This window comes from Protopterus annectens, chromosome 1.part0, assembly GCF_019279795.1.
Source record: "Protopterus annectens isolate FY-2018-M chromosome 1.part0, PAN1.0, whole genome shotgun sequence".
NCBI classification, from domain to species: Eukaryota; Metazoa; Chordata; order Ceratodontiformes; family Protopteridae; genus Protopterus; species Protopterus annectens.
In genome coordinates, this window is record NC_056725.1 from 1,649,252,798 (window position 1) to 1,649,324,886 (window position 72,089).

The window sequence follows — 72,089 nt, forward strand, 5'->3', positions numbered from 1 at the left end:
AGTCTACACACAATGTGCATGTGGCTGTACACATGTTTGACATGGCTGTCCCTACTTTGCAATGGTGCCACATACCAGCACAGGTTAACAGTACACCAGCCTGATGTGTGGCATATGACCTTGCTAATCACATGTAGTATGACATGTCTTCTGCTGATGTGTTGAATGACGTGCATACATGTTTAACACAATGGTGTCCTTTCAAATATACAGTGAGATAATGGTGTCCCAATGCAAGGACGTGTTATACTAACATGGACCTTCAGCTGACGCAATGTTGTCAGTCCACCCAACAGATATACAGTGACATACTGCACATTGAGCTGATGTGCAAAGCCATTGCAGGGCTCCACTATTGCTATACAGCATGAGTTACAGACACAGTTCATAGCCATGGCTGTGTTCAGATACAATACATATCTAATGTGGAATGTGACCCACATCACTGAGGTGTATACACACTAAACCCTAATGTGGAATGTGTGACACAGGTCATTGAAGGGTATAGAGATGACACCCCTGCACATCTGCAACCATATTCCAGATGTCTGGCAACTATGCCCAGACATGGCTAACTTAGCAGTACTCCATGTCCCACAAGCCATCTGTTTACCTCACACACATGAGGGGCAAGCGTGACAGTGATGTCTGAAACCAGCAAGGTGAATGTACTGTATCTGTGGCCTGATGTGGTTGTATGTATTTGTTGTGCAACACATGTAAGTATTTGGATACTGTATAGGTGAAAGCGTTCATGTCGTGACACACTCAAGATGTTCAGTTCAAGACATGTTATGTGGTGGTTTGATGTCATGCCTACACATGCTGTGCACAGGCCTGTATGATGTTTAGTGTGTCACATCTGCAATATCACCATTACACAAAGACCATAGTTGTATTGTGTTGAGCCAATGGACAACAGGGTGTACACACATGTACATCCCTTCTACTGTGTGTGTTGCTTCATGTCTCTGGCCATCCTCTATGGCCATGTGTAAACATGTTTTGTCCAATGGTTGTGATGGGCATCTATTCCACATGTCAGTGTTGTCCCATATGACATACACCCATAGATGCCATATACTCCACTGAGGACAGGGTTATGCAGACAAATGGTGGTATGTTTGGGATGAGAGATATCATGTTTTGCAGGATAGTTAACCAGTGTTGCAGTCAGCCCACAAAATGTCGTGGACATGTCAGATAGCACATGACATTGTGCAACAGTCATACCACCATACATTATTTGTGCGGGTGTTAAATGGCCACATGGCAAATAGCATGCAATTAATATGATCTGTGCATTATTAAGCCTGATAAATAATAACAATCTCACCTGCAACAGGCTGCTGTCACTGCAAAATGCCAGTACAATAGACAATACTATGGAGTATGCACATATGTGCATACATAGAGTAGCAAACTATAGTATGTGGCATGTGTGCATACATGCCTTGCATATGATGTTATGTTAAATATTGTACAGTAACGCATGTAACTATATGAAATATAGTTGTGTTCTATGTGCAGTAGTGACTTACCAGACAACTCCCGGCTTAGTGGTTGTGAGACACCCACCTCCACAATTCCAGCTAAAGCTTGTGGATGGAGTTCTGCAGGTGTCCGCAGGTTGGCCAGTAGCTCCTCATTACATGTGAGCGGGGGCTGGGGGAGTGGCCCCTCACCTGTTGCAGCTTGTTCCCTGTCAATTGCATTTGCACACTGTTTTGCCTGTCTAATGAGGTCAGTGCAGTGTCATCGCACCTGCTGATAGGTGCAATTGTGGCCACCATCGTTTTCCCTCCTGCAAAGTCCCTCCCAGTGGGCATCCCACTGTTGAGTATTCTGTGGCACATGGCTTAAGAGTGTTTCATGGTTGTCAAGGAGGTATGGAATGAGGACCTCATCCTCCAAGCAGGTGTATCGTGGGAGCCTGGCACGCAGCATACCTGGAAGATGTAATGATGGAGACAGGTTACAGTAACTCACAGAGAAGTACAGAAGTACAGCTGCACATACATGTGTATCACATTTATTATGATTACAAATATGTCTTTGCAAATCTGCATGACACTAACACCACTGACATGTTTAACTCACACAGATTTGACACTGGTAATTTGATGTTATCACCATATATGTGTGTGTCAAGTGATGACATTGCTCATACTCCATGTGGATGTTTTCTTGATGTTGGCATGTCTGTTTGCCTGTACTGGTGTCTTTACATATCAGCACATGCCTGGATGTATTCACATTGATGCAAGAGACCTTAATGTTGTGTATATGTCACATATATAGTCATACACAGCCTTAAGGGACATGACCTCTGACCCTGCAGACATGCTCACGGAAAGTTTTACATGTATGTGTTTTGCCATATACATCTACATGGCACTGTACAGCAGTATAGCATCCTGTCATGTATTACTTGTGTTGCATATGCAAAACACATGGGACAATGGCTAGCTTGATGATATTTACAGGGTTGGATATCAACCATAGCATGTATGGTCATAGTGAACTAGTAGGCTATATGCCCTGGGCCATTTATGAGGCTAGGCTGAAAGGTTACCTAGCTGTAGCCAACAGACAGGTAACTTTCAATGGTCAGTTCAAGCAGTGCCACAGAACTGATTCACAGGGTTTCTGATATATTTGCCATGCGATCATCACACCATGTCTCAAAGAGGGGCAATGTGCAGCGTTGCTGGACAGGGATGCATAGTATGGCAGGAGTATGTAAAGTGTATGGGACAGGGATCTGTCAGGCATGTTATGATCCTTGTACTAGAAAGGTGGATGTCCACGAAGTATGTGTTTATTTGAAATCAGGATGTATGAGTGTAGCACGTCCAACAACTCTGGGTTGGACATGACTTTATTCAGGGTAGGCATCATGCTACATAGTGGAGTTAGGGCTTGGGAAGGCCGGTGTAGGCCATCTGAACATGGCCAATAACCCTTAAATGGAATATGTGATATATTATGGGTCACTTGAGTGTTGAGTAGGGCTGAACAATGATCTCTATATTCATGGATAGCATCCTGTCATGATTATGGATGCCACTTACGACTACCTGACTGGTGTGGTGATTTGACTATCAAAGGAAAGACTACTGTCCAGCTGCATCCATTACACACACAGTTTCCATTATGTTGACCACTGCCTAGGTGGTAGTTCATGGGTACAGGGTTTTTAACATAGGGGATGTCAATGCAATACTTAGCTGTCAGATTGTGGCCATATGTCACACACCACACATCTGACCCACAAAGGCCCTTCTGTATGTTGCCCGCAGCACTCATTGAGTCAACTATTGCTCCTAGCTCATAGTCATTTGCAAACTTCAATAGGCAGATGCCTTCTGTGTTAGTCTGTGTGGTATAGATAACAAAGAGGGGGAGTACCAGGAATGAACCCTGTATTACTGTGGCTGGCACTGGTTTGATGTGCGTGTATTAGTCAGACACCTTCTGTAGTGTGGGTTCTGCCAGCAGTCCAGTTGCCAACCAATCCTGTGACATAGGAATATGCACCTAGTTTACTGAGTGTAGCTGAAACACAGTATGGTTGATGGTGTTCTAAGACCTGGCAAGGTCATGATATGCTGTGTGAATCAACCTTACTGTCATCTACATCTGTACTGACTACATCAAATAACTTGATCAAGGTTCATGGCCTTACAGACCAGACTCAGCAGGGTAGTAGTGCACTATTCCCCATTATCAGTGGTGACTCCCCATTTGTGGGGTGTGATAACTGTTGTTGTGCACCATTCAGTGTCTACACAGCCTGACATGAAGCTATGATTGAACATGATGTGTATGTGGAGAGCAAATTGTTCTGACATTTGTGTAAACTACACCCTGGGATGATGACAGGTCCCATGCAAGCTGTATGTATGGCTTTAGAGAGTGCAGCTTGTACATGCATAGTTGTTATTACAGGGGCTCTGTAGTGTACATGGATATATAAATATGTGTACCTGTTGGGGGGGGAGGTGAGAGTGGGTTTAGGTTATCCAAGACCCTATCTGGATGAACAAGTGCTATTTCTGTAGGTGCAGTATTTCTCATGCCATAGTGCTGTGAAGCACGGCAGGTCTTCTTGTTGCCATTACGATTCATGACACAGCTAGAGAATGCTCTGTGGTTGGCCTTATAATATGTGGCTGATTAGTTTCACAGTAGCTTTGTGTGGATTTATATGGTGTATCTGCATCTTACTGAGGCTGACCAGGGATCACCTCCAATCATGTGTGTTCACTCTTGCAACAGTTACTACCTTCTGTGATGCAGTTTAAAGCAGGGTACCACCTGTTTGCCTTCCTGTTTGTGTTTGGTTGAATCTTGGTTCTGTTTCAATGGCACAATCACTGCACTTATGTGAGTGCTTAAAGAGCATTTGTCTAGGATTCAGCATTTGCACATGCATTGTCCATCTGCATGGGCGCCATGACAGTCACCAAGTCACTCTTAAGAAGCATAACACTGGCTTTGGAGACTGATTGTGTGTAGCATACTGTTAGCCCTGTTTGTGTGACTATGGTGATCCAGGTCATTGGGGTCAATGAAATCCAACATGCTTTGAGCACAGGTGTTGGTACATGAGGTGTCCTCCAGTTCATAATGGGATAGTTGAGAGTAGCCATTATTATGGTTTTCTGTCCCAAACATAATATTCCCCATTGTAGCACAATATGACAGTTGGGAATTCTGAGGCATGGTGGGTGATCTGTCGCAAGGTGCAAACTGGATTCCACTTTGGCATAAAGGTAGTTGCTCAGCATAATGCATCTGAAGTTATGCAAGTGCAACTAGCGTAGAGGTGTACATATCCTTCAGGAATATGAACACACCTGTGGTTTGTGTGTTCCAATAAAGGGTAATGGCCAAGAGGTGAGGTATGTATTATAACATGGTCATGCAGGGGTGCTCTCCGGAGCATTGAACCATATCACAGTCACTGCACAGATATGTTCTCCATGTTAAGGATTGACGTAAGTGAGTCCATATTGAGTTTCTGAAATGTATCACTGAGTAGCGATACCTGCAGTTTATTGCTTGGCTGTCCCTGTTACAGCAGTGGACTTTCACATGAACTTTGCATGATGAAGGCACTAGCTAGCATCCAGATTCCCAGAGGTATCAGGTGCAGGCCCTGTCTGGCAAAGCATCATGGTCTGTCAACCATGTTATCCAAGGCAGACAGATACTGGTTACCCTTTGAATTATACCAGTTCATTGGAAAATTGTGGAATACAATCCTTTTGTCCCTGTACTCCAGTATCATTCTGGCCAATGGCAGAATGCTGCCCAGGCCTTGGGACATACCTGCATGGGCTACAAGACCTGACAGTTCCTACATGTGTGTTTCCATGCAGTCCAGACTACTGCATCACAGGTCCTGCACAACAACATAGAATATGCCAGAGCCATGTGTATAGTTCAAAAGGTGGTCTGTGTGAATGGGTATGTTTCTAAACATGGCAGACAGTATGTTTTCCCTTGTATAGCTTGGTGTGTAACATAGTGCTAGTGTTTGCATTCACAAATGAGTACTGTTGGGCATGTTTCTGGCCACGAGTTCTGAGGGGTGGCACAATTTGGCAAGCTATGTCATACAGTTTGTGTATTATGTTGTCTGCCTATTCCAGCTTGGGAGGTCTCTTGCTTGTCCAGATACTTAGAAGCCTCTGTGAATGTGTGTGATTTCTGGTGGCATGAGTGGGTGTGCTTACTGTGTTCTGGTAAGGGTATGTGTTGGTTGTGGTGATGAGGTGCATGTGTTAATCTACACCTCATGACTGTCCAGTCCAGTCATGGCTGTAGACTGGACTGCCTTCCAGCTTACCCCTGTAGCTGCATCCCAGACAATGTGTGGGGGGTGGTGTTATGTGGGTTTGGCAGTGTACATGGCATAGAGATTACATTCCTCCAAGATGGCCACATACACAAAGCTGACATTAGTAAACACCAGTAGCTGACTAGTGGACATGCCTGTATGAGCATTCAGTACTACAAGTACCAAGTATTGTATTTAGTTTACTTATTGCTTATGGAGATGTTTTAGACAGTGATGCTCACATGTAAATATTTGTGTTATGGACGTGACAACACTGGCTATTACAGAAACATAGTAGCTACATTTAGCAGCAATCCTCATCTGAGGAGCACATCACATCCTGATAGTTCATTACAGATGATGCAAGTGTGAAAAGGTCTGTATCCTTTTCTGGGTATATACTCACATATCCACCAGAACCATGAGCTCTGTTGGGCACGGACACCCACTCCCCAAGAGTCAAGTATCAATAGACTCTGCCGCCACTATCAACATGATCGGGATATAATCAGATAGTGTAAGCCATCACCTATGAAGCAACTATTGCACATGGGCAGCAGTCTCGTACATCTTACACTCCTACTGCAGATGTTACACTGGAGTTAAAGATGATATGCAACGTTTTTCATTACCAGTGCTGTGCACAACCTTACATACAGTATTTGCAAGCAGTTAGGTTGGCAATGAGAGGTTAGGCTACACAAATTTGAAAAATCAACCAGTGTGTCTCTACTCTCAATATCCACTCTATGTAGGTGTGCACATAGCCATTTGGCCCAGCCCTGTAACAAGGGTCACTACACATTTGCATAACATGTACACATGCACAGCTGTTATTGCTTGCAAACAATACTAGAGAGGTGGATATTACATGTCTTATGTGCTTGGATAGTTATCTAACTCTTCCAGTTTTCTTTGCTATCATGCTGCTAAACTGTCAGATGAATACAATTCATATGTATCCTGTTATTGAGTATTGTAATTGCCAATAGACATAACTAATGTTTGCATAACATAACAGAAATGCTATGTAAAATGGAATACAGATCTGCCTAGAATACTGTACATTACGCAGTTATTGGCACAATATTCCACAATGCAAACCATATTTGCACAGTAAGCCCAACTTTGACATGTTCATCTCACTAATACACCCATACATATGTCTATTGTTAAAATATATCAACATATACTATCCCCTGTTACAGCACATACTTGTTGGACCAACCCTGACACTGACAGTGGCTGGAAAAGTATTGGTGAATTCCAAGCCCATATATATCATCCCTTGTGATGTATGAGGAGTTTGCCTTGTGACCTACAGCAGTACACACACAGAATACTACAAGCATTACTACTGCTCAACAATACATCACTACAAGATAGCTATTTCCACTATATGCATTGATTACACTGTAATTATTACAGAACAGGTACTACATACACAGACATACTAAATGTTATACATACCTTCTTGGTAATTGGAGGTGTTACTGACTGGCATTTTAATCTTTTTCGGTTTGTGTTTCAATCTTCTTTTGGGTATTTTGTACTGTTCTGCAGGTATATAAAGATGGTTTGAATGTGTGAAAAGGCATCCTTTTATAGTTAGAGATCATTAACGTGCTTTCCTGATCACCAAATGGTGTTCTGATGTAGTTAATTACATGCACATTGGCTGTGCAGCTACTCCATTAGCCAATACCATGGCAACAGTGGAGTATAACTGAGTACTCCATTTGGGCGTTGTCCCTTTGCCTTACTTGCGAGGAAGACAGCCTAGAAGTGCTGTCTGCAATCTGTTGCAACAGCTGTATGGAGACAAACACAAATATATTGTGTGTAATGCCTAGACGTTTTGGTTTAAATGTGAGTACTGCTGTTATATTTCTGAACATTGCTACTTGTGCAGGGTTTGTTTGTACCTAATACTTCTGCATATGTTTCAGTCCGTCCAGGATGTTTGACCAGCTCAAGGCTGTATGGCTATGCATATAATGTTAGGGGGTTTACAGTGTGCTCACCAGACATTTTTAGTTTGGTGTAAATGTGTATCATACTGTGCTGATAATCAGTAATTGGTAACACTTCCTGGTGTAATTACTTTTCAACCCTCTGAAACAGGATTAGTTCAGACAAACCCTGTAACATCAGCAGCTGTTCCATTGTATAACAGCAACTATTTCTCACAGGGCCATGTTAGTGTGTCTCTGTCCAGGTATGTCAAGGTTTCAGCAGATGTCGTACAGTGGGTGAATAATTGGTTAGGGTATGATAGTATGTATTGCTGTAATTAGTTTGCATGTGGGGGAGATGTTGGTGGGTGTACATAGAAGATGCAGGTGTGTAGGAACTGCTTTTATACATATTCTATTTGTGCGTGGGTGTTCTTTCTCTATCTGAACACCTATCCCTTAGTGGACTAATACTATGGTAATTGCAGGCTGATTCATTAAGGCACTGTTAAATGCTTCCTGTATAGCATGCAGGTAATGTTAGTCCTTGAATCCTTTTGGCAATACATCAGAATGTAATAAAGTTTTGCAAAATGAAAGATGTCTGTGTAGTTCTGTCATGGATATATTCAGTCATTGTAGTTGTGTTGGTGACTAACCCTATTTGGCTCATGTCCATAGAACATATTTTATATTGGCATATACTCTTCATATGTTATGCTCATATTGTTTGGGGGTGGCAGAATGTATGATTGCTATGCTCTATGTTATACTCAGATTTGAACACTTCAGATGCTGTATACACACATGTATATATATATATATATATATATATATATATATATATATATATATCTATACACAGATACAGATATATAATATATATTATTGCATACATTTATATGTACCTCCATAGATGTGTAGATGTTTTTAACCTATCTAGATATATATATATATATATATATATATATATATATATATACATAGCATGCACCTTTCATTGGGTACATGGTGGTTTGTCCTATTTCCACACAATCCTCCCTTTTGTGCTTTAACCTGTCTGAATACACAACTGGCAAAGGGACATCTCAGGTGGCTTACTGGTAGGTTATTCTGAGGATGGTATACATGTTTGCAGGTTCTAATCCTGGCAGTGGTTGCTATTTTATCTCTCAAAGCAGGCACTGGTAGGGAAAGTGTGATTAACACACATTTAAGCAGTTGTAAGCAAGTTTGCCCGTGGTCTGCTTGACGGTAAGCAAAGGTTACACCTGTGTAGTGCTTATCCATTTAACCGTGTTTAAGCACCGCTTACCGTCACGCAAACCCATGCAAAACCACTTACAACTGCTTAAAACCTTAATCAACCTGCATCCAACAGCCCTTATTCTAGCCCTCAAAATAAATTAACAGCCCTTGAACCTGAGACCATGAACACCACAGTCACTGTATTTACCACAAAGGCATCTGAGATATGTACAAATGTTATGGTGTTTAGAATATACATTTTACTATGGGCATTCCTTACTACCGAAAACAAATGTGACAGTCAATTGGTGTACACATGTATGATACATGTTAATGTTCATATGTTTGTGGAATTAAGTGTTGCAATGTGACATGATGTATTATGGATGAGAATGGTTCTTGTTTTGTGTCCTTTTTTATTGTCCCCATGCTCCATGTATACCCCTCCAGTTCACTTTTTGAACATCCAACCCAGGCTCTCCTTGATGCATAATTTCATTACCCATCATTCCTCCCCCACCCCAATCTCAACATACACAACAACCATCCCTTCTATGGTGAATTAAGTTAATATTAATAGTTATAATACCAGAGCTTCATGTGTTTTGTGTACACTTCAATTCCTTTAGATTGCTTCTGTGTCATGAAGTGTGTTCATAGATGTTTATATATATGGTTATAGAAGTAACTGTATATATATATATATATATATATATATATATATATATATATATATATATATATATTTATATCTATGAGCAGACATCACTGATATATATATATATATATAGTTAGTATTAATTTTAACAGTTATACATATGTAAAGTTTTATAAGTTGATTCACAAACTACAGTACATTACAATGTACTGTACATATGTGCACAAAGTGACTGTCCCATTTGTGGTCAGTACTGTGGAATGCCTATAGTAAAAGGTGTAGTCTAAAGACCATGAAACATATATACAGCTCAGATGGCTAAGTGGTAAGTCCCATGACTATAGTGTGTATGCTCCAGGGTTCAAGACCTGCAATGCTTTAAAAATGTTTTTACTCCAAAATAAGGCTCATTTAAGCAGTTGTAAGCATGTTTAAAAGTGTTTGTGTGACATTAAAGCAGCAGTTGAACATGGTTAAACAAAATTTAAAAACGTATATCCTGTACGCGCAAACACGGCCACATCTGCTAACTACTCAGGATATATACATTTCAGTAAATTAACATCTCATTATGTGCTTACATAACATTACAATCTCTGTTGACTTTACTCTCCAGCACACATGGGTTTATATGGGTGTTTCAAATTTTTATTATACTGAAGGTACTATGCGAATGCTGTAACCATTGCACTATTGACATTAACGTTGTTTCTCTCTATTTCCTATTTTAATGATTTCTATGTGTAAGCTAGGCTAAGCAAAGGGCAGAGGCGCCCAAACCCACTTGGGTTTGGGAAGGTGGCTTAATGGCTAAGGTACTTGCCTTACAAACACAAGGTGCAGGGTTTGAGTCTCACAAGGGATAATTGGCTAGGCTTAAAATGGCTTGCAAGGGCAGTTAGCTTAGTACTAAACTATGAACTATGAACCTATGCACTTCACGTACTCTTGAAATCAAAACATAACAAATGAAATGAGAGACTATAAATTAAATTCCTAACTACATTAAGCATAGCCCCTCACTGATACACTTCAAGAGAAATCTTGATATGTGAATGGGTAACAGAATATACACCCCTGGGATCATGTGTCTCAGAAGCATACAGCAAGGGGGAGGGGGAGCCCCTCCAATTTTATAGCTGCAAGACCTGTTGGGAAAAAGGAACGGTGTTGATTTTTCATGTTAACATGCCCTTTTTAGATCACTAAGAGCCCCTATCACCCTCTGTCACCCCAGTCTTCAACAGCTTCCGGCAACTCTGCCTGGAATCCCTTCATTGGCTCTGCTTGACAGAGGCTCAGTTACTTCATCAATGGTGCAAAGAAAGCCAACACACTGTAGCCATTCTTTTAAATGCCCTTGGGCAGATAGCCTACTACCGATCTGTGAAACTCTAAAGTGCAGGCCATCACAGAAATAATATGCGATTAAACAGAGCTTTCAGATCACAATATACAGTGAAAAATCATCATGTAGTCAGAAAACAGTTAAGTACAGCAAGAACATACAGAACACTGATACTGATACTTAATCACTCCAAAAGCCTATCTTGGAAGCTAGAAGATGTGTATCAGTTTAAGGCTTTCTATTGCTTACCAGTAGGTTACCTACAGGAAAGATGAGAAACAAACAGAGATGGGAAACATCCATGCAACAATACGATACCAGCTTACATGTGTCAGCCTTAGGCTTTCGAATACTGGCCAAGGCTATTGGCGCCCCCATGGTGCCTTTTTTAGGGAAGTGTCACAGGTGAATCCCACCTCCATAAACAGCACAATAGCAAAATCAATGAGGGTTATGCTTCTCAATGCAAGGAGTTGTATTCACAAAATGCACGCACTCACAGCACTCCTCAGTATGGACAACGTCAACATCTGTGCAGTAACTGAAACCTGTTTTAAGGCTCCTGAGAGCACACCAGCACTACCGGACTACAACCCATACCACACATTTCAGCCACAGAACATGGACTGACAAAGACATGGAGGGTGTCTATCCATATTCACCAGGGATACCTACACTTCCAGGTTAGTGGGGCAGCATGATACCTCTGAGATCATCCATGTGCAGCTAACATCAGCCACAACTGCAATGCAAACTGTGGCCTGCTACAGATCACCCACCATGACCCAGGACCACCACTCCACCTACCTGGAGACAGTGGAAAACATGACAGTCCTACGGAATACCCTGGTATTGGTCAATTTCAACTACCCTACCATTAACTGGGAAACTTACTCGAGTACTCACTTCTAGGCCCAGTGCTTCCTGGAATTTATCATCTCAAATGCCATGTATCAGATGGTAAACTCCCTAACCAGAGGTGGAAACATACTAGAAGTGGTAATCACCAACATGGGCGACAGGTGCACCACAGCAGAGGTAAACCAGTCATTGGTTAGATCTGACCATGAACTATTCACTAATGATTTACACACCCAACCATCTCCCACACCCAAGGTAACCACAGTGAACACCTTTCCTACAGTTAACTTCACACTACTAAAGACAGAGTTGGGAGGTTGCACAGCCGCCACGGTAAGGGAAAACACTGTTCAAGATACAGAAACATTTAGAAATGCACTCTATAAGCACCTACAAGGATGTATGGATCATGCCATCACTGGTAAACCAAGACTCGCTCCTCCAAGACAAGGACACCAGTCTGGTGGACCCCTGTCATATACAGGCTATACAACAGAAGTAGGACAGTAGTCCAGAAAAACAGCAAATCCCAAGAAGGGCAGACATCCATGATGAGTATTAGTAGGAAACTTAAGTCCCTCATGAAATTATCCAAGGCTAACTTCAACAGGAAAATAGGCAAGGATTCAAAAGATAACCAAAAAGCCTTCTTTGGCTATGTCAAGGATCTAAGTGGTAACACACATTTGCACTGTGCCGGTACAATATAGCACAAAATATACTGAACCTACTAATATCACCAACATCCTTGCAGATACATTCAGTGCAAACTTCACCCCCTAAAGAGCTCACAACAATACCCGTAAAGTACAGTATCCCAGACATCAGAGACACACAGGTGGAAATAGCCCTCTCAAATGGCAAAACACAGCATCAATAGAGGCAGATGGTGTCCCAGATTGCATCTTCCAAACACTACAAGATGAATTAACCCCCCACCTAATTAAGCTTTTCAACCTCAGCCTCTACATAGGCTACATGCCCATACAATGGCACATAGCAATGTTTATTCCACTCCACCAAGGTGGAAACACAACTGACCATGGTAACTTCCACCCCATAAGCCTGACTAGCATGGTCTGCAAATCTATGGAATGCATCCTCATGGCACTCATTAACAAAGACATTGGTAACCTCCACACACTTGTCCCAACATAGGTCAGCTTGGCTGTGTGCAGATCATGCCTACTGAACCTGTTTGACATCTTATAGACAGTCACCAAAGCATTAGATGAGAGAGAGAGGTGGTTCACACATACTACCTGGACCTCGCCAAGGCTTTTGACACCATTCCCCACTCGGGTATTATTGATAAACTCACCAGTCTGTACATGAACCCATACATCACAGGACAGGTTGCCAACAGGCTTACACACAGAACCCACATGGTAAAACTAGCAGCCTTCAGGTCCAACTCTTAACCAGTCACAACTGGTGTCCCACAGGACTCAGTCCTGGGACCCCTACTGTTTGGCATATACTTCTCAGAGGTACAGGCAAACACAGGTGGACTACAGCAGACCATGTTTGGCAATGACTGCAAACTGGGAGACATAATTGACAGTCCAGCTGACATAGACATCCTTCAAAGGGCCTCACAGAGACAGACACAGGGTGTCAAAGTCATGGCTTCAAAGCTAAGTGCCACAAACTGCATGGTCATTCCATTTGGGAAAAACTAAGCACCCACATATTAACACATAAGTGGCAGCCATCTTAATACAGACGAGATAATAGGGGATCTGGGGACTAAGGCAGATAGTGATCTCTCCTTTAACAATCATATCTCCAAAGTAGTTAAGACATCCTTCTATGTAGGCCATCTGATTACTAAAGGGTTCGCATCTAGACATACTGAGGTTATAGTGCCCTTTTACTCATCACTCATCAGTCCCATCATAGAGTATTATAAACCATTTGGGATGTACCTCAGAAGACACTTCCAACAGCTGGAAGGTCCACAAATGTACCTCGCCAAGAGGATTACTGGCCTCAAACATATGTCCTATGAAGCCAGACTGAATGAACTCCTGCTTTACTCAGTGGCATCTCGTTTACTCAGAGATGATCTCTGCTGACCAACAAAGCCATGTCCAACTCAGGCTTAATGGATATGCTCCACCTATGGGAATCCAGGTCACAGTGAGCCACACACTGCAGTGAGCTAAATCTTGCCACAACTATAACTAGAACATGCTGGAGGGACAGATTCCTGTCACAGAAACTCCCCATGCTTTGGAACAACATCCCTAATTACATTATACAGAGCCCCTCACTAACACTCTTCAAGAGAAACCTTGAAGAGTGGATAGGGAACAGTAGATACACCCCAGGGATCCTGCCATTGGCTCTGCTCCATAGAGGGACATTTAATTAATCAATGGGGTGGCAAAAGCTGACACATTTTGGCTAGGCTTATGAATGCCCTTGGGAAATTAGCCAAGTACCTACCCATGAACCTATGAACCTAAACATACAGTTTCAGCACATGCTGATAGCTTAATTTACTGTTCCGGTGTTGACTTACCTTGTGCCAATAGCAGTTGTGTGTGCAATAGTTGAGGGATGACTATGTTGGATGCACACAGTAGACTGCCTATACATGACAATTTACAGGTAGTCTTGTGTGTGTGTGTGTGTGTGTGTGTGTGTGTGTGTGTGTGTGTGTGTGTGTGTGTGTGTGTGTGCCATTTATTTTTACTGTGTGTGCAGGTCAAGAAAGGTGGCAGTCCCTAGGTGCCTACACTGTCAGTGTGTGTGCTATATGATCCCTCCTTGCCAAGGCATGGGCATACTGGGCACACCTTCATCTGCCTACTAGGCCTGGCTCAGGATGTTCGTGGTCTGAGTACCTCTGTGCCTGTGGGGCCCTTGGCAATGGTGGTGGGCTGTGAGGGCCTTCCACATTCTGTCCCTGCTGCAGCTATTTCCACAGGATAATAGTGTGTAGCGTGGTATAAACTATGAAGATGTGGGCACACGTGCCTGGAGAGTACTGCAAGGCTCCACCAGATATGTCCAAGCAACGGAACCGTGATTTAAGCATCCCAAACACACGCTCTATGATGATTCTGGTTTGTGTGTGTGCCTCATTATGGCATTCTTGCATGGGTGTGTGTGCATTTCTGATGGACGTCATCATCCATGGTTTCAGTGCATAGCCAGCATCCCCCACCAGGTGGCCATTTGGGATGTCACCCCTGGCAAATACCTGATACAGCTATGAGGCATGCCAGATGTGGGAGTCGTGATAGCTTCCAGGGCTGCCAGTGCACACATCCATGATAATGTCCTAGGCATTGCACATGACCTGGCAGTTGATGGAGGGGTATCCCTTGTGGTTTATGTAGTGCCTACTTTGCTCACCGGGTGGTGAGTTGATGTGTATGTGCGTGTAGTCTATTGCACCCAGTACCTCCGGGTATTCTGCCACATGGTGGAAGAGATGTATATTGCTGGCCATCTCTTCCTGTGTTTGGGGAAGTATATGTGCTCATTGGCATGTAGTAACATGGCATCCAGGAACTGGTGAAGTACTCTGGATGCTGATGCCTGTGAGATCCCCATGATATCCCCAGTTGGCCTTTGAAAGGTACCTGTGGCTAGTATTCTCAGACTTACACATACCTTCATATCCACTGGGATGGGTTCCCCTCTGTTTGTTCTGGCTCTGAGGCATGGCTGGTACAGCTCCACAAGTTGCTGTAGGATGTCCCTGTCCACCCTGTAATGCTCTACTATCTCCAGATCATGTTGCACCTGGTAGGTTACCCTGGATCTGAACACTCTTCTCATCCTCTGGTGCCTGAGGTGGTTGTCAGCATCATGCCCCATACCACCTTCAGTCTCCAACACATGCTGGTGGATCAAAGCTATGGCAGCCCCTAACATGTACATATTAAAAGTTCCCCGTATGTCTACACCAATGGTGCAGAGTGTACGGGAATACACAAGTGTATGAGGTGCTTTCACACTTTATACTATTGTGCTATGGATGCTGATGATGTCATTGGTTGTGTATGAGCAATTCCAGCTGCAGGGTATCTTAATTATGAGTTTTACAGTGAGTACTGCAAGTGTGGGGCCTGTAGTATGGAGTTATGCTTGCCTGCCTTGATTAATCTGTTGCCCTTTAAGTCACTTTTAAACCTGGATCCCCTTCCATTGTCAGGCATGCATCCACCTGCATAGCCGCCTATTTTGAGCATTTTCTGGCTTGTTAAATTTGATTTCTGCATTAGTAACTGTATTTAGAGCACAACCTAGAGCTGTTTACTGAATTTCCTGTTTGCACTTATTTTTAAAATCGTTTTTTTCTCAAAACTTGCATTTTATCTGTCTTTGGCCTAGCACTCTTGTGTGGGGTCATTTACTGCACTGTTATAACTTGTTGATACTTGTTAACCTCTGCTATCTCTGAAAAAAAAAAAAATCTTGCTTTTTTCCCACTTTTCAGAGATTTAAAAAAGTTCAGTTACAGGCTTGCTGTTCTTGAACTGTTTGTAAGTTTCTGTGAGGCCATTTTCTGCTTGGGCTAAAGGAAAGTCTTTCTGTTGATCAGTGGCAGTGAAAAACATTGCCCCTGCCCCTGTGGGAGTGGTTACTGACTTGAAACTGTACTTTTATTGGCCATTTTGGGTCAATTCCAAAACTCCTTCATCTTCCTCTCTTAAAACCCTCTTTTGCGCGGTTTTGCGTGTTTTTGAGCATAGCGCAACAACGGGCAGCGCCGCCTAATTGGGTTTAAACTATTCCTGGCTCCACAAAGTCTGCTCTTCACTTTTTCCCTTAGAACTGCTCTATTTCTCAATTTAAACACAATATTCTCATTCTAAGGTCCTTCACTTGTCCAATTAAGTAATCCTACAAGTTAGCACTATTAAACCATAAGCACTACTTACTCTTATACTCTCTACGATTACCCTGTCCTCTATTGGTCCATCTTAAATTCAGTTTCCCTATTACTCTAGCATGTCCAAAGGTCAGTCAATGGTTTCCTCTCCAGTCCAGCTGGTGAATCTGGGAATTTTGAGGCAATCTTACAACTGTCTCATGTACACGGACAACCCTCTCCTCCTCCAAACAGGTTCAAATATATGTGAGAGATGCAACTATTTAGCCAAACTGGAGGCTGAGCTCTCTCATCTCAAAACTGGTGTAACCAGTCAGGAGGAGAAGGTAACCTCACACAACACAATTCCAGTATCACATAGTCCCACCACATCAGCGAACCAAACACATAAATACACAAAAACATACTCGGAGGCTCTAAATAAAAATCTACCTAAGCAACAGAGACCTCCAAAGCAGACATCCAAGCAAACGCTACCTCAAAACAAAACACACACAACACATAACCCACAAAGTCAGTGTGCCAAGCAGCCACAGCCCTTAAGGCTGAATAACACACCTAATACTTTTGTTATAGGTGACTCTATTGTCAGACACACTGACGTCCCGCTCACCAGGCTGAACAAAGAGAAGGTCACGGTGAGCTGCCTGTCGGGTGCTAGGATCTGACACATAATGCAAGCACTCAGGTCACTCCAAAGCAAATACAAATATGACTCAGTCATTGTACATGCTGGTGTGAATGACCTGAGATGTACCTCCCTGGACTACATGAAAAGAGACATAGAGGAGCTCTCTGATCATGTAGCCCAGGCTGGTATGACCCTGACCTTTAGCAGCATCTTACCCTCACCTAGAATGATGCCACAGTACAAAAACAAAATGATCGATTTTAACAATTTGCTAAAATTTTGGTGTCATTCAAAGGGGATCCAGTGTCTGTCAGCTTGGGATGACATGCTCGACAAGTGACGTTGCTTCGCTAGGGACGGCTTGCACCTGTCACCACTGGGCTTTCGGATATTGGCAAAGGCTCTTGCCACCCCCATAGTGCCTTTTTTAGGCAAGGCTCAAAAGTCAAACCCACCCCCATAGACAGCACAAGGAACAAGAAACTAAGGGTAATGCTACTAAACGCCAGAAGTCTTAACCTCACGATGCACGCACTCAAAGCTCTCCTCAGTATGGAGAACATCGATATCTGTGCAGTGACAGAAACCTGGTTCAAGGCTCAAGAGAGCATCCCAGCACTACCAGGCTATACATCATATCATGCTTTTCGGCCCCAAAACCCGGGCCGAACCACAAAAGGAGGGGGAGTTTCCATATTTATCAAGGATATCCACACCTCTAGGTTAGTGGCATTGCACGAAGTATTGGAGACCATCCATGTGCAACTAACAGTGGGCAAGACTGCTTTTCAGTTTATAGCATCCTACAGACCACCCTCTCAAAGTCAGGAATCCCATTCGGCTTTCCTGAAAACATTGGAGAACATGAAGATCTCTCTGAACACCATTATATTGGGCGACTTCAACTACCCAAACATTGACTGGGAGCACTACTCAAGCCCCAGCACCTTAGCCCAAAGATTCCTGGAAATTATAAACTCAAATGCTATGGAACAACTAGTCACCACTCCCACAAGAGGGGACAACATACTAGACCTGATCATTACCAACATGGGGACTCTATGCTCCACACCAGAAGTATATCCCTCATTGGTAAGATCAGACCATAAATTAATTTCACTGGATGTCTACATCCCGACCCCACCCCCAGCCCAGAAAACCACAGTGAAAAACTTCTCAAAAGCGAACTTCTCACTTCACAAAACTGAAGTGGAATCCTTCAAGGCCCCAGGGCCAGTAGAAACTACAGCCCAAACTGCAGAATCCTATATAAATGCATTCTACGGACATCTCCAGGAATGCATGGATCATGCTATCCCAAACAAAACCAAGACCCAATCATCCAAAGGCAGGCATCCAGTCTGGTGGACCCCTGCCATAAATAAACTATACAACAGAAGGAGGAAGCTACTACATGATAGAGCAAAATCCCTAATAGGGAAGGCATCTCTGATCAGTACTAGCAAATAATTACGATCCCTCATAAAATCCTCCAAGGCCAGCTTCAAGAGAAAAATTGCACAGGACACCAAAGACAATCATAAGGCTTTTTTCAGTTATGTTAGAAACCTGGGATGCAACTCCCAGACTTGTTCTGAGTTGATTCTAAATGACAAAAAATACACTGAACCCACAGACATCGCCAATATCCTGGCAGACAGGTTCAGTGCAAACTTCTCCACCCCCCCCAAAAGAGCAAGTATCTATCCCAGCAGAGGGCTGCCTCCCAAACATCTCAGATGCTCAGGTGAAGGCTGCCCTCTCCAAAGCAAAAAACACTGCTTCCATGGGACCAGATGGCGTCCCAGGTTGCGTCCTACATGAACTACAAGAGGAACTAATCCCTCAAATAAAACAGCTATACAATCTCAGCTCAGTACAGGATATGTGCCCACAGAATGGCGTACAGCAACAGTGGTCCCACTCCACAAAGGTGGAGCCTCTACAGACCCTGGAAACTATTGCCCCATAAGCCTGACTAGCTTAGTCTGCAAGGCTATGGAGAGGATCATCATGGAGCTCATAAACAAAGACATTGGGGACCTACAGACATTAGATCCTACCTAGTTCGGCTTTGTCAAGGGCAGATCCTGCCTTTTGAACCTGGTTGACTTCTTCGAAACAGTCACCAAAGCCATAGATGAAGGGAAGGTAGAACACACAGCCTATCTGGACCTTGCAAAGGCATTTGACACAATACCCCACTCGGGCATCATAGATCAGCTATCCAACTTAAATATAAACCCCTATGTCACAAGATGGGTCGCAAACTGGCTCAAAGACAGAACCCACAGAGTGAGAGTTGCTGGAGCCATGTAAGAATCGAAACCGGTCACAAGTGGCATCCCACAGGGTTCTGTCCTGGGACCACTCTTGTTTGGTATATACTTTTCCGAGGTACAGGCAAACGTGGGAGGACTATGGCTCACCAAGTTCGCAGACGACTGCAAACTGGGTGCCATAATCAACTCTCCAGCTGACACAAACATCCTTCAAAAAGGTCTCACAGAGACAGATAACTGGTGCCAGCGCCATGGTTTAAAGCTAAATGCCAAAAAATGTATAGTCATACCCTTTGGCAAAAACAATGTGCCCACAAATTACAACATAGGCGGAAACCCATTAAGTACAGAGAAAGTTATTAGGGACCTGGGGACCCAAGTTGATAGCAATCTCTCCTTTGAAAACCACATTGCCAAAGTGGTTAGAAAGACCTTCTACATAGCCCACCTCATCACGAAGGGTTTCACATCTAGATCAAGAGAGGTAATCGTGCCCCTTTATTCATCCCTCATCAGGCCCATCATAGAATACAATGCCCCTTTTGGGATGTACTTTACCTGACACCTGCAGCAATTAGAAAGACCCCAAAAGTATCTCACCAAGAGGATCAAGGGTCTCAAACAGATGCCATATGCTGCTCGGTTAAAAAAACTCCAGCTCTACTCAGTTGCATACAGCCTACTTCGAGGCGATCTATGCCTGACGTACAAAGCTATGTCAAATCCAGAATTAATGGACATGCTCCACCTCAGTAAATCTAAATCCCTTAGAGCCACATGCTCGAGGGACTTGAACCTCAGCACAGAAATAAATAGAACTTGCTGGAGGGACAGGTTCATAACCCAGAGGCTCCCTTTGCTCTGGAATAGAATTCCAGTTCATGTGAGGCAGAGCACCTCACTGAATCTCTTCAAGAAGAATCTCGATAAGTGGATGGGGGATCGTAGGTTTGTCCCAGGGATTACTCCCGTGTCACTATTAGACAGAGGCACAGTAAACTAAACCTTAAAAAGGGCACAGTATACTCAAATCAAGGGGTGGCGTAAGCCATACAGAATCGGGCTAGGCTTATAATTGCCCCAGGGCAGATAGCCTTGTATGAACTTATGAACCTATGAACCTATGAACCTGCCAACTTTCTTGTTTTGTACTTTCCCTACCCAGTCATGTGTTGCAAAATGTTTTTTGTAGCTGATATAATGCAATTCTGCTTTTTTCTGCTTTGTTCTGCTGTGACACTTTACTGTTTTCTTTGCAGTACAGTCCCTCCCCTTTCTTGTTCTGCTGTTAGCTGCTTGCAGCCTTGTTATCTGTTGTCAATGGCCCACTGGAGGTTCCTAGGTGTTAATTAATCATTTCTACTCCAATTTCCCTGCTGCAGCATTTCCTTATTTTTTACTATATCCTTCCTGTTTCAGCTCCAGTGTGCACCACACAAACCCATTTACTGAGTTTAAGTGAGTTTTAATCTCTATTCTCATGCATACTTGGTTACTTTGTGTGCTCTCAGCTAAGCAAATCTATAGCCAGTTCAACACACCCCTTTCCTGCAGCTTTGCTTAGCTACGGGAAAACTGGGTTATGAATGCTCCCATCTGCTTACAGTAAAGATGACACACCCCTCTCTTGATGTCATTTTTATCTCAAGGGCACACCTCGGTGTTATAACGCTACAATGTGAGGTGCATCCTTACACCAGCGGGGAATCTGTGATTCACTATTACTCCTCTCATTTGCATGGCATTGCCTACTAATTCCTAGCTACCGTGCAAAACACTGTCACAGCCCCTTAGCTACCCTTGCACCATGGTGTGGTGTAACATGCCTGCCATTGACTATTGTGGGGAAATCATGATATGTGTTGCATTGCAGTTTTATTCTATAATTTTCTATTTTCCTTGCGATCCCGTTTGCACACCGCTGCCCTGCGCTTAAACTTCGTGATAGTGTGAAAAAAATGTTCTTTATATATTTTGTACATGTTTTTCTGTGCCAATGGCTATATGTTTAGCCATTGGCATATATTAACAATATAATGCATGTGCTTGGTCAGCTGTCATGGCTCCGATTTTATGTTTGCAAAAATGTAAACCATTTTTTACAGTTTACATTTCTGCATGCTTACACTACACCTGCACCACTTCCTGGATCGCTAAATACATTCATTCGCATGCTACACTGCTGCAAATGGGGTAATTAGCATACAGAGGCTGGGAGCTGTGCGGGCATAGCGTACTTAGGTAGTGCACATGGAAACAGCTCATACCTGAATTGCTCGCCGGCCATATTTGGTGTTAGAACGCCAACACTACGCCTGCACCTGGCGCAAGCTTCATGAATCCTGGGGAAATATACAACTAACAATAATAATAATAATAATTTCATATTCAAAAATGTGCATGTTGATTGGACAAACAAATCAGTATGATGATGATTGTAAATTGGGCATACCCCCAGAGGAAGAAGTTCTGTCAGATCAATTCTTCTAGGTTGTTATGTAGAGAATTTAAAATGTAACAAAAAAAAATCATAATGGTAAACTGCTCCACAGAGCACAACGATGCAACATATTAAACAAAAAGAAAAAAAAAAGAAAAAACTTGTAAATTCTGATGTCAGGAAAAAGCAGCTCCACTTCGTACATTGTGAACTGTTACCTGTTAGAATGTTTCCAGAATTTCCCAAGTTAATTCCTCACTCATTTGTCAGAAAATGGCAGGGTCTGTGAGGAGCAGACCAAAAATAACAGGCAAAAGTCTGCACTTTCTGTGAAGATCTACACAAATCATATAGGAGTTACAACACGCGCACTTACACACACACACACACACACACACACACACACACACACACACACACACAAAAAAAAAAAACATGACAGAGACAGCAATGTACTGTGCAGCACTGCAGCCATAAAGCATACCAACATTATTTATACCCATTCATAGATTATTGTTAAAAGATAGGCTAAGCATTCAGAGCATCTAGATGCGACTAAATTAGTTGTAGTTTCATGCACATTTGTTCCTGGTGTGGGGTTCACATCCAGGTTTGAGATGTTTTAGAAAAGCTAGAACTGTGGAGTTTTGGTATCAAAATGTACATGGCAAGAAGATGTCAATGGAAAGCAGAAGGCTACTGTGCAGATTACGGGATGGTGTGCTTCTCATTACCAAATGATTACAGATCAGGAAGTGCCAAATACAGTTGAGCTGGAACCTTTAAATGTGAATACTGAAAGTTATCCTGATAAAAAGGTAGGAGAGACCTTAATGGGCAGGTTTAGGTGGTGATTCTTTTCTGCAAGCTTAACAATCAGTTATGGGGATTTCCTGCAGAAATCTAAAGTTAGCCAAAAACAAATCAACCCATTGTGCAAGCACTGATGAGCAAGAGTTAGCAGCAACAAAGAGACTGGCTGAACAAGTTTAGGAGCCCCCATCCTTCTCATCATTTAAAATGTCCTCATTAGATTTAGTGCAGAAAAAATTGCTCATGGAAATTTTGACTGACTCGTGGCTTGAAGTAACTGAGAGGCAGTTCAGTCAATCACATCAGAGACAAACTGGCCACCAGAGTGTAACATACTTCATTGAATGATGTCAGTAAGTCCACTAGGTTCACTAGAATGAATTGCGATCCATTGCTTCTTAAGTTGGTCCTAGAGTCTGCCATTTCAACAACTGCCAATGTCACAGCAGGACTGATACTTGTTAGCTATGTAGTTAGAGAGGAAAAATTATTTTGATATGATCATGCCGATGGGTTATATGGTGTTTTGTGACAGTTTAAATAATTCTACCCAGCTTTCCACTGGATATAGGTAGGTACTGGTGAAGGCAGGAGGACAGGTCAACATGTAAATGAAATTTTGATGGTATAAAAAAGACAGTAAAAGGACCAAGAGTATGTTGCAGCACTTCTGCAAGGCCTAGCAGTTCCTTTAGCCTTGGATAAACTGGAGGAACCTGGCAAGGAATGGTTTCATTCCTAAAGACTGAAGTAGCCCAAATTCGGATTTTCTGATTATCAGAAGGCAGACTGTACACATTAAACAACAAAATAGATTTAAGTTGACTGGAGAAGAGTGTCAAATAGGAGTCATGTCATTGCTGAGGCAGTTAAATTTTGGTGGCAGGACAATAGGTCCAGCCAGTACTATTAATGGATTATTGGCAATACTCCTGAAAGGAAAGAAGAATAAACATAATAGGATCCATCTCCCAAGATGGATCAAGGAAGACCACAAGATCTAGAAAATGTTCCTATCAGATTGCAATGGCACTTCATTTTGGCAGGATGAACAGGAAGGCAACAGATTCTTGGAACTATATACAACTGCAGGAGATACAATGAGTATAGGGAAGCATCTTCACAGGAACATGGTTTGCATCTCCTTGCCCTACTGATGTAGACAATGGGGAAAGCTGAAGAACATCACTTTCCTTGTGTTAATGCCCATTTTGTTTGATGATGCAACTGTGGGGTAATAGGCTGCAGACCAGGAATATTTGGTTTCAAACTGATAGTCAGTTTTACAGTCACTGAACAGAAAAGGTTCTATGTCAGAAAAGGGTGCAATTGTTACAAAAAAGACTAGTGCTGAAAATTTAGTACATTTGCTTCTTTGTATCTGTATCAGCTGTACAGATTTTGGAAGGCTAATGCCCTTGGAAGAGGGCTAGAGGGGCCAGTACCTTGGATAGTATATGTGAGATAGCTGAATATTAATTGCATTGTTTTCTTCTTTTTTTTTTCTTTTTTTTTAGGCAAGAAGTCAGTATGGATGGTAGAGCATTCTTTCCTTTACTAGGCCAGTAGGATAGTCAAAGTGGAAACTAGATGAATCTGTCTAAGGTTTGGCTGAAATGGAATCAAAGGAGAAAAGTGCTGTGGAATCTACTGTTACTAAGAGTACATTATATGCAGAGAAGTGATACAATCTCAGTAAAATTTTATACATGGGTGGAAATTTATGAGAGCAATTCCTGAAAAAATAATTAAAGGTACAACTTTTGAAAGGTGTTTTACTTCTGTCAAATGTTTAGTAAGATAATAATCATGTGATCAAACACTGACGTTTGTTTGGAAGAATGGGTTTAATCACAAGGCCATGGAGACAGCTAGGAAATGTATCAACATATCAGTTTATAAACGGTCACAGTTTAAGGGAATTTATCCATTTCTTATTAATCAAGCTACTGATTCCTATTATGATTATATTAATGTGATTTCTCTGAAAGTCTTTTTTTTTCTACAAACCACAGGAAACAATATTCTGATTTATTCACCTTGCCAGTTCAAGACAGCACCATTGTATTACGCTAAGAAGGTTTCAGTGACTGGCCATATCACTTCATTGCTTTTCAATACCCTCATTGTCAAATTACTGAAACAATTTCCTTAGAAAAACATCTTATTCAAAGGAGAAATACAGAGTTGTAACTACAGCATGGAGAAGGGGTTAGTTTCCCCAGGTGCAACTATCTGCAGTTGCCAAATGGGGTGTGAGTAGAATGTCAGCATTCAGGCACTCAATTAAGAAACCCCTGTTTCTGTTTTTTTTTTTTTCATAAATGAATGCTGGGCCTAAAGTTTTGTAGCTATGTAACAGCATTGTTGTTACTAACTGGCCCTCAACTTCAGTACGATTGCTCCATCTTTCTGCAATGTCATTCTAGAAGAAATCAAATTAATTGATGAATTGTTTACTTCTTAAAAATTGAAAGTCATAACTGGTCAATGGAAACAAATGTAGCTGTTTCAAGATCACTTGATCGCCATTCTCTTACTTTATATATCACACTTATTATTGCTTTAGTACAGATAGTCCCCAAATTGATGATGCTTTATTATTAATGTTAAATCACAAACATATTGATTATATTAACACAATTGCAAAAATGTACAGATTGTATTTTACTTTTCCCTAAACTTATTAAAATCTGAATGAACAACTTTAACAAACCAAACTGTATTGCTACTTAATTTTATATGTCCTGACAGTACTGAAGCAATTACAATTGATTACATAAGCTGTTAAGATCTACACAAGTATGCTTATATGCATTTATTTTTGTTTATTTATGGATTTGTTAATTAAGACAGAACACTGATTAACTTGGAATGTTTTCAGGTTCAGCCTGAGTATGCATTTGCAGACAAAAAAGGAGGTATACATAGAAAAACTGATGAGCGTGTGCATAAGATGTGAAACAGAATACAAACAGAATATGATATGAACTAAAAGTGCATCATTGAGAATGTATGATGTATAGTAGCACTGATAGTAGCACTGATAGTAGCACTGATAACACACCATGCTTTAAGAATATTGAGCAGACTTTGCTTAGTGAAGGCATATATATTTTTGCATGCTCCATTAGCATTGCTCTAACATATCTCTTATAGCCCTTTGCTTCACCTTGATAAAGGATGTCACTTTATCTGTAACTTTCTTATAGTTTGCTGACTCATTGTACATTTTTATTAGATATTGATAAATTATGCTAAATGATTAATTTAAGTTTTTACTATGTAAAATCCACAAAGAACTCCACATGGAATAAACGGAGCCATCAAGCAAAAAAGTTCCAAGAAGAATCAAACAGGTTGATTCCAAACACAGGCAAGCAGAGCAGCAGCAAAAACTGCACAGTTCCAAGTAGGCAGCCAAGTAACAAGTAATTCAAAATCCAAGCACAGAGGGCTGGAAAATGTAAGAAAAATGATTTTTTAATATAAAAAAATAAAAACAGATGAGCACTATCGCATATAGCTTCTTCAGATCTTTAATAAAACACACAACACACTTTGATGTTTAAAGAGTATGACATAACAGACCTAGATCAAACTAACCAATAAAAATGCTGTAATGTAAGTGAAAGGAGTGCATGCCATTTAAGAAAAGCCAAAGCACTGAAAGAGCAATATACACAAAAATCATCTAAATATATAAAATACAAATAAACTATTAAAATGAGACTATTTTAAAATAGGTTTAATAGAAACATGTTCATTCAGGTCAGGTTCACAATCTGACCTGAAGTTAAGAATCCATTTCAGCTCTGCTTCTCTGTTTTATTAGTAACATCACCTAGTCATTCTGTGGTAACAATAGAAACAATAGCCATCAACATAAACTTGTGGACAGCACCTGTTTGTATAATATGCTTAGCTAATGCACTGGTTTCATTAGACCTCCTAATGCAGTATAGGTATTGTGACGACCATGCCCCGGCCCAGCAATCAAGGAGCCTCAGTCTTTACCACTAACACTAGGGGGGGTCGTCTCCTAGAAGAGGAAAGGATAACTAATACACACAGTAAAGTACAATTTCCCTTAAGTGCACACAGAGATCACAGTCAGTCTGGGGCTGGCTGTTCCCTTGCTCACCAGGTCCCCAATAAGACTCCCCACTGGCACAGCTATAGGGTCCAGGTCTCAGCCTAACTGGGCAAGCTAGGACCTCCAGTGCCCTCTCTGTCGAACCAGTGCTTCCTGTCCCTGCCCAAGTAGCTGACACAACACACACTCACACTTTGAGATAAGTATTTATACACTTTACAGACACTCTTGGGAAAGGCTGACACAGATTCTCCAGCTCTGCCCCTTTACCCAGACTATACGGTAGTAATTACTGCCACCACCCAGTTAATAATATCAGCTACTAAAAGGCCCTTAAAAGGGTGTCCAATTATTACTGTGCAAAATTAATATCCAATGGTAACATGACTATACAGTCTACGGCTTATTGGAAGGGCTTAGGCAGTAAACTCTATAAATATATAATGTACTCTAAAGCATACTTCATCTCTACACAAAGCAGCCACAGGTAGAAGGTTTTAAAAAATGTAATAATAAATATTTAAAACACAAGACAAACTACTGCACCACAGAGATATCTAAAAGTTCACAGATCACACAGAAACTTAAAATAATATCATAGGAAAGATCTGATTACACAGAAAAATACTTAATCTAACTTTTTAATCTTTAGTTAATCTTAAGAGAAAACACAGTCCTACAATCCTACTTACATACATAAAGAGCATAGGCAGTGCTGGTAGGTTAGATGTCCAAGATCAAAATGCCCTCTAGGTCTCTTGTCAGAAATAGTATTTAAACATTACTAACAAACATGTCTCTAAAGCCCTCCCAAAATTACATAATTTTTGTCACTTAGGTTTTCCCAGTATTCATATTGCATCATCTTAACACCTGGTCTGAGTTCTCAGGCCAAAAACTGCATTATTTAGCAATCTAACACCTGCACAGAAACTTACAACAATAGAAGATATTTCACATGTATATACTAACAGAAACAAAAGCACTAAAGCACCTTCCATATCTAAATTCTAGTCATAAACTTTAGCCTTAAAACAATGGGCATGAAATCTTTATCCAGCCGCCCTCGGGCCGAATTCTGACATGAAAGGATACAACATGCTTCACTGGGCAAGTAGAGTGCAATGTTCTCACTTATTTTGCAGTTCCACATTTCACAGTGTTTTCCTACATTTAAAAACACAAGCCTGTATTTTACAATTATTTATACAGTTGATAAAATTATATATCAAATTATATTTGACGAGGCTGGCAGCCTTCACCCATCTCTCCACAGTCGTCACAGGTAGTCTCTGATTCTGTCACAAAGACGTCTATTCATCTTCCCTATATAAAATGCTGCACATGTAGTGCAGTGAGCCAGATAAACAATGCTGCAGGTGTTACAGTTAGCTGAATTATGTTTATTGCTATTGATTCTTTTGTTTCCTCAAAGCGACAAAGTTTTTGCTATACTATAGATTTGTTTATTTTACTTGATACAGGATGTTATATGTTACTTTATATTGTTTTGTTGATATTTTCCTTTCTCTTTGCGTTATTGCTTCTTCATATTTGGTCTGGGTCATGGTTGGAAAGGAGCCACAGACCAGTTGCATTACTGAGTGAATGAAAGAAAGAAGTAAAGAAGGAAATGCCACTGCTCTGAGAACGAAGGCACATTGTGGTAAAGAATGGATGATATACGCTTCACAGACTTACACCTGGCTCCATTTAACTTACATAGTTGGGTGACCCTGCAGGTGTTTATTTCATGAATAGACAAAAATAGGGAAGGGAATCATAACAGATTTCAAGGGATAGGTAGGCAAGCCAGTAGGACAAGAAAAAAGGGTAAGCATGAGAAAAGCAAAAGAAGAAATCACACAGTCATTAATGTGTAAGAAAATAACTTAGTAAGCAACAAGGCTATCTGTAGTTCAGGGTGTCCTTGTGGTGGTGGTGGTGGGGGGAGCAGATGGTTAATTAACTGATGTTGATTTCAATAAGAACTTACAATGAATTAAGTGGAATATGTAATGCCTCACTCAGATCTTCCAGGGAGGATTGATGGATAAGGCAACAAGTGGCACACCACCACAAGAATCAAAGTGAGTTAAAGCATGAATCTCCTCCCGAATAAGCATGGACATGTCTGCCAGCCTTAGCATCCTGACAAATTGCTGGTAATCCCAAATTACCAAGGGAAATGAAGAATGTCAAAGTCAGATTGAGGGTCCCCTGAATAAACATTCTGCCAATTACTGTCAATTAATAACTGCAATGAAAAAGGATGACTGGCTAGGGCAAAACACAAGACTAACATTTAGGAGCATTGATAGGGAAAAATAAGATGAAGTACTGAAATATGGAATGGATGGCAATTTGCAATAAAGGGATGGGAAAGTAATAGCACAGATGGAGGGAGCAGGATCTTGTTTATATGTAAGAGAAGAAAATGGCCCAGTTTGCATCAAGACTATAGGTAACTGTGCCCCTTGGAAGGGCAAGGATGATTGACAAGGGACAGGACAGCTGTGGCTTGAAAAAGCTAGTCTTAGGAGCCTTTAGCCAAAAGCACATGCATCTGCATAGGTCAAAACTTTTATCCAAGAAATGAAACGAATGATAATGAATTGTGAGCAAAATTAATTTTATATAGATGTGTGTGTGTGTGTGAGTGTGTGTGTGTGTGTTTGTGTGTGTGTGTGTGTGTGTGTGTGTGTGTGTGTGTGTGTGTGTGTGTGTGTGTGTGTGTGTGTGTGTGTGTGTGTGTGTGTGTGTGTGTGTGTGTGTGTGTGTGTGTGTGTGTGTGTGTGTGTGTGTGTGTGTATATATATATATATATATATATATATATATATATATATATATATATATATATATATATATATAGATAAATATACCTAAAATGGAAATTATATCTCTTTATAAGGAAATTGGAAGTGTGTGAAATCTGACAATTCTTAGGAAGAAGTGCCTGTTAATTAAATACATAATTTACCACTGAGTTACAAAATCAACTGCTTGTATGACAGTTATGTATGTTGTGGGTTCTCTAGGAGGGAGGGCAAAAATAAAATTATGTATATACTTATTTGTTATAGCTTGTTTGAAATGATTGTATTATGTTCCACATTAATTCATACTTGTGCCATTGCAGGGAAATGTCGATGACATCCTTCATACAAGTATTTAATGGATACCTTGGACCGTATCTGGCTGACAGTTTGACGACAGTAACAGCTGGCCATATGACCCATAATATAGAGATTCATTTTCTCTTTGCTTCTAGCCATTTCTCCATCTTGAAGTTCTGCAGGATTCCATTTTCAAAAAAAAAAATCAGAATATGATATGTCCTCTGTCCTTTCCTCATTCTTTATTATCTACTAACATAGATATAAGACTACATCTGGGGTTTTGTTTTTAATGTATTTGTGTTCAATGGACAATGAAGAGTGATACAGAGTGACAAAAAGTGGAGTTAACACTAGACCATGAAATGGACTTAATATGAATAGAAACCAGATTGTATAATTTTGTTGTGGAGATGTCGGACAGTTTTTAATGCAGTGGGACAATCTTACAACTGAAAAACCCTCAGAGGACATTTTGTGTCACACAGTGTTAAATGCTGCTGACAGAATATGTGCACATAATGATGCGTATCTGTCTGTGCAATGTGATGGTTGAACACTGGCCCTTCTCAAGTAAATTGACCAGCTATACTGACTACTGTTAAACTACATTATAAAGCATTTAAACTAATATTTACACATCATAGCATGAATAATATAATAAGGTTATTGATGAAAAAAATTATAACAAATGAATATCTACATTCATTATTTGTACTTCCCAAAATACTAAAAGAGTGAGCCAGACGTAGAATTTCATATCTTCAGGGTGACATTGCTATTTCCAAACTTACACAGATAAAACTGTGTGCAGAAACAAGGAATGAAATTCATGAGTGTCACAGTCTGTTTCTGCTTTCCAGATATTTCTTTAATATCTTGAGTTTGAAGTATCTCCATCTCTTTTTACAATGTTGTCCTGTCCAACAATTGTTCTAATGATGTTCCAGTGTAAAGAAAAAGGATATACTGAAAGTCAGGCAAGTTTGGCTTACAGCTACAAATAATCTTTTTAAAATTCCCATCATGAAATTTTAACCAGCACGACTGTCTATAAAAGATGTATATTTGCACTTGAGTACATTTTCAGCAAATCTTGATGGACCTGAGGCATAGGGACAGCTATATATCAAAATGAATATCTAGGTATTAATGGTATCCTTTGACATTTCTGTACTTTTTCTTGCATGAGTGGAATTGAAGCACTAAATTATGACCCAGGATCCCATTTTATCGGAAGAATTGATTGCCAGACCAAAGGACGGCACATTAACTAACCTTGTTGTTCATAAATATATAACATAACTATCATCAAGGGAATGTTGCAGCTGTCCTAGTTTTGCCCTATTATTATTGCTCGTTGGCTGGAAACACATATGCCTTATTTAAAATAAAAGCTGTGTTAATCTCTTTAACAAAAGATTTGGTCGTATATTTCTGCATCAACAACATTTTTGCATTAACAGGATTATAATTTTAGATGGAAAGAAATGTCTATTGGGTAAGTCACTTTCTGTAATTCGTTTTTAAAATCCATTGACATACTCTACACCAGAATTCTAAGATTTGCAAGAGACAGCATATGACATGAATATGCCATCTCTCTTTATAACTAGAAAGTAGTTGAAGTGGAAAAAATATATACTTTTTCTAAATCATTATAAATCATCCTGTAAACAGAAAGTCAGTTTCTTCTATGTGATGGTTTTGATCAGACCTAAAACTAGAAACTGTTTGTTAACAATGAGTAATTCAATAGGGAATGTAGGTTTCAGTGATAGCAATGGAATGGCCCAAATTATATCTTAACATTACTTTATACATAGAAAAAAAATCACTTCTCTATTTCTGTTAACATTTTAGGTAACTAACCAATGCAATATTGGATTTGTAGAGGCCCAGGTTTTGGTAACGATTGAAGGGGCCTACATATATCAATAGCGTGTGCTCAGCAACACCATGCAGTCTGATTGTCACGTTTTCTGACTGAGAGGAAGATAAGCTGACAAGAAATCAATATACAAAAAGAATACTTCCTCTAGCAGAAATAATGGCAACGAAAACTGAACTAATACATATAGCGTGAACCAGAAAACCTGCAAACCATTATTCTCACCTCATTCTGAAACTTTTGTGTGTGTGCATGTATGAAGGGGTGGAAGGGTTAATTGTCCTTTTTGTTCTGAAGTATTATTAGTTACTCTAGTATATATTAGTTCTGCTCAACTTTCCAGTTGTGGTATAAAACTAACTGCTACAAATCACTAAAAATTCTGCAGATGGATTTAATTTTGCTTGTGTAGGCTTGATACAGTTAATGATTTGAAGTGTATTCTCCTTATTTGTTTGTTATCCTGGTAGGTTGGGTTTTCCAAAGATGCTTTTCTAAGCAAATTGGCTCCAGTAGTATTCAATAAAGTCGCGTTACATTTTTTATATTACTAATAACTTCCTGTTTTTTCTTTATGCACTGAATGACAATATGCAACAACTGATTTAAATTAGTTATACAATAACCTATGAAAAAAATGCTTCCACAGTGAGTGGACACATTTCAAACTGCCAAATATCATAGTCCCTGAACTGCATTCCTTGAAAAACCTAGCTGAGAAAATACTTTTTAAACCATTTTTTACAGGGGGGACAGCCACTCTGTGCCCTCTGATGTGGATGGCAAGCCCCCCACACCCTCAAGCTTATATACACCAACTCCATGGTTGCACCAATTTGAAGTAGAGGGACATTACTCCCAAAAATGACATCACTGCCAGCAAAACTCACCAACAGTGATTTCCTGTGGAGAAGCTCCAATCTTCAACAGGCTGAACCTCAGGTAAATGGTACTTGAGAATTCCAAATGCATTCACCCACAGGTTACCCAAAAATGATAGAGTTTATTGAATACAGAGAGGAAAAATATAAAATGTTTAGCCATTCTGTATAACATTTTTGAAGAAACATTATTTACCTGCACTGCTGGCAGAAAAGCAACCAATAAAGTATTAAATAATGGTATTATTTAGCTTATCATCTATTTTGTTTGCGGCACTGACACTAAAGTTTGATAATAGCATATTAGAAGTATAATTTTGAATGAAGCAAATGTTTTGCTTATTATTAATGAGCTGTGATAAGTTGCTCTATGCTGCAGGTAGAACTTTACTAAAACACAGAGAACTAGTTCAAGTGGAAGTTACGATTACAAAAAGAAAAAAAAATGTCTATTCTGCACTACTAAAATAAAGTGAAATCTGTTATAATATATAACATGACATGCTTTTAGACTCACCCCTGTCCATTTTTATGATGTACAAAATAGTTTGCTAAAGGTTGTTCTTTTGACTTATTTTTATGACCTTTTGAAGGAAAAGAGTCAGATGAAAAACTTGCTATTTTATATTTTAGAATAAATTTCATTTTTATCTTTGAGGTGTGGAGTAGTTATCTGATCAGATTAATTAACAGCTCCAAAAAATATAGCCATCGTGTTCATAGGTTCATAGATATTTACTAGGCTAATGTCCACAATGGCCTTTTTAAGTCTAGCTATGCATCCCAAATCTCTGAACAGTTCTGGTACTCTTGATAAGTGTAAGCAGGATCTTGGAAAATGAAACATCTAGAAGCAGGGGCCTGGGAAATGAACTGTTTACAGGCTGCCTGTGTCCATTAGAGACATAGGTGCCAAATCAGGGGTGAATTACTTATTCCCCATCAAGTTGTCCAGGTTACACTTGAATTGGGTTAGGGAGGAATTCTGCTTCATGTGGATGGGGAGCATGTTCCAGAGAAGAGGTAGTCTCTGGGATACAAGCCTGTCTCTCCAGTAAGTTCTATTTATATCACAGACAAGGTTAATCTCTTTAGAATGGGTAATTTTGGTGCTGTTTGTTTTGTGAATATTCAAGAGATCCATCAGGTTGGGGTCAGACAATGCCTTGTATGCCAGGCATATATCTCCCCTCAACAGCCTGTAGGAGACAGAACAGAGGAACAGAGTCTTGAGGAAGTCTGCATAGGACATGTTACTTATGTCCTGTTTTCTTTTATTGAGGAACCTTTGTGGACATTCCCATTGTTGGATGTGCCTGGTTAGGTACATACCAAAGGGGACTTTTTACTCAATAATATGTTTAATGAATGCCAAATACAGTGGAACAATGACTTCTTTGTACCTACTGTAGATGCCATACCTTTGTTTATAAGTTGCACAACATAGAATGAATTCCTCAGTACTGTAGATGTGATGGACAAAGGCTAGATTACTGTGTATGTGTACCCCCAAGTCCCTGACTACTAGGTCAAATGTTATGATGTGTTGTCAATATGATAGTTACCAAGGCTGGATGACTTCCCAAAGGATACCGTTATGCATTTCTTGGCATTTAGTTTTAGACCATGGCTCTGGCGCCAGTTGTTTGTCTGGGTCAGCCCTTCCTGGAGAACATTTGTGTCAGTGGGTGATTCAATGACAGCTCCTAATTTGCAATCATCTACAAATTTAGTCAGTCAGAGGCTGCTGACATTGGCCTTGACTTCAGATAAGTAAATGCCAAAAAGGAGTAGTCCCAGCACCGATATCTGTGGGACTCCACTTGTGACTGTCCTGTTTGTAGAGGTGGACTCCCCAATTCTAAATTCATAGGTCCTGTCTGGGAGGCAGCTGGCTATCCACCTGGATGACATAAGGGTTTATACCTAACATCTTGAGTTTGTCAACAATTCTCAAGTTGAGTATTGTGTCAAATCCCTTGTCCAGGTCAAGGTAGGCAGTGTGAACTATTTTTCCCTCAACCATTGCTTTGATGACCTTTTCAAAGAAGTCCACCAGATTGCATGGTTATGACTTGCCCTTGACAAAACCAAGTTAGGTTGGGTCTAGTGTCTGTCTGGAGGTTTTTTTGTGTTATTATTGATCATTTCCATCATAATTCTTTCCATGGCTTTGCTCATCAGACTAGTGAGACATATGGGTCTTTTAATTCCAGGATGTGTAGATGGCCCAACTTTGTGCAAAAAGATGACTATTGCTGTTCTCCATTCATGAGGCAGGAAGCCTGTTTAGAGGCTAGAGATAATAACAATTCCAGAGAGCTTGATAGGTCATGTTACATGCCATTTAGAATGCATCTTGGGATACTGAGCATCTAGTGAGGGATGAAGGTTATGCACTGCAGCCCTGGCACATGACACCCATAAGAAACCTACACAACCCCATTGAGCAAGGACACAGTGAGTCCCATTCTCAAACTAGGAATATTATAGAATGTGTGTTTGGATTCCTTAAATTAAGGTTCCAGTATCTAGGCACATCAGGAGATGCACTGCATTATGACACAGGCACCTCTGCTGAAATACTTATGGTGTATGCCACATTACACAATATAATTCTCAAGAAACAACTTCAACAAAGACAGTATGAGGCTGGGCCACATTTTCAAAGACCACAGGCAGGGCAAGCGGCAACAATTATAGTTAAAGAGTCTAAGGGAAAACTACCAGCTGTAGATGGCACTGGCTGACAGAAGCATGCATGTATGCCCTGGTTGTGGCTAAGATATAAAGGATAGCACACATACTCACCAACTTGGTCAAAGCTTAAGATCAAACACACAAAAAATAGGAAAACTGATGCCTGTCAGACTCCACAACCCTTACTTAACCATGTAATGGCTGTGTTCTGATAGCATCAGACAGGGAGAACCCCCAAATACAAATTGTGTACCTGTAGTAAAGGTAAATGTGGAATTTGTTAAGAAAACAATATAATAACTGGTTACTGTCATATGGAAATATGTATATGCCCCTAAGCAAAGCATTTATCTGAGGTGAACAGTTATGTCAGTAATGTCTGCTACATTAGATTTTTGCAGTATGCAGTTACATATTAGACAAACACTGTGCATGAAGTGTTTCAATTGGCCACTGTGTATAAAACATTGTATATGTCAATTATACCCTCATTTGCACAAATATACCAAGAAGCAAAACCGAAGTAGCTAATGCTTCCATTGCTTCTATGACAATACAAACTGAAATACAATGAGGTTCGACAATTATAGAAGCAATCATTCACAAATGACTAGGAACAAGAAATCAAAAACTTTTCTTCTGCAATACATATTGCAAGCATGTGAATAAGCAAGCATTAACTATCCACTGTGTTCATCAGACATACATGCAACTCTAAGTTGCAAAGACATGCAAAAGGGTAGGGGGCAGTCATCATCATTTGCACAAGCTGATTGGGGGTGGTAGGAGGGCAAGGCTGACACCAAAGAAGTGAGTGGGTGAGAGTAAAGACATGTATCTGTCAAATTATATGATGCTTAGTGCCAGTAACAGCAGATGTGTAGCACTCTGCAGTACTATTTAGATAGCTTGCATGTGTGTGAGGTGGTATGGGCAAGTGATTCTTTTTTCTATGCGTGTCTGTCTGCATGAACACAATAAAACACTGTGATAGCATTATGCCCTGGCATCTTGGACAGTTGTATGCCATGCATGGTAAAGTAGTCAACTCAGTGTCATCACACCTGAGCAGAAGAACTACCTCTGTCAGGATTTGCACTGCTACTTCCATGCCACTGTCTAAAAATCAGGGTGCTACATGAATGAGTGATGTCTGCTGGACAAGTTCTCCTCATGACTACATCCAGGACCATGACACCATAGCCTACCATGTCTGGGTGTGGAATCTGCAATTACTGATGGAGCAGTGGATGTAGTGTCAGTATGAGAGTGAGATCTTGCTTGGCCACATCTGCTAACACTAGAAAATGTAGCGGATCACCAGCTACATGGATGCCCACCCTCCCCAGCAGACATTCCAGTGCAGACACTGTAAAATCCATTCTGTCATTCATCCTGTTTAAAGAGTTGCTTATGTGGTTCAATGAGTCATACGTATCAGAATGTACAATGATTAATACTCACACTATCTCTTCTGAGGCCATGGTGTAATGTGCCTGTGCCTTCAATGTGACCCTATACATAAATCTCATGACACATAATGACTCACCAACATCAGGAGGAGGGTGGACAGCAGGCCTTCTCCTAGCACCCCTATCTATCTATTCCCCTGTGTGGCATCATGCCCTCATGATGGCTACAGATAGAAGCTATGAAGTCTGCAATTGGAATAACCACACTACCCTGATCAGCTGTGTCACCCTCAACCTGTCCGATGTCAGAGGTCTCCATGTCATGGGTAAGTGTAGACATGATGACTGTGTCCAAAATATGGGTAGGAGATGTGGGAGCCACAGAATAAGCCACAGCACCCCCTGACTGTGCCTGTTCATCACCACTATCATCGTCAGATGGTACTCATACTCGGAGAAGGAGTTCCACAGAACCACTCTATCATTCATCTATAATAACAAACAATAAACACAACAAATGGAGAAACAGTCAATAAAACTGACCACATAATTTCTTTACATGTTAGGTATTTTAAACACTAACAGGTGCTAATGTTGTCAGTCATCCAGTCAGGATAAAACAGACAAACAGTTGCGGGTTCAGTTCAAGTAGCTTTATTATATACAAACACATCAGGATTGAAGTTTAGCAACTTAAACTTAAACTTATAAACAGAGTGAGTACTGCACTCATACATGTTAACACTCTGGCTGTTCTGTTGAAATGGCACTGCTGCCTGCACGTGATCTCTGTTTATATGCACATGCCCTCACTTTGAAATGCTTCTTAAAGTTACAACACATGCTCTGTTCTATGAAAGTAACTCAAAGTTTAGTGTTATATTGACCTGAATCTACCTTATATACAGTAATAACAATAACCAACTGTGCACTTACCATTTTCAGGTGAGCTGCTAGCCTGCAATCCAGATTTTCCTTTATGTGAGTAAGGGAAAGGAAAGAAGACTGATACATATCACAATGCAAATGAAAAAAAAAATCCCCTTCACCGAGGGCAGATTAAAAACGTTCTCATACAAAAATGTAGTGAACAGTTCAATTCCTCTATTTCTTTATGACTGTGTCATCTGACTATTATTGCTGGCTCTGTATAGATTGGAGATCTATGATATATGCATATAAAGATATAACAATGACATTTTGGCATATCCGAAAGGTCTACTTGTCATAGTCTGGGTTTGTTATTGACATCAGCACCAACACTAAGTATTATGTGTGAACCCTTTGCCGAGCTATCTGGATTTCTGACAGTGGACAGGAACTTCTCTGTTTCAGTTAGTGGTGGTTCAGTAGCAGGGCCACCTCCCATAGCCACCTGGGAAATTGCAACCACCTTATGGTGGGCAGAAGTTATCATATCACTTGCCCAGTGTCATATCTGGGAGTAAGTTCTCTCATGCCCTCCAACATCATTGATGTTTCCCACCTGCTGCCATATCCTGTCTTGGGAAGATTGGTCACCTCTACCTCTCCCTAATACAAAAGCTGCATGGCAACATAAGGCCTGGATAATGACCTAATTTTCTGCTTCAATGTATGGTGGTGCGAGGGATACAGATTTATTTTTGGGTGCCATATCCCTGTATGAGATGAAACAGAAAACAGACACATAATTAAGTACATAATACACAAACAGGATGACTGTGAACTGAGTTATTGTGTGAAGGCATGCACCCATCATGCACACAACAATTTAAAATGTAATGCTCCCTATGACTACACACAAGTTAGGACATCCCCTCCCTCCAAAAAAAAAAATCTAAATCAAATATCAGCAACAATCTACAATGGTTTTGTAATGCAGATAACACAGGCTTAACTATGCAATGCATCACAGCATTAACAATAAGATTCATAATGTAGCATTTGAAAGTAAGACATCTATTGTAAATGCCAGGTCCACTGCTGTGATGGGCAGACAGGTAGGAATTCACAAAAATAACGTATTTTTCTGTCTGATAATACTGGTAATAATGCCAGTTCTTCTACAACTTTGTAATACACTCATCTGGAATGACTGCACAAACAACAATTAAATACAACCTGAAAAATATAGGCCATGTAGCATTCTGTTGCATACTTTTTGTAATGCAGACACGGCTATGCAAAAAAAAAAAAAGAGTAAAGAGAAAAACATTAACATAAAAAAACAGCTTTTGAGTGGCCACTGCAATTCAGCTGGTCTTGCTATGCTAAAAGCATTATGTAAGAAATAGCAACATACCTTGGCAATAAAACAATGTAGAAAATAAATAATTCTCTAAAAGGTTTGTTTACTTAGCAATATAGAGCTCTCTTGATCCAAACAGTCTTAACAGTATGATACAGTGGCATTAGTTACATGATTACCATTATGTAGTGCTGAGTCAACCCTGAGAGCACTATGATTATGCAAATGATGAGTTAAATCATTAGCATTCATTAATTCCACAATCTGTACTGAGTGTAGGGAATAAAAATATGATGTAAGGACCTACATGATTACATACATATGCCCTAGCACTGCACGGACAAGCATTGTAAAGTGTTACCTGCTAATGTAGGAACAATCAGGTTTTCAGAGCCTCCCCTCTTTGATATACACTTACTGAGGGTGTGTCAGGGAAGAGACTCATCAAAAAATTTGAAAGTACATTAATTAATTTAGGAGAGCAACATTCCTAATATTCAAATCCTGGCTTTAATGCCCACAGTTATTGTCCCTTAGTCAGAAATGCTGCACATATTCAAGGGAGTACTTTAAGCATTGGTGCAGATAACATATGGAATAAAACATAGATATAATTGCTGTGATGAAATCACAGATAAGAGAACGAGGCACCATACAAAAAAGAGGAATGCACCTGCAGTGTTTGCAGTCTTTGTTAAATATTGTGTGAGTACATGGCTATCCTAAGTGCTGAATATATCACAGTCATCCAGACATTTACTGTTAAATGAGAAAGGACAACTTCCATAACTTGTTTCTGTTGCACTTTGAATGCCACTTGATACAATGTCGCAATGTCAGTACGACTAAACTCTTTTTTCTCCTTGAAATATACATATTTGTCTGCGGCAAATGTTGGAATACTCTTCAATGATTGTTTTTACTACCCTTGTTTGATGGTTCAAATCCATACTTGTTGCAAGATCAAGATGATTAAACATTGAAAGTATGCATTTAAAGTGCTTGTTTCCATTTTCCCCTTTATTATTTGCATTTCATTTGTCACTGTGCTATATTAACTGGCAGCAGTCAAGTTATAAACTGACAAATTTTATTTGGATTGCTATCATATGTGCAATTAAGACTGATACTGTGGAGCTTTCTTCAGCAGTCTGGACAGTACAGAGCAAAGAAATCCAAATTGTCACACTCCTACCTCTCTGGCATAGTGTGTAAATGTATTGAGCTTAGAAAAACAGACCAGATGATGCAGGGTTCAAAACCTTTTCACAGATCATTTTATTGATGGAGTTCATGCAAAATATTGGCACTCATTATGATGTATGAATGTGTTGATGTAGGAAACTCAAGTAAGGTTGGTACTGACTAAAAGTGATAGACAGGTAAGTTATTTGAAATTATGTCAATATTAATTGTGTGTGCTGTGTAACAATGAAAGCATTTCTTCTGTTCTCTGTGTACTTAATCATTCCCACGGCATTAGCTAAAGTCCTGGTATTGTGACATATACATGATAGTACTGATGTGGCAAGAATATGTGCAAAGGCTGAGTGTGTCAGTGTAATGCAGCAGTAGTTCTGCTCATTGTTTAATATACACTTTGATTCATTTCATGTATCTTCAATTTGTTATTCCAACAAAGTTTTTTAAAGGTTTCTGATAAATATTGCCTTCACCATTTGCATGCCACTTGGCAGTGCAAAATGAACTTTCACAGCTTAAGGAAAAATGTGAAAAAATTTAGTTTAGACTGTCTTATTTATCACAAATCAGCCCAGCAGCATTACATGGCTGTCAGGAGTCTGAATAGTGCTCAGTGAGGAAAATACATCTGTCAGGTAACTTGCTCTGTGGCACAAGATATAAGTGCAGTGAGCTTTGAGAAAAATGGAAGCTGATGCATGGTTTGAATACTCTTAAGTGGCAGTTTTACAGAGGGTGGTCCGACTGCATATTCAGACACATTTTGTGATAACATTGTGTTGTTGTTTAAAAATGAAATATTGTCAGTATTGCTAACATCATATGAGCTATTGTGTATCCACTTTCACATTATTTGTCATTAACTGCAACTCCAGTAATGTATTCCAGAAAGTAAATTTTTGATGTTGCACTGATTTTTGAGAAAGATGAATGTGTGACTTGAATGCACTTTTTGCTGTGGTCATTGCTACATATATCCACTGATTGCATTTCAATTGCTGTCAACTTTTTGTTCTATCACATGTTTTCTTCTAATGTCTTTCATTTGCTCTCCACTCAGCAGTGTGTTAATTGCCTAAGGAAAAAAGTGAAACATTTACATTAGGCTGCTTTATGTAGAGCAAATATGGCTGATGCCATTGTGTGGCCCTGCCGTATGGATAGTACATAGCACAGAGAGTGCACATGACAAATGCCCATGTCTGTGGTACAGTGTATAACTGAAAGGAGTTGAGTTAAATAAGGCATGTGATGCATAGTTTGAATCCTGTTTCAATATCTCATTGCATTTATTCACAGTATGTATTTTTTTTGTTTGCTTTAATTTGCGTCAGCTCTCCACTAGGCGGCATGCAAACATAATTCATTACTTAAGGAAAATGTGAAAATTTTAGTTTAGGATGTGTTTTGTAGTGCAAACATGCCTGTCCACAGTGCACTTTCCTCATCATACTAGACAGTACTTGAGTGGAAAAATTCCAATTATTACATAACTATGTCTGCAACACAAGGTGTAACTGATGTGAGTTAAGAAAAATAAGGCACGTAAGGCATTGTTCAAATCTTGTTTAGAGATCACAGAGCAATTATTCACAATATTATTGTTTTAGTCACTTTAATTTGCATGTGCTGTTGGCTTGAGAACATGCAAACATGGTTCTCTACTTAAGAATAAAGTGAAACATTTAGTTTAGGCTACTTTATGTAGTGCAAACATGCCTGGCAATGGTATGCATTTGTCAGCACTCTGGACAGTACTTAGTAGACAATTTCTACTGGTCACATACCTATCTCTTTGGCAGAAGGTGCAAGTACAGTGAGTTTTGTTAAAGAACACAGTTGATTAAGGGTTTGAATCAAGCTAAAATACTTTTACAAAGGGTGTAGAATCTCATTTCTCACAACACTTTGATAAGGACTGTAACACTAAAGAAAAAATGATCATATTAAACATGTTTCTTGCAGGCAATGTATCAGTACTGCTTGCAGAAATAAACTTTGCTATGTAATGTATATCATTAATGTTTCATATGTAACCTCAGGCTAATGTGTGTCCAATTTCAGAAACTTGACTGATTATATTTAATATAAAATTCACTTGCATATGTATGAGGGGTGCAGTACTTTTGTTATAATCTTTGTGTCTCATCACATATCCAAACTATGCTTTTAGGATAGCTATGTCTTTGAAATATGTATGTAATGTACGTCAACCTGCATTATTCAGCTCATTCAACTGCTTGCATTTAAAATATATTTATAAAAATAAATATTGACTTTTACATTAGATTGCATTCCCAGGATTAATTAAAATCACACACATACAAGCTTCTCTGAAGTGTATCTCTATTCATTCCCAAATTAGCATAATTCTAATGTCCACACTTACATGATTGTTCTTCTGTGGCAATGCCAGTTAATATGCTATCTTTCAATTTTTCCATGCTTCATCCCATGGATTCAATTTCCATCCACTTTCTCCATCCAAACTGTAAGGATTAAAAATCATGGCATTAAGCATTCCTTTGTTGAACATTGGAACCTGTGTCAGTAGGTTGAGCATTGCACATGGCAAAGTTCAGTGCAATGTTTCATACCTTTACTACTGTGTGATGTAAGTAGTGCTGATGTATTTGCCAAGGACTCCATCCAATTTCAATTGCAGAAATGCCATTGCAAGACAGCGTGTCTTTCAGCAAAACCAGTTACTAGCACAATCTAAACTGAGAGCCAGTTCAGAAATATTTTTTTAGCCTGACTTTTGCAGACATGGCTGGTGAGGGAAAGAAAAGTGCTTAATTTAATGCACAAAGGTGGGGTGTTGGTGAGTCCAGGATATTTTTGGTGCTCCTTGTGAAGTACTAAAGCCATGGGGTGCTACAGAGGGATTAAACCAGGTCTCACTTTAAGGCTGAGGCTTAATATAGCTTAGTAAAGGTTGTCTCCAGTGCAAATGTCATTCCATGTACTGGAGAATAATGTCATTACCACTATAGTGACCTTAAGAAGTGCCACAAGGACCTCCTAAGCCAATGGGATGCTAAATTTATGACTGCAAACACCCCTCAGTTGTGTAAATATAACCTGTCTGTGATATGGCCAGCTAACACAGTTACACAGTATCCTTTCATATGTATTTATTTTCTTTTTTTACTGTATAGCTGCAGATGGAATAACTGCAAACCATGATGTGTACCAGGAGAGATTAACTCATATCACAGAGGCCACGGTAATATGACTGAGATCCAAATTCCAGCCAGAAATTGAATTTCATTCCCTCAGTCTATAGCATCTTGATCAGACATACCTTAACGTTGGTCTCAAGCATGCATGTCTTTCAAAATAACTCTTTCTGCTTGCATTAGGCAATGAAAACACCAGGTTAAATGCATGTGGGTTCAATACCCAGTATCAGCAATTACTTTTTATTACTGAATAAGTATTTACAAAATATTAACCGTAATAATGTGTAACTTACAATTCGAGTATAGTAATTGCAATTATTATATTTGAATGCAAATATCCTGTCCATCATGGGAAAGTAAAGGCTGTTCTTAGTTATATCATAGCAGGGAAATATGTTTATTTTATTACACAGTAATACCATTCCTTCATATATGGATGTGGCAAAGGTGTACAATAGTAAATTAGCATAACTGTTTATGTATTGCCAAAGTTTATTGAAAAATATAGTAATATGACATGCCATGAATCTAATTATCCTGTTTTTTGTCTCCCCCATCCTTTCCCTCTTTTTTGGGGGTTATACTTTATTGACATTCTGCTCTTTGCTTACTTTTCTGCTGAAAAATTAATGACCAACAGCCCAGAGAGGTGGACTGACCACTGTCGCTTGGCCCACCATACCTCCACAGTTGACAGCACAGACACACAGCACTTCAGGTTCACAACCTGTCAGTGTTGCTTCCACAACCCTTTCCCCTATATGCTCCAACTGTGTCAGCTGCCCCAGTGGCTGGAGCAGTAGTATCCTCCAGGTGCAGTACCAGTAGAGGTGAGAGTTTTGTCACCCAGCAGGAGATGATAGAGCTGGTGGCGGAGATCGTGGAGAGGGTCCTCATTGTATGTATCAACAGGGATGAAAAGGTCCTGTGTTGGATTACAAAGGTGATACCACATCTGGCACTGACCCAGGAAGCTGCTGTAAGATAGAGTGATGACAGTTCTGAGGGTGAGAACTAGATCCTCACTGTTCTCAAGCTGGATGTGGGTGCTCTGCCAATGTCCCCTACCTATCCCCAAACTTGGTATCCCCGAATCTTCTGTTTCCCTCACCATCTCTGTCTGTCTTGCATGTCCAGTGTGTCTGTGCATGCTTCCTAAGCTACCCTAATTAGCTGATCCTCTCATTCTTAAGCACCTTTCCCAGCATTCTCAAGAAAAAAAACTATGCTCCATACAATGCTCAACACTTCACCTATGTGTCGTCTTGGCTAACTTGATTTAATCCACTTTGCCATACAACATTATTCTCTTGTTGTCATCCCTCACTAGTGTGGGGAGTCTCCAAAGTTATGAAACTGTGTGTACAACTGTGCATTTATGTTGTGTAGAAGTTGATAGCTATGGTGCTCTCTAATGACCCTCATGCAAATTTGTATATTCTTTCCCCTGTGTCCTTCCCTCTGCTTGGTAAACCCAGTTTCACCACTGTACTATCCACCCATTTTCACACATTTAATCTGGTCAAACAATAGATTCACACACTGCACAGTTGGACAGAAATGGCTCATGGAAAAACCTTCACCTTATATTGTCTGCATTTGCATTGAGGTTGGCATGGTGCAGCAATGGTGAGTGACAAGGAATGCTGTTTAACTTCTTATTGCAAATGCTAATAATTTCAGTTTAAATCACAGTGGTCCAATTAGTTTTGTGCAAATGTGCTTAAATCTGCTGCACTATGGGAATACAGAATAAAGGCAGACTAAAGGCAGTATCATGAAACAGTTAATGTAACAGTTCATATGCAGCTGGATGGAAATAATTAGGTGTTCCTATGTAGCTTGCTGAGATAATTAACCTGTTTGTAGATTATGTCTTAAACAGTGTCATGGGTTCAACTACAGTTGTATGTCAATGTATTAATTCATGACATTTCATGTTACTTTCATATATTTAACTGCAAATGTCTGTATTTCCCTCCACAGACAACACTTCATTAACATACCAGTGGAATAGTGCAGTAACACATCTTTTGAAAAAACATTGCAGCACCAGCAAGGAAAGTCAACCTAATCCTGAATATTTCTTTATATTTGTATCACTCTCCTACCCCTTATTTCTTGCTATAGCTATCATTTTATTCTACAGAACATGGCAGATTAATGATGATTTAATAAGTAACAGTAACGCAGCATGCAGATGTCCCTTATGTTCACCAAAGCATATTGTTGCAATTCATCTTTGCATCTGTGTCTCTCTCTCTCTCTCTCTGTTCAACCCTTCTGATTCAGTAAGCTGTCACTGTGCCTCAGTTGTGTTATTTAAATATCACACAGCAGTAATCCCTTTGTGACGTGATGCAATAATACATGTATCAATAGATTTTTTGACTAGTTTCAAGGGATCTAATCCAGCCATAACCTGAGTGTTACTGACTTTTACACTACTTGATGTCTACATGTTGGCTAAATATTGTTACAATCCATAATTAGCCTTCCTCTTTGACAAGCTACTTTGTCCCTGCCTCCATCTTACCCTGTTGATGTATATTCTCCCTTATGTATCATTATACTTCCACCTCTGCATTTGCACAATTTGTGGTACTGAGCAACAAATGCAACTAAGGCTAAATGCAAATACATAGCTTATGACAATGGCATACGATTTAATTGCCTTTAGCTGCATTACTCTGTTGTGCTCTGTGTTGCAGTGCTCAGCTATGTTTATTTGGTTTAATGTACTTTTCAAAAAGCCGAAGAGTTAAAAGTATAGATTTCAGTGTTCAGTAAGGTAATGAAAATGAATACATACATTCATGTTTGCTGAACTTGGCTGTCAAATGTGAACTATCAGAAGTATGATTTCCTGCATGGTGTACTGCAGAATAAATGTTTTTTTTGCACTGTTTTAAAGGCTCAAAGTGAGATGGATAAAAAAAGGTTTCAGAATGTTTTGCTTAACTCCTGTGGTTGTAAATGTTGGCTACGCCTTTCCTTAGCACATTCACTATTGTGAAGCTTTTCTTTTACTGATCTTTGTGCAAATGTTGGCACAGAGAAATATAAAGTACTGCTAATTCCCATTCCAAGTTCTACATTTCAAGGTATTAATTGTTATGCACTAATAATTTGCCATCAGCAGCAAAATACAGTTTGGCAACATTGCACTCAAGGATTAACATAAAAGAAAACCAGATAATTATTGTTTTAGGTTGCATGATATATGCATGCCTTTATTAATTTTGTCAACATATTATCTTGATTTCAGAATGATGGGTACTCAATTAATTAAGTTGTTTGATGAATATCTGGTCTACTGTGTTTACACCTGCAACTGTGCTACAAGTCTGGTTTACCTATTCTCACATAATGCATCACTGCTATTATGCAGTGCACTGTCCGATGTATGACTTACATTTTTGTCTTGTCAATGCATACAGTGCACGTATGAGACAAGAAAAATGTGCAGACTTCCTAATATGAAGTTGCAGGAAAGTTTGAGCGATAATCCACTGGTTTACAACAGTGAGTGTCTATGACATCCCATAATGTGAAGCATGTCAATGTCCCTCATAGTAATGCAATGTATATGAAGGGCAAAATATACATTTTAGTAGAGAAATATGTAATTACATGTCACAATCATAGTGATGTTATATTGCTCTGTGCACACATTTGCATGTGTTGCACAACCTATGATGCACTGTGCCAGCTATTCCAAACAGTGGATTTTCAAGAAGTACCAATGTGCTGTTTCAACTTGTAATCAGTCTTTTCCTTTGGCACTTATGACTAATACAGTGGTCTACAGATTGTGTAATTAGGAAGATAGAAGGTTCAGTGCTCAACATGTGAACATTGTGTGTGTCTGTGAGAGTTTCTGTAATGACTATTGCTGTATCCACTTACCCTGGTGAGAATGCATTTAAATTTTCACACAGCTCCCTTGTCCCACTTTTAAAGAAACATAATCTCTGCAGTACAGAACACACTTTCTCCCCTTAAGAATCAGGCTTTTCCTATGGTGCTTGGAACTAATACAGTGCTAACTAGATAGCAAGTTCAAAGCTCATCCAGAAAAACTTGTATGTGAGTGTGTGTCTAATGCTTGGTGCTGCATTCACTTCCACTGAAAATAATTAATTTAACTCTTGAATTCCACAGTGGTACAGCAGCAAGAGGTTCTCCCTTTCAGTTCTCGGCTTGGCTTGGGCGTGCCTTTTGTGTGGAGTCTGCATGTCCGCCCTGCAGTTAGGTAGCGTTCGAAAGACATGCGTGCATAAATGGGTGTGCCTTCATTGAAGGTTGGGCGTCGAGCTGGCACCTCGGCATTTCGTAAAAATCTACTGCCAATCATTAGCAGACCAGAGTTCTGCTGTGGCGACCCCTTACCGGGAAAAAGCCAAAAGACCAACAACAACACAACTCCCTTATCCCACTTTTTACAGAAGCATCCTCTCTGCAACACTGTGATAAGGTCACCATGTCAAAACTGCACTTTCTTGCTTTAAAAGTCAGATATATCCTGTAGCACTTGCAATTAATACAGCTTTCTTTAAGTTGTATAAGTAGATAGGCAGTAAGTTCAATGCTCAGCATGGAAAACTTGAGTATGTGTAATGCTCACTTCCCCCAAGAAGAGTACATTTACCTCTTTAGAAATCTCCCTTATCCCACTTTTTACTGAAACGTCCTCTCTTCAATACAGTGATGAAACCATCATGACAAAAGTGCACTGTGTCCCCTTAAGAGTCAGATTTCTCCTCTGGTGCAACTAATACATAGGAAACTTGTGTGTGTGTGTGTGTGTGTGTGTGTGTGTGTGTGTGTGTGTGTGTGTGTGTGTGTGTGTGTGTGTGTGTGTGTGTGTGTGTGTGCATAATGCTTTGTGCTGTATCTACTGCCATTCAGGGAAAATGTCTTTACATTTGTACATAGTTCCCTTATTCTGCTTTTTTTCAGAAACATCCCCTCTGCAACACAGTGATGAGGTAATCATGGCAAAAGTGCAGTCTCTCACCTTAAGGGTTAGACTCCTCCTGTGCAGTGTCTGTTTCTTATACTATACTTTTAAATGTATAAATGGATAGATAGAGAGTTTACTGCTGAACATGAGAAACTAGTGTCTGTAATGTTTTGTGCTGTGGCACTTCCCCAGAGAAGAATTATTTAGATTTGGACACAGCTCCCTTATCCCACTTTTTTCAGAAACATCCTCTCTGCAACACAGTGATGAGATCATCCTGACAAAAGTGCTGTCTATCCCTTTATAAGTCCAACTTCTGCTGTAGCACTTGTTTTTCTTACTAATCTCTAGAATATGTGTATAGATAGATAGGCTTGAATACAGCAGTGCTTAACTTCTACAACTGTATGTGTGACACTAAATGAATTCAGGATTAGTTTACATACATTTGCAGGGGCAACTATTACAACCCCAGATGGCTGTAAAAGTCATTTTACCAGACACATCTCCTTGTCAGTACACTACTGACGCCGTCCCTTCATAGATGCTATATGGCTCATTTGTAGTCAGTGTTCTTCAGTGGCATGGGTTGCTAATAATGTGCTATATGGAGTGTGTAACTAGATAGGTAGTTTGAGCCCATCCCTGCTTAAACAGGGTGATTGTGATTACTGTCATGTACTGTTGACCTCCTCACAACCACTTTTATGTACACTTCCCCTTATGAGACGGATGTACAATGGTAGACTGTTACATTAGCAAACCTTCAGGGAAAATATCTTTTGGACAACACAATAATTATATAATATTACCTTAAATGCAGCAGGGTGGCCACGGTGGTGCAGCAGTTAGTGTTGCCACCTCACAGCAAGAGGTTCTCCAGTTCGATTCTTGGCTGGGGTGCCTTCTATGCAGAGTCTGCATGTCGTCCCTGTGGTCGCGTGGGTTTCCTCCGGGTGCTCCAATTTCCTCCCACATCCCAAAGACATACAGTAGGTGGTTTGGACACTCTAAATTGGCCCTAGGTGTGAGTGTGTGCATGTGTGCGCCTTCTGTGGAAGGTTGGGCACCAGGCTGGCAACTCAACACTGTAAAACTCCACTGCCAATCATGAGCAGACAGATGATCCACTGTGGTGACCCCTAACTGGGAAAAGCTGAAAGAAGAAGATTACCTTAAATGCAGCATCTCACAGCTGGATTGCAGATTCTCTTGTTTGATACTGGCTTTATACATTGTGTAAGAACATATGTAGTACGTTTGAGTCCAGTTCTGAGTGTGTCTTTCACCCTACTCACTACTCTTCAAATACATATAGGATGTGTATCTTTACAGTGTTATTGTGCACGTCTTCAACCATTTTTTATCATAAACATCCAGATAATAAACAGTGGTGGTGTCATCTGTTTAACTATGCACTGTCACAGTTGTACCTCAACATGTCATGTGATGCTTGTGATTCATACACTAATGTTTAGCTTGTTATCTTGGGTTGCTAGCTCAGATCCAGCCATTACTGCTCAGACTATGTTGTGTCAGTCTTATTGTGACTGTGCATGTCATGTCACTAACACTGTTGTCAAACCCATCTTTCTTGTACATGTATAGATGTTGGTTCCTCTTAAAAAAAGCTCATAATTTCTCACATAGTAATTATTTTATTCAGAGTAATGATGACATGATTACATTTTCCTTACATAACATTCATAAGAAGCGTTATCCTCTAGCACGAAGGAATGAGATGACATTCTCTCTGTTGTTGCCTTAGTATAACAATTACTGGCACAAATATCCCTTGCAGCAATAACATGATATAATGTCTTGACATAAATACATGTGTCACAATTGTAGTGACAACTACTGTGGTGTATTCATCATGTAAAATATCATGTATTTTCCATTGCCAAATGCTCATGTGTTCCTCATACATATTCAGTGGCTGTTAACACTGTCTGCCCTTGTACTGTAATGCATGAATGGCATCTACCAAGGTGTAATGTGTCCATATACAGTGGGAGAGGCATCCACCATCCATTTTTTCTTAAGGAGATTGCTTATCAGACATACATATGATGAAATAAATTAGCATATGTGGAGAGTCACAATTGTGTTAAGACATCCATTGTAGCATGTCAACATGTCATTAGTCAGTAGAGTCAAATAGCTTGCTTTTCAATACCTGAAAGGGCAACATTATATGGATGCACTGGCATTACATAAACACCATTGTATCTCGATATTTTTAAGTTGGATAATGATATATTTTATGTTGGACAATGACATATCATTACAGGTTGGAAATGCATGGCAGTGAAATGTTTAATCTGGGGATATTATAATGTGAGTGCTCCTGTGGCACATGCAGTTGATACAGAGGTCTAGAGAGCACCTAATATAATAGGTGGGGAGTTTAATCTGGTAACATCTGTCTGTCAGACAACTGTCAGGCAGCAGTGGCTTATACACAGATGATAGTTATAGCAATATCAGAGAGCCATATTTATCATGGCTTGTCTTAGAAGGTAGGGCATCCATAACCCTTATGATAGGAAAGTGCTGTAAGCCATTCATGGGTGTTCTTTGTGACATAAATGATATGCAGAGCTCTGCAGCATCCATGATTGTTATGCATCTATCTGATATCTATCCTAGCTTGTGCTCTGAAATTAAATGATGTGAATGTTTATTATGTCATCCATTGTTCAAAGGCATTACCTATCCACAAAATAATTATGCTCTGTATTACATCTCTTAATCCTGACATTTCTTTATTACTGCAATTGTTTTTTATTACACTCTACAGCATAATGGCAGATGAAGGTTACCATATAAATGTCTGGAAAGTTTTTCCCAGGGCCTCTGCTGAAAATATGCTCTGTCCTAGTCAGACTTTCTAGATAAACAAATGTTAAATAAATAAATAAATGTCTCTCACTGTATGACATGCAGCCAGACCATCAGAACCTGTGATTGGTCCTGTGTTACAACACTTTCTTGTGAGTTGGTGCTGTTATGTTGCTATTCCATGTAATTCCATATGAGCATACCCAGTATATCCTTCAGAAAAGTATGCTAACACAGATCCTGTTATGCTAGCAACCTTGTAAGGTTATAAGAGCAATACTTAAAACCTACACTATTTTTGGGCCTCTGTCCACCATTATTTTAGGCCTTTGTCCAGATTTCCTTATCTAAGTGGTTGAGAGTTACTCAGCAGCATGCATGTTCAATTAGCGTTACTGCTCATCGCACTAACATTCTTACATGATTGTTAATGAATACCAGGAATCTTTTTTCTTTTACTAATCATTTACTTTTCTTGTTGCCAACTGATTTTGTGCTTGAGCTGCTTTTTTGTTAAAAGATTTTGTCTCAGTTTATATCTCAGCATGACAGTTTTGTAGGGTTCCTATTACATGATCGAAGTTTTGAAACTTTGAACATGACAATATCAAACTTGTCTGTTTGAAGTTTCAAAACTTTGAACACGGAAAAAAAAACATGCAACAGTAAACTAACTGTTGCAAACAGGGCGGCAAGCCCCCATCCACCGCCCCACATCAGAGGCTGCCCCCCCCGGCAGCCCCCACTCTTTAAATATACTACTCCGAGATCGCACTACAGTGCAGTAAAGGGAAATATTCCCTTTCCGCACTATAGTGCGGTCTCAGAGTTGGTATATTTAAAGAGCAGGGGGTGTGTGAGGTGCAGGGTGGCTTGCCCCCTTGCTTGCAACAGTTAGTTTACTGTTGCATGTTTTATTTATTTTTTCCGTGTTTGAACTTCTGAAAGTTTGACTATATGGTTTCTACCATATAGGGTTCGAACTTGTTGAAGTTCGATCACGTAATAGGAACCCAATTTTGTAATATATGTGCACTTCTCTTCATTTATTTACATAAAATGGCAAGTTAAATTCTTTAAACCTTTTTCCCAAGTTAGTTGCATTTAACCCATTTTTATCCATGACATCAGAAGAATATGTGTGTCATCAGCAAAGCGACAATTCTTGTTCTCTGTTCCTTCATGAATGCCGGAGACAAGCACATTAATAAGTCTTGAATTTAAGGAAGACTACAGTGATGCATCAGTAGCCATTTCCTAAATTCCAGACATTTCCCTTTCATTACAAAGCTCTGTGACTTACTAGTCAGCCAATCAGCTATTTAGTTCCTCAGTCTTGGTGTTACTCATTCCCTTCCTCTTTTACCCTCAACCTCCTGTGTAGGACAGTGTCCAAGGCCTGCTGAAGTCCATATACTTTCTTTGTCAGGCTGACATATAATCCAGTCATAAAAGAGGATCAGGTTTGATTGGCAGCTACTTCTGTCTGTCTACCCACATCGGTTACCTTAATGGAAGTTGCTGTGTTTTCATAATATTGTTAGTCTTCCTCTCAGGATTCTCTTCATGACTTTCACTTTTCAACGAGGAGTGAAAAAAATTAAAGTGGGAAAAGGATAAAGCAGCCAACATCAATGTTCTATTCTTAAAACACTACTCTTTTTTATTAAAAATGCAGCTAATGGATTAAATGCTATCACTGCTTCTTCTTTGACATAACAGTCTGGTCCTTTAATCTTATATATCACATAAATGGCTAGCCAGTCTACTTCCCATGAGGAGAAGCCAACTTCTCAAGTATTTCTTCTTTTCAGAACTAACTACTGAAAAGCATGCATCTTCACAGATAGTTAGTGCTATGGATTCAGCCAGTCCTCTCATTCAGAACTCATACTAACACACATATCAGCAGATTCCATGACCTAAGGAGGACATCACATCAATTGTTGCACTGACTTCTTAAATAAGTGAAGAACCCATTGATTATTTTCATGCTTCTACTAATCTCTATTCCTATAGTTATTTTTGCACTGTAAATTGTCACCTCACAGTAAGACGCTGTCTGGTTCGATTCTCAGCTAGAGCGTCTTTTGCGTGGAGACATGCGTGAATGGGCGTACCTTCGTTGAAGGTTGTGCATCAGGGCTGGTAACTCGTTATGTAAAAATCAACTACCAATCATTAGCGGACCGGAGTTCCACTGTGGTGACCCCTAACCGGGAAAAGCCAAAAGACACAATAACAACAATAAAAAAAGGCATTTAATAATAGAATGAATCTTAACTAGCAGACATTAGAGTACAGAATAAATCAAATCTTTCAACATATAATTCATCAATGTGAATTTTATATGAGAAATTCAAAAACAAGTACAAAGGTGGGCTACTTCTAAAACCCACTGCCCATTATTACATAACTAGGAAAGGCTTTGCTAAGAAAATGCCTGATGCAGCTTATATATAAAAATAGAGCAAGTACACATATATTGTGGGTCAGATTCTGTAAAGATCACAGAATATGTCACATTATGCCGATAGCTCAAAACTTGGGAATAACTTAATATGTAAATGTATTTTGAGAAACTCAGACTAGCTCAGAGCACATTGGAGTTTTGCAGTATGAATAGCACACTAAAGAAATATGCAAGTAAGCCATAAGTAATAAGAAATGATTGTCCAGTTGTTGTACAGTAACAAAGTTACAGAAAAATGATTAGAGTTAAACATCCTGATAGTAATACAGACATTAATATATATATATATATATATATATATATATATATATATATATATATATATATATATATATATATATATATATATATATATATATATATATATATATATATATATATATATATATATATATATATATATATACATATATATATATATATATATATATATATATATATATATATATATATATATATATACATATGGTTCCCCTTCACAAAGTTGAATGGCCACAATCTCAAAATGCATATGGTCGAGACCATACGCTCAAAATTGTAGAAACTTGACTGTTTAAATGGGGAACAGCATACAGCACAGAATGGGAGATTTCCCTTTCTTTGCTGTAGTGCAATCTCAGAGTTGGAATATATAAGTAGCGGGGGTGTGGGGAGTGCAAAACACTTTCTTTGTGTTACGTTTTTTTTTTTCATTCCCTTTCATGAACTCGAGCTTCCAAAATTCGAGCATATGGCGTCAGCCATATGCATTTCAAGTTTTGGAACGTTCAACTTTGTGAAGGGGAACCACATATATATATATATATATATATATATATATATATATATATATATATATATCATGAGAGAGAGAGAGAACTATATAAACATCTATATACATATCTATCTACAAAGATAGATAGATAGATAGATAGATAGATAGATAGATAGATAGATAGATAGATAAAACAGAATATGTACAGTAAGGTTAAGGACAACTATGGAATGTAACTGACTCCGTTATAATACCACCAAAAAAAAAAAAAAGAAAGAAAAAAAATGTCCACTCTCCCAATGTAAGGTACATGACATTCATATACATTTTCAGGAAAAGACAGATAAAGGTCTCAGGAAACTGCAGATATTTCTGTAATTCATCCACTAAGATAAAATATGTGTTTCAAAGCTGCAATGCCATTTGTAATATAAATATATTCAACACCCTTTAGAGTGAGTTCAGAGACAACTATGGCTATCTCCATAATACATGTATTAATAAAATATGGTGGCTTGGACTTCCAACAGAATCCATAAATGTTTTCCTTAAAAAAACTAAAGGAGAATGACAATCATGACCACATTGCTATAGCTAACACTTGCTGACAATGGGATCAGGACTTATGTGGAGAAGACAAGTAATGTGCACACCCAGGGAAAGTAGGGGATAGAAAAGAAGATGTGAGCTAAGGATGAAAAAGAGAGACACACACGAGGGATGTTGGAATTGAAAAATCTGAGGGAGAGTCAGAGGGGCATGGGCAATTATTTATTTATGTATTTCTTTATTTGATTATTTTTAGTGGGAATAGCCCCCCCCCCCTTTATTATTGTCATATATTTTAAGAATGGAAGAATAGTTAAATATAGGAAAATTAAAAGAGAAGGACATCACAGCAAGTATACCCATAGAGCAAATAGCACATCACAAGACAGACAAAGGCTGGAAAAAAATAAGGACAGGTAAGTTACACAGATGTCATGCTGCACAACACAGGCAATGAAAAGTTGTCAAACTGGATTGGAATGCATACAAGCCAAGGTGAAATTCAGAAAAACATATCTACCTATGCACTGTCATGGTACAACATGTCACAAACTGTGTGGCAATCATACCTGGATGTGTATAACCAGTGGTAGATGTGTGTTTAATTGTAGTAAAGTAGGATCACATACACATTGGATAAATAAACACATATCCAATTAGTTCATCAGCAGTGGAGGTGTAAGCAAGCAACATCGTAGATGAGCAAATACAGGTTTAATAGTGGTAGATAACTCCACCAGTGGACAAATTCAAACCTATGACCATGTATGTAAAAGGCAAACAACCAGTCACAGTGCCAAAGCAGAAGTGCAACAAAGGCTGCTACATGCACAAGTAGGTGTACATAACCCAAACAAACATGTAATGGAATGTGTATGTGTTACACACATGTCCCATGTCAAAGGCAACACACAGGTGTAGATGTGTATGTATGTCTGTCAGTGGCATAAATCAATGTACATGAAAGCAAGGTCAGTACACATACATATATCAATGATGTGTAATAATATGTTCAAAAATGTAACACTATAACATAATAAGTATAGTAGGTTGTGCACATGAATGTGAAAAAAAAAACTACACTGGGTAACACATAGGTATAATGAGAACAAGGAAGTATTGCAAGCTTTAGCCAGCAACTTGTGTGCACATGTCCTGCATTGTAAAATGCCATACATGTGGCACATGTTCATTGTGCCATAATAATACATGGCAATGGTCAGTAATTGCAACAGAGGCAAACACGTCTACAAAAAGTAAAAACGGAATATGAAGGTAGGATGAAGGTGGACAACCTGGGCCTACATCAGGGTAAACCAGGACAAGGTAAGTCAATGCAATGCAAATGCATTTGTACAGCACACAGGGTAGTGTAGAAGCCACATAGAAATATATTTAACCAAATGGAAAATGTATGTCAAATGGCCAGCTTGATTGCTTATGTCCCCAGAACTGGACATGTTTAATATACACACAAATACAAAGTAATGTACAATCATGTCACATCGACACGTATAGGTAAGCAAGCTAAAAATTCCAAGTACATCCATATATACTGTCATGCAGATGTTGAATAAAGACACACAGGTGTATGTCAACCAACCTGCTCATTACGGAGCAAAGAACACTCCTGTAAGCATCAATACAACACATCAGCAGTAACTCAGTAAATGCTCACATGTCAAAGATACATTTGTGTGTCAGTATGTATCTGAATATGTTCACACACATGTACATTCAGTTAATGTGTACAGCTATTTGCAGAAGGTACAAACTGATATCAATGTGTAATGGATACGGAAATGCTACATACTCCAAACACAGCATAATGTACTGTTAAAAAATGTGTTATCTGTAACAGTGTGTACAGATTAATGCTACATGTCTGATGCAGCCAAGAAAGGAGGACTGCACATAGTATATACCTGCATACAATCCCACATGGCATCAGTATTGCCAGCCCATGGCACACAACACCACATCATGCCAGTGGAGCTTCATGACAGCTACCATGCAATGCACGTGTGGAATGACATGTCTGTCTGTTACACATACCCAATATGGCAAAACACAAACACAAGACATATTACACTGCTATTGGTGGAGTATGGACAAATTATGTTATCTGTTAGTCATCCCAGTAATTCACATGTTTGCAGCCTACCTCTTGCAGCACTAGCTATAGATTAAGTGCCACAATGCATGGTCAGTTGAATGTGAGAGGAAAGTCTAATGTGTTAATGTGTGTCATGTATGCATTGAAACCAAAGTAAATGTCACGCAGCAATAACACATACGCATGACAGATACTTGGTATGCATGCACAAGAGTGCATATACAGTTCAACCAATGAAATGACAATCACCATGTAGGCAACATAACACAAGTGGAGCACAGACAATACTTATGGACCAGATGGACCAGGTTTATTAGGCTCAGACTCTGACCTCATGAGCTATTGCCCTGAATGAATCCCATGTACCCAATGCCATATCCTGAATGAATGACCCCATCATGCCTTTCATATGTGCTCAGAACACATTGGTCATGACCTCCCAGATCTCATTTCTATAATCGTCTCAATTCTGGTTATGTCAATGTCTCCTCTGGGGTGCATGTATCATAGCTTGAGCAGAGTTGGATCCAGGTTCCTTGGCTTCATGGTCTTTGTCATTATCACTGTCATTGTCATCCTCATAAAACTCTGGCAGTAGCCAGGCATGCACTTGTCATCTTCTTCAGACTGAATAATATCCACAGGTCCTAAGCTCTGTAAAGATTAATTACAAAATGCAACAGAAAAGAAAAAAGAAAAGCAAATGTCTACTATACAGAGCAATCCCATAAATATAATAGCACAACAGAATATGATTATGATGACAATTTACACAGGAACTGACACATATCCATTATCGACAGAGTTACCTCATAAATGCATGGTTCTATATGTCCTACTCGTAAACAGGATGCCAGTATTATTATTGAATTAGCTTTGGAAGAATATATGAATTCTTAGATCAACAGATTGTACTGCATGTTTTTAATTATTTATATGAGCAGCTACAAAGTGTTATTGTTAAAATGAGAAGAAAGTGATATGACAATATTGTGGGCAATAGGCAAGCCATATGACAAACATCTGAAGCTGGCAGCATTATAATTGACTGAACATACATCAATATAATGAGCATAAAAGTAAAATAAATATGATATGAACAGTGGGAAGGCATAGTGGTGCAACATATAGTGTTGTCACCTCACAGCAAGAGGTTCTCAGCAGGCGTGCCTTCTGTGTGGAGTCTGCATGTCCTCCCTGTGTTCGTGTAGATTTCCTCTGGGTACTCCAGTTTTCTCCCACATTCCAAAAAATATGCAGTTGGTGGATTAGATATTCTAAACTGGCCATAAGTGTGAGTGTGCATGCAAGAGTGTAGTGTGGAAGAATTACTATGGCAGGGATAGCTACCTGGTGGTGTAAACCTTGATGATTGTCACTGTTGAAGTGACACCCTGACCTCATGTGCAAAAATCGGAAGAAGGGGTTATGGATAGATGGATGTTCAGCCAACACAGCTGGTGACATATGAAAATCTAATACATCTGTTACTAACAGTATTGTATGTGTACAACTGTATGCATCACCTACCAAGAGTGATATAAATTATTAGCCAGAAAAATCAAAACATTGTGAATATGCAAGCTGATAATGAACTGCTGCAATCATATGTGTATCTACTCAAGTGTCAGTAAACCTAGGCTATAAATGCGTTGCTAAAAAAACACCCAACGAGTTGGAGGCAGATGCAATACTAATGTTGACCTACCTAAAGGGGGTACTGAATATGAAATGCTACAATCACATGTCTATCTAGTCAAGTGGTAGCATACCTAAGCTTTAACTATGTTGTGCTGGAGACAAATTCAATGCCAATATTAAACTGAAGGACATTCCACACAGTCTGGAAATGGCAGTGCAAGCACTAACACAGCAGACACCCAGGCTATGCAGAACAAGCCAATCACTAGAAAACACAATAAAACATACAAAAAGTACCAGTCAAAGAACTTATATATGCCAGACATCAAACACACCATATGTGTGACAGATAAACAAACCAACAATTACCGAGGTTGTGGAGTACGATTTAAAAAGATGTGTGCTGAAACAATGGCTCAATACTATATGAAAGTACAACATTTTCAGTTTCGAATCACTGTTGTAAGCACAGCTACAATGAGATGATTTCACTTACCTTACTAATGCATGATGTGTATTCCTGCAGCCTAATCAATATACATGTTATTGTGAAAATACAGGCCTGTAAACAGAGGAAGATGCATTTCATTTCATAAAACAAGAAAAGAGGAAAAATAATCAACATACCTCTCTCCCTCTGCTGCCCCTCAAGCTGGTGCATCTTTTTGATGTTTGATGCGCCTGGCTCTGTTCCTGCTGTGATCTTCCTCACATGAAATCAGAAAATAGATTGTATGAATAATGCATTCCTCAAATATCAGTGATATACATTTCTCAGCACAGATTCTAGACATAACCATAATATACAGTTGACATTGTACATACAGGTGTTAACATCTTTGAATACATACTGAAGGACATAAGATTCAAACATGTAACCACAATCTATATCTAAACTCCAACCATAAAAGCTTTCAACTTAGTTAACATATCTTGACTGAAAATCTATGTTTTGAATGCAATGAAAATACTTTGACATCATCTGGACGGGGGTTGGTGTACTGATAAGGATCTTGTCTTAGAATTGCAAAGTATGAGTATGTGCTAGCCATGAAGCTACACAGTTTGAAAATTACATTCACATCAGCACTGGGTTCAGAAACATTAGCAGTAATGGAGAGCATACATTCCTCTGACAGTGGGACAGTGTCATTTAGGATACAGCATCTGTAAACAGAGCCATACATGTTGCTGCCCATAATGGACACAGTAAGGTATGTGTGAGGACCGTGATATTCCTTTCCACAGGGCACATCACTAGGAAAATAACTGTAATAATCCATGATATATAACAGACCTTGATAAGTAAACACTATTACCAAAAGAATTGCTCAGACATATAACAGTATTCAGCAAGTTTTACTGACCCTGCTGTTAAATAGCTGATGTTAACGGAACACTGTAGATTACAGATATATTAGTAAAAATTCAATGAATAACAAAGGTCTTCACAACCATGCTCAAAATATACATTAATATCAACAAATGGAATATGCTTCTCTAAATAAATGCTATGGTTAGATTAAAGCAATCTTACAGTTTCAGATATATGTGTCCAATCTCTGGATATGTACACACAGCATACCAAAACATAGGCATGCTGGCCTGTTCCCTTACAAGCCAAGCTAACAGCCAGCACATGTTATTCTTAAACAAACAGGTACTGATGTACAAACCCTGTTGTTAGAAAGCTGATGTTACTAGATTGTTACCGAATATGGCTTATTTGTAGGACTCTGATGACTAATGCCAGTATTTGTAAACATGCACAACAGAAGCACTAATATCAAGTACTGGAATAGACTTTTTCAAAAAAATGCTATGGGTGAATTAAACCAAGGTAACAGTTACAGATATACAGTTCACCTATGCAGATTGGAACCTACGGCAAGATAAAATGTACATATGATGGCTAGTTATATACAGGCTAAGCCAACATTCAACGGTGGGGGGGTTCATTTTAGAAAACAGGTACTGCAAGTATTTATTAGAAGTTCTGTGGAGATGAATACGGAAGCTCCAAATAATTATTGGAAATATTATTGAAAAGAAATAACAGCTATCAACATATAACTGAAAACATATCTGTAATCAGTCAGACAGGCATTCCCTTTTAGCTTAAATAAATGTATCTAAGTACTTTCCTAGGATGGATGATTTAATAAAGTTAGGTACATGTTTTTATTCCAGCGTATAATGGTGCAGTAGGTGATGCTGTGGTACTGTAATGGAAAATATGAAGTGCAGAGTCATCCACAGTCTAGGTGCTATAGATGTCTGTGATGCATGAGGACAGTGGCTATGTGTAATTATGTTGTTAGCTCTAGTAAAACAAGTATACATCAACAAAGGTCATAATTATGGATATTATGCACATCATTAAATAAATTAACAACATGGGGATCGAACACACAGTTAATAGGACACTATTTACCAAGTCTACCTAATTATCCCTATGAGATAATTTTCACAGTAGTGACTCAATAGTTATAAAACCAGCTATCTGAAACATATGGGACAGAGAAATATTTTTAAAGTCCATAGGAATGCTCAGGCATGCATAGAATACTGACACTTACTGTAGGGTTCTACAGGATGCCCCCAAACCTTGGCGACCCTCCTCCATGTGACTATGATGCAAGTGATCATAGCAGTGATGAACTTGTACTCCAGTATGGTAGATTCCCCATCCTCCATTGATGAATCCTCACAATCCAGTTCCATACATTGATCATGGCAAAGTTCCTGGGTCTGGCTCTCATCCTTTGCTCCAATTTGGCATATGCAGTCAACATCGGGATCGTCTCCTCATCAGTCCAATTGGGCACATGAATGCATCTAAGCCTCCTTGAAGTAGCCGTCATGATTCTAAAGTTGAATAAGTCTGGAAAATGGAAACACAGATAATTACTCACTGAGATACCACTCAGTTTACAGTTAGCAATGGTCTGATCACTAAATGTATCAAAATCAATATTTGAAAGTGGCACTGATGTCATGTTATAAGACCACTGGAGGATAATTGCCATGTGCCACACATGGTACAGTTTATTGATACTTATTTAGTGTTTATGAAGTACACTTGGGTGTTTCAGAACATGAAACAATTTACACTGAGGTGCATGAATGGAATTCCAAAAACTTGAATTTTAATGAATTGCATTATGTATGGCACAAATGGTACTCAAAGGCGGGTGCACATTAGGTGCACTTTGATTTTGTGATTCTGAGTGACAGGTACATCGGCAAATGGTAGCATTTCTGTTTTGGTGATTATTACACCTGTTCAAGTCAGTCACTTACAAAGGTACCTGCGTAAACAAATTGTTATTCAAAATATTATAATGTAGTCCAAAAGTGAGGAGTGCACCAGGCTGCAAATAAATCTCACCAAATCTTCCACAGACTGTCCTTTATTAAGACAAACAGGTAAAAAAAGAGACAGGTAAGCGCTTTCGCGTTGGTGTAACGCTTCTTCAGACCAGAGGTCTGAAGAAGCGTTACACCAACGCGAAAGTGCTTACCTGTCTCTTTTTTTACCTGTTTGTCTTAATAAAGGACAGTCTGCGGAAGATTTGGTGAGATTTATTTGCAGCCTGGTGCACTCCTCACTTTTGGACTACATTTTGATATTTTTTCGTTTTGAGGGTGCTTTGCTTGTCAGGTAACCTTGTTTTTACCTATTCAAAATATTATCTTTAACAAAAGTTATTATAAGTTACTGGAGTGATGTTGTTTTGAACTGTATGCATACAGGTGTTGCTATTTTAAATAACTGATTTCAGTCCCATATGCAATTGTATTGACAGACATATATTGCAAATGCCAACAGTACATGAAGGCTTATTCACAGGTCATCCACAATTCTTACTGGTAAATCCTTGCACTCTGTGGTGTATCTACATGAACCTACAGATTCCGAAACTATCAGTATCTAGTACATGATGTTGATATTATAGACATTTCGTAATTTATGTTTCCTAACAAAACTGTTAAAATATGCTGTTGCTGTTACTGATATGTCTTCAATGATGCTTTTTAACAAAGATATAATCAATATTGGCTCAATATACTAAGGATCCATATTTTCTGTGGCCTGCCTACATGTCCCGAGGTATTCCAACACTTTCTGTAAGTTGTTCAAATGTTACTTGCTGTAGTATTTTAAGACAAAATGCAAGCAGGCTCCTGTGGCATGATGCTCTTATCTTTGGATTTCTATTCAACATATATGTAGTGTCAGACATTCTAATCCCACTCACAAACTGTACAGATTTCGCAAGTTATACTGATTTTACAAATGTTACTTATGAATCCATTGTTATTAGTTTGTCTATGTAACATCAGTATTTAGCACAGACAGTGTTATACAGATCATTGCTATGCACAGAAATGTATGCTGTTTATGTTGACATATGTGCTTCACAGAATCAAATGCATAAATGGGCTCACACTGGAATATTATCATGGTCATGTAATGCTGTCTTTTAGATGGCCAACCATCCTAGCCAGTAACAACTTCTCCACCCAAGAAATGGATGATCTCTGGCAATATAGACTTTCAGATGACTGGATTTGGAGAAATGAAATCTGGACAGACCTCACCAACTGATCCCATGAAACCTGTATATGATGGCTTCTGAGACATGATCTTTCATGTAGACAACAGAGTGACGTTATGAGAGATCAAGGGATGTCACCGGTGGTGGACCACTATTGACCCCCCGATGACATCACAATATTTCTAGCCTCACTGCATACAGCAAGAGAGGTGGAACATATCCATGGAGGTGGGATTAAAGCTGGACTTCCAGGCCGAACATGTATGTCTTTCTTACCATAACATGTTTGTGTATTGAGACATTCAATGCATATTGCTGTAGCATGTATATTCATGTATTGTTGTTTTTGATTTACAGCAGCAGAGTTGAGCCATGAACACACTCACACACATGGTGAGGATGATGAACAGAAGGCCAATGACATGTACTGACACAACTGAAGTCCAGACAGAGCAGTCCAAACAACATTTGTAATGCTGTTTGCATTAATATTCAAAGGTCCATCTACTTCAGGACTGAACCAGGGACTGGCAGGTGAGTGTCTCCATACTGTCACTGTTTAACCACTACCTTGCTATTACCTCAGCCTGATTTCAAGGCACTGCTGTTTACTGTCATATTGTTATTTGCCTAACATTGCACATAAGAGGTACATCCAGTAGAGACCCAAGCCCTGCAGGTTCTAGTGAAGACAGACCAGGTATGTTACAGCAAAATTGTCATAGTTTGCAACAATGTGTAGTACTCATTTATGTTAGTATTTGTCAGCACAGGCCCATCTGGTGTACAGTTGCAATGCCCATCATATGAGTATTTGCAGTCCATGTTACTGTGTAGTATATATGATATTGTCAGGATTCTTTTAGCTAAATAAATTACTTTGTTGTCTTTCTTTTTACTTTCACACTGCAGGAGCCATGCAGACCACAAGCTCTCCATAGCAGGAGCCTGTCAGTGATATGCTACTAACTATGTTTCATACCTGTCCTTGATGTTAATTCTGTAGTTGTCCTCCATTAATACTGTGACCTTCTTACCATCCCTAGGTCAGTCTGCATCAGCTTCATCTAGTGCACATATGAGTGGCATGAGTATGTCATGCATTTTGTATATTTTAACTGCATTCTCCTGGGTAATAGTTTTAATGATGTGTTTACTAATGCTGTTTCTTTTCCTACAATAGTTGAAGTTCATCCATTTTCAGCAGCACCATCTTCCATTGAGTTGTCATCAGGTGTGTGTACATTTTTATTTATCACATATGTCATGAATGTTGGCTATATCACCAAATTATATACTTCATTTATATAGATTCTGTGAAACATACATACAGCTGATCTCATTTAAAGTCATTATTATTTGTAACACTGCAGTAAGACATATATGTCATATGTCTTTGATGGTATCCGCCATGTGATATAAGCACATTGTCCTAATCTGTGTCTTTGTATCCTTGTCTTTGTATCTTGTTGCAGCAGCCCACCCAAATGATCATGATGCATCTCAGCATGGTAGTATGGCCCCTGGAACACAGGAAGTTGAGGTGTTTGGAAAATCCATCCATGATGTTGACAGTGATGTTGCTGCAGCTGTAGCCTCAGATGTTGAGGCCAACTTGTCTAGCCATTCAGAGGATGCTGGTACAGTTGATGTTGAACACAGTGAGGTCCTGACCACCACACCCCAGTTCAGACACCTGCTGATGGCAGCTCGATGCAAAAAACAGAAACAGGGCATTATGGTAGATGTAGGTGAGCAGATGTTATGCATGGCCAGGTATCAGACAGTGTCTACATCCTACTGCAGGCAAATGAACGGACACAGAAACAGCATAGGTCAGACATTTGTGCTCTTGGCCATGCCACTGATTGTGTAGCACACCAGCTATGTATCATGCATGAAGGACAAGAGTGCAGACACTGTGAGATTATGGCTGCATTGTCCACTCAGAATAAGAGTCTTCTAGCTATGGCATGGTTGGTCAAAACTCTGTAGTACTGCAACAGTATCATACTACTGAGAATGACTGTGGTGAAACCTGTACAGAGTTTAACTGCTGGCCCATCTTCTGTGAACCCATCAACCACAAGACCTTCAACTCATAGTCATGCTCCTTCATCTCAACATGGTATTGTAATCCTATCAATCTAATGTGGAGCAACCGGGGCAACATGTGTCTGTACATGTTTGGGGCAGAGAGATCCATGGTGTGAGACATCAGCAAAGTCACCCTAGACTATGTTAGAGTGTGTCCAACAGTGTAGTACACGTTGCTGGCTCATATTATTGAATTACCACATTACTGAGATGTGTCTTCTGATATTAAAATTTCTATATTATGTCTTGTGTGCTTTCTATTTTTTCATGTTATTATATTGTAGAAATATGTATGTGCAGCACTGATGTGTGTCCCTTATTGTTCTCCTTACACTAATACAACAAGCTGAGTCTGTATGCATACCTGTGTCAGTTGTGCAATGAGTTGATGATCCCCGTCATGACACATTTGCATATGTTCATGTTGTAATATGTTATGATTATGGATTTATGTTTGAATCTTATTGTGTGCATGTAATGGTACTTGTCATTAGATGCTCTCTGCATTGCTGTGTGAGGGCAACACTTGAACATTAATATTCAATCTGTGTACTCATGTACGAGTGGCTTGTCATGACTTAAAGATGTGGGTCAATGTGGGTCAGAAGCTGCTGTGTTGCCTGGGTCTGTACTTGTGGTCGCAGCCTATATTGCCTACGCCTATGTCTTCTCTCCCCTATGCCCTCCTGCTCCTCCTCCTATATCTGTGGGATGTTCTCTTCAGACATCTAGGGTTCTTAGGGTAGTTCACCCACACCTGTATCTGGAAGACTACCATGTGCTGTGGTAAGCATGTTGTGCAGTATGACAGACACCATTATCATCTGTGTTACCTTTACAGGTGTGTATTTGTCTTCATTTTAACAATATCATTTGGTGGCTGCTTGTATGACCCATTAATGCAGAGGCTACAATTTACATTAGCACACAGACATAATTGCTCAGGGAACACATGCAAGGGGAAAGAATGGAAACATTGACATGCTGTCAGACACTCAGCTGGAAGGTTTACTGAGGCAGACAACATTATTAAGCAGTGCAAGTCCCAATAATAAAGTTATCTTGACATTTGCAGTCTTTTATTTTGTCAAATTTCAGTTATGTTAATTTGGCATGAGGCAGTGCTGGGCATGATTCCATTCAGATTTCAGGATATGTTACATTCACTTGGTTTGCATAGGCCTGCCACACTTCTTGCTTCCCAATAAGAAAATGTTCAGGTAATGATTTCAACTGGTAAGCTGTGTTATGCATGCCATTGCATGGCCTTGATTGAACTGCTCACAGAGGTAATGGACACATTCTCCCTGACATGTTCTTTTATTGGACATGTCCATAACAATAGATAAAGTGACATAGGAATGGTGGAATGTGCATTACGAGCTATTCACTAACAGCAATTGTGCTGATTATAATTGTTCTACTTTCTAATGTTTGCACCACTTCAAATTGAACTGTGTTTTAATTAAGAACTTTGATGTATGCTACTATAACTTAAGTCTCATATTTGTATTTGTTGAACTCACATGTGGATGGGATGTTAATGTATGTTAGATTTCAGATGTGCATATTAGCTTCATTCTAAGGTAAGCTATGATCTTTGTGGGATTGTGTGGTGTGATAGACATTTACTTGCCTTGTTATCATTTTAACTACTGACATACACCACATGTAGTCATACTGTGGACTTTAGTCATAGCGTGTTTTAACATATCATGATGACTGTTTTCTGCCTGTTTATTTTGTTGTAGAGCATATGTTATGCAGACAGGTAGTATCAGTTATGCATATGTAATTTCTGTTGTGTTTTTTAATTCATCTTGACAGATCATTGGACATGTGGACAATTACCAATCAGATGTAAATGACAAGTGCATGCCAGGCCACTGCTGGAGTCTTCAGATGATGATGATGATGATGATGATGATGATGAGGAGGAGGAGGAAGACACTGGACCTGCACCTGCATGAGCCATCATGCCTGCTGCACCCAAGGAAAGACAATCCCAGGAACAACAGAGGGACAATTACTAGGAGGAGATCAGGGAAGTCATGACCAATCTGTTTTAAACACAGATGAGGGACATGATGAGGATTTTTTCCAGGACACGGCAAGAGCTATGTGTGATTCATTCAAAGAAATAGCCCAGGATATCACTCATGAAGATCATTCCCATCAGTCAGCTCCCTCAGGTCCATATGTATTGTCTGTGGTGTTCCAGTTGCATTATGTTACCAACATGCATATATGCACACTTGTACACTTGTGCATGCATACTATGTAGCTGTCATGCTTATATGTTACATGTGCAAACATACCATGCAGATATCATCATGCATAATTTAATTATGTTTCAATGTGTGCATGACACACATTAGTGCATTATACTTTCTTCCCACATTTAACTGCCCATACATTGTGGCAGTAAACCTGCAGCTAGTGCTGCAACAATTACCCTGTAAACACGTGTTTTACTGAGGGAAACCGATAGACAACAGATGTTGTCCATATTCCAGCACTACCACTGGGGAATAGTTAAGATTTGTGAGTTGCCATATTATTTATGTGCAACAGAAGGGCATGCCATTTCCATGTGTTTTGGATTACAGTTGTCATGCTGTCCCACTAGTATGATGTGTTGTTGTTGTGTACAATGTGTTGCCAATGTTGATTCCATGTGGTGTCATATACAGGTATGTCATACCTATGAGCAGTCTTCCTCTTCTGACTGCATTGAAAGCCAATTTAGCATTAATGTATACACTGTGGTGGGGATAATTTATTCAGTAATGCTTTATTATGCTGTGTTTGCTCTATGTTACATTTCCACATCCATTCACTCATTAACTTATGATTGTACATGTCTGCACATAGTCCGATCCATACTGAAACACCACTGTAACTTTGACATGTGAGCATTCATTGACTTATCATTGATGTGTTGCAATGATGCTCACAGGAGTGTCTTCTACTCAGTAATGAGCAGGGTGTGTGACATATTCCTGCGGTTGTTTACTCAATGTTGGCATGACAGGATATGTGTATGTGACTGAAATTCTTAGCTTGCTTACCTATCCTTGTTGATGTTACACAATTGCACATTACTGTGTATGTGTGATTTATACATGTCATTTTTTTGTGGACATCAGAAATAATTTCTCCCCCTGTGACTTACATTTTCCATATGCTTAAATGTATTTTGGATCAGCTTCAACAGCACCATGTGTGCTGTACACATACATTTTTGCAATGTGTAACCCTATCTTGTTGCCCTGCTTTATCTTTGACTTCCTTGCTCTGGGCCCAGGTTGTCCACATCCCTTCCACCTTCATATTTACATAATATGTTTTGCAGTTATGTTTGCTTTTGTTGCAGTTATTGACCATTGTCATGTATTATGTTGTTGACATGGTGAACATCTTCCAAATGTATGGTCATTTTATAGATGCAGGGCATGTGCACCCAAGTTGCTGGCTGCTGCTTGCAATACGTCCTTGTTCTCATTATACTTGTGTGTTACCCAGTGTACTTTGTTAAAATTCATGTTTACAACCTGATATACTTCTTAAGCTGTAGTGTTAGATTTTTGCAAATATTCTGACATGTCATTAATGTGCATGTGCATTGACATTGTGCTCAAGTGCTTTCCATTTAGGCCGCTGACAGCCATACTTATACACCTGCACCTAAGCATTACCTTTGACATGGCATATGTGTGTCACATTTATGCATTCTATTACACATTTGTTTGGGTTGTTCATACCTTCTATTGTATTTAACAGCCACTTTGCAACTTTGCTGCAGTGCTTCTGTTTGTCTTTGTGCTTGATATTTGCCTTTCACATGCATGGTTAGAGGTTCAGTTCTGTTCCCTGCTGGAATTATCTAGGATAAACTCTGCATTTGCTTCTCTATGATGTCTTAAAATGATAATGCATAGGTAGTTATGTTTTTCTGCATTTCACCATGTCTGGTATGAACCCCAGCCTGTATGACAACTTTCCATTACCCATGTTGTGGAGTGTGCCATCTATGTAACTTTGCTGTCCTTACTTTTTTTCCCCTTTGTGCCTGTCATGTGTTGTGATATTTCTTCTATAGGTATACCTTCTGTGATGGCCTTCTCCTCCTCTTTCCCAATCTTTATCTTTCCTTCTATTAAAAAAAAAAAGCAGGGCTTTTCCCACACCAAAAAAAAATGCACATGCCCCTTTGACTATATCTCTGATTTTCTTTTTCTAACATCCCTCTTGTGTGTTCACCTTCCTCACCCATATCCCACATCTTCTTTTCCACCTCCCACTTTCCTTGGGTGTATGTATTACATGTGTTCCCCACACAAGTCCTGCACCCATTGTTAGCCAATGTTAGCTGTGGTGATATGGTCATGATTGCCCTTCATCTTGATTAACTTTTTATTAGAAAACTTATGGATTCCATCAGAATCTAAAAGTGACAGCTAGCATATTTTAATAATTACGGACTTATGGTGATATTCTGTAGTTGTCCTTCAGCTTAGTGGAGATATTCTGTTTGAGAAATGTATTTAAGACTGTCAGGATGCTTGAACTGTAAGATTCTTCCTGTAACTTTGTTAATGTACATCACACTTTGGCAGCGAATTTTCATTACTTATGGATTACTTGTGGGCAATATACAGTGTGCCACTGCTACTGAGATACTCCATTGTACACCAAGATATTCAGAATTTACTGTGGCACATTTATATATTACATTGTTACACGCAACATTTCCAGTGATATTAGCATAATGCTCTTGACTCCATGGAATTTATAGAATCTGGCCTGTTGTGTTACCTTTGAGATGGTATATATTTAATATCACAATTTTTATGTCATTCTAAGAAAACATTAATATAATTCAAACACCACACACTTTTGACTTAGACATTTTTCTCCCTTTTCTTAAATGTATTATTCTTAAATGTATTATATGTAATGGCTATGAAGCATGGACATAGGTTGTGTCCCTGCTCATTGCTAATATTCAAGAAGCTCGTTATGTAAAATAACAGAGTTAACTACAGTTGTAGCAGGAAGGGGAGAAAACCTGCATGCTGAGCAAAGGATGGCATAACAATTCATTTTTTTATTTATATTTGTTTACCACAGTAGTTCACTGAGCAGTATTGACCAATTGCAGGTTGCACCAGGTTTTCTTTAATAAAGCAGAGCTGTGGCACTAACATGAGGAACTGTCCTGTTGCAGCATACAGCAGGAGCAGCAGTGCATGAGTACATATAAACAATAAGCATGACATACGGAATGAGGTACAGCTGGGTGCCAGAGCCTGAGTGCTCTGCTGCACATGATACATTGGAATATAACTGCAGCCAGGGGCAACATCGCTCAGGTTACCCACCAACAGATAGACCAGCATGAGTGTACGCAATAAAGTAGTAACCCCTTCCATCATACAAGCAGAGAAGACAGGAATGTAAGAGGGAAAGAGGATCGATAAGCACAGTTAAGCACAGAACAGTAACCATAAGGTATGAATGGTGTGTGTGCGTGTGTTTATGTGTGTGTGTGTGTGTGTGTGTGTGTGTGTGTGTGTGTGTGTGTGTGTGTGTGTGTGTGTGTGTGTGTGTGTGAAGAAGGGCATGCTTGCTGGAAATTGCTTTTTTCATAAACAGGAGAACTGGAAAAGTTAGTGAGGGATAACTGTGAGTGCAATGGGATGAAGACAAACAGGGAGAAAAGACAGTATGGCAATATACAGAAAAGATGGAGAGGAGAATGGATGGATGCATACATACAGAGAGTTGACACCAAGTGATGGGAGGTGTTGTACAATAAACAAGGCATGGGGAGTGATACATATGGGAGAAAACACATCAAAAAGAGGAAGGATTGTGCTCCTGGTATGATTGACTCCCAAGACTAACCCATGGTGAAACAGACACAAGTATCACTCGCCTCTTTGGCCAATGACATGTACTCCTGGTTACTCCAGATAATTAATGGGCAGGTCCTGCCAGACATGCAACTCTACCAGTTATGATAAAAGGTGATCTTGGGTGCCATGATTGGCATTCATTTGGAGGTACACCTCATAAATGTTCAGATTCTGTATTTCAAGCCAGGATAGCACAGAAGTGTCATCCAGTCCACCTTCTAGTGAAAACTCACCATCTGTCCAAACTAAGGGATACTCATGGAGGCACCTGTAACTCCTCCAGTTCACTTGAGAAAAGAGACCATTTCCTCATACTGAGATGTAGACCTGGTTAACACTGAAGACCCAGTGCCAAAAGTAGTGGCTTGTGGAGACCACGAAAGCAGAGCCTCTCTTACTTCTCTTCCACAAATGGGCCTTCAGAAGGATATCATAATGAAAAAACCTCAATTACATACACATACCATAAAACACAACTGTAATTGCACAATGGACAGCCATAAAATTGATAAA